Source organism: Lactuca sativa, chromosome 7, assembly GCF_002870075.4.
Source record: "Lactuca sativa cultivar Salinas chromosome 7, Lsat_Salinas_v11, whole genome shotgun sequence".
Classification (NCBI taxonomy): Eukaryota; Viridiplantae; Streptophyta; class Magnoliopsida; order Asterales; family Asteraceae; genus Lactuca; species Lactuca sativa.
Genome location: NC_056629.2, coordinates 7,352,501 through 7,416,765, shown reverse-complemented (window position 1 = coordinate 7,416,765; position 64,265 = coordinate 7,352,501). Strand labels below are relative to the sequence as shown.

Sequence of the window (64,265 nt, the reverse complement as noted above, 5' to 3'; positions counted from 1 at the left end):
TATAATCACATGTGATTTTCATATAAAAACATTTGTTTTTTGGTTCTTGATTCAATAGTTGTTAACGTTTATATAATCACATATGATTATATGTATCTAATAACATATGATTTATATAGACAATATTTGTTTTTGTCCATATAAATCATATGTTATTAGATTTATATAATCAAACGTGATTAAATAACACAAACTTAAACTGTTAAAGCCCGTATAAAATACATGTCTCTCTCATTAGGCGTGCATTTTCGATTGTCTTTAGATCGTTGGAATCCTATTATCAAGATATTCAATTCTCGTTTAGATGTTTCGGTTAAAATCTACCGATCTAAAATTTGATTTATGTGCTTTTATTGTTGCGCCGAAACTTCAAAAAATCATAACTTCCTCTCATGAAGTCATATTTGGACGTTCTCTATATGCAAACTCTCGGTTTAACGACTATTACGACTTTCATTTAGATCACTAATGCTAAAAAGTAATTTATCAAAATTTCACTTTTTACGATACGCAAAGTCGTGTCGGTTTAATCGCGAAACTTCAAAGAAGCATAACTTCTTCATACAAAGTCAAATTCCAATGTTCCTTATATCTCAGGAATCCTTATATGTGACATCCCCAAATTCACGATCATTTTAAAAATTTTATTTATGCTTATTTAAAAATCAGAGTATCCATTTTAAAGAATAATATTGCGGAATTTGTTCCCAGAAAAACAAGATAAATATATTATCAAAGCATTTCTGAAGAAATGTATTTTGTTTATATTAAAACTTTGGGGTGTCATTGTCAATACAGAAACATAAGCATAAACAGACATTACATTCATGTACACTAATGATTTACATCTCCTTTTATTTCTCAATGTAATGTGTCTTCATATCAATACTTGTGATACAAATAAACTGAGTGGGTCAAGTTGGGAAACCTGGTGTGTACATAGGGTTTTCAACCAATAATAATATAATCATTATGTTTAATTATCAAACGATTAACCCAACTTCTCATCCCCGTTATCTTATTTATTCTCAAGGATCTACCCTAAGAATCATCTATTCTTCATTCATTCCTAAGGATCGTCCTAAGGAATAGGTACGAAGTCCATCGCTGCCAGGGTTTATCTAACAGGCACTATGTCTATAGATACCGATGTTATCTGATAGGCACTAAGTCCATAGCTGCCAATGTCCATCTATAGGGAACTGAATCCATAGTTGCCAATGTCCATCTATAGGGCACTAAATCCATAGCTGCCAACATACATTTGTGATGCACTAAGTCCATAGATGCCAGGGTTTTTAGAGTACATCTGGTGAACACATCGATCACAACACCTATAGGTTGCGAGCCTGCTAGCGTTCCACTGGACTGTCAAGAATAGTATGTGGTCGTCATCTATACTCTGCTAGATGACTGGGCCATCGCTTGGGTCTAGGCTTCTCATCATCTTTCACCTCTCGTCATCTATATCATATTTCATCTCTCATCTTTCATCTACCTATCTTTACCCAATATATTTATAGGTATAAAAATACATATACAGTTTAAATCAAGTCAAACGTGTATAATTTATTCATCCAACATAGATATCAAGAACACAGATAATATATACACATAACACGTAATTTATATTAAATACTTCATATCAATATGTAAGATGAAAGTAACTATGCACTCACTTGTTAAAATGATGACTCCAAAATCGGGCAGCGCTTCGCTTCTAACAATTTTATTTTCCTTTGACGAAACCTAGTATCATTATCATTAGATTTTAGTCTAATATTTATTGTGACTAATTATTAGTCTAGATTTATCATTAACTCAAGGTCTACGAGCAATATTGTTTTTCTTGTATTATATAAGTGTTAAACAATATTTTTCAATTACTATATACCGATATGGGCTAGACATGAAACACCGGAGGGCAAGACCATTTTGGCATTTAAGCTGTTCTGAAATCCAACAACCCTATGCAGCCCTTCAAACCAGATTCCTCGTACTGTTAGCAGTTAAAAGGTATTATAATAACATTTTCTATAATTTATAATACTTAGCACGTGTATTGTTTATAGGTTCATAATAACGATAATGAACTTAAACATAAGTTATACTTAAATTAGGGTAAGTATAACTCACTTATAAGGGGGTTTTAGCTAGGAGACGGGCTCTGCGGGGTAGAACTTTGGCGTTGAATCTTTCTAAAAAGATTCTTATAGCGCTTCAGCGCTCACCTTACTATACTAAAACTACAGAAAGAGAAGTTGAATCACGAGGGGCCGAAATGTTTGGGGGATAAGAAGAGAAAGACTCTTGAATAAGAGAATGATGCAAGAAATAAGAGATCCTAGACCCTCTTGTTTATAGTAATTGAATTTTCAAAAACCACCCTCTATAGTTACTTAAATGACCTTATGGTTATTTAAACGACTAAACACCCCTTTATAATACTATTTTAAATAGATTTAATGATATTTGTACTAAACTAATGTCGAAAGTAGTCAACACTACTCTTATAACGATCGCATTGTCGATACATTTTTAATGATATATACATATGTATATGTATATATATATATATATATATATATATGTGTGTGTGTGTGTGTGTATATATATATATATAATTTAAACCTTATTTTAATACGTAAATATGGTATTATAAATTATAACTAGTTCATACGAATTCTTTTTTTGACGTTCTTTTTTTTTTGGAAAGGGAACTTCCCTAACGAAGGTTTCCGGGCCAGCTTACGCGCACCGACTAATCCCCCGCTGCAAACATGAGACTTTGCCTCATGCCCTGGAGTCACTGCAGGCGAACTTCCATGACCACAAGGGTTGAGTAGTGTCAGGATTTGAACATGGGTCAATAGGTTATCCACCATATCTTCCACATGTCTTACCAAGTTACCACAACCCAAGTGGTTTTTTTTTACGTTCTTAATATCCACACGTAGGTATCGATGAGATCTACAACTTTCGTTTAGACTCCGTCAGCTAATTTTGATTTTATTTTTCGTCCTTATTTTTATAAAATTAAATGTTTTTTGCTAAAATCATAACTTTCTCGTACGGACTCCGTTTTTGCATTCTTTTTCTCAAAATTCTTATTTTAAAGAGTACTGCGATTTTCTTTTTTGTGGCTTTAGCTAAAAGTCAACCATTATTTTCGTAGCTTTTTACGTCATACATTCGTTGTGCGCGACTGACATTTATATCTTATAAAAATCATATATAATTCATATAGAGTCAGATTTCTCACAAATTTATATTTTCGGAATCGGGAAGACGTGTAATTTCTAAATATTATATATATATATATATATATATATATATATATATATATATATATATATATATATGTGTGTGTGTGTGTGTGTGTGTGTATGTATGTGTGTGTGTGTGTTTTGGCGCATTTATTTTTACAATTTACAGACAATTCGACTGATTTTTCCTATTTTATTATATTATAATAATCATGAAACACATAATATTTATATAATTCTTTTATATTACATCAAATATGTTATAATTGTTGACCATAACTATTACTTTGGTTAAGATTATTTATCGTAGATAATCTTCTATAAAAAATCAATTTTAACGCTTATTATATCTTAATTGACTAGCTCGAATCTGCGGGGTGTTATATTATCTCGACTATTTTGTCTTTAATAAAGGATATTCGTCGTATTTATTATTCTTTTTTATGCATATTTCAATCCCTATTTTTATTATATTACTATAAGTCTATATACTACATTTAGCTATACATATAACATATAATACTCAAATAATCTTTTTTCTTATTTACTTCAAAAAGATTACAATTGTTAACGCTAACTATTACATCATATTATTAATGCCCAGCGAGAAATACGAGTTTTAGACAATCGTGATTGCCTTGCTGTCTAATGGTCGGGACACGGTCAAGTGATGGTTGTGGCACGTTGGTCATTAAATGTTGACTTTTTGAATAGTTTGACTTTTGGAAAACTTGGAGGTTTTGAGCTATAGACTAAGGTTTGGCTACTATTATATCTAGGTGGTTTGTGTAGCTGACTTAAGAGTATCTGCGAGTGTTACTGTCAGCTTTTCGGGTTCAGGTCAGTTACCTCACTATATTATGCTTTATAGTATGTCATTGTATGATATGATATAAGGATTTGTAATGTAGACTAATACAATATTTTGTATGATTGGTTGCATGTTTATATGATTCATTCATATGTCCGTATGAGGAGTTGACAATAAACGGTGAGAGACTATGAGCCTATAGACTCATGTTGACGACGGAACGATGATAAGTTGTGAGTCCAGATACACCTGTTATTGGTGAAACGACAAGAGGTCGTGAGCCATTGTTATACGCTATCGGTGAAATAACAAGAGGTCGTGAACCATTACTTGTATGCATTTCATTGTAAGTATATTATGATATATAGTATTTTGGGGAAGTTACTAAGCTTCTTGCTTATACTTGTGGATTAAATGTTTTAATGTTGTGCTTCGGGGAGTGGGAAAGCACTAGCTGGACTGTGACACATAGGTATCTCCTATTTATTATGATATTTAGCTTCTACATTTTCTGATACACTTTCTAGATTATCATGATGTTTTGAAACTATGGTACCTTGGTTTTTATGGAACATGATTTTGGGTTGTTAAACTGATATTTTAAAATGAAAAATTATGCTTAAATTTTGGGACATTACAGTATGTGTCGATATAAATTTGAGGTGGTTAACGTTTCGATTCGTTCGTTATCCACCGATAGTTTCCACCCCTCAACTTTGTAAAATGTCACTTTAACCCCATTGGTTTTGAACTTTGTAAATTTCACTTTGACCCCCTTGATTCTCTACAATGTCATGTTTACCCCCTGTAATATATATAGTATGATTTTCCTTAATAACTTTCAATCTTTAATTAAAAAACAATTTTTACGTGCTTATTTTTATGTATGCATCGGTATAAATTCGAGGTGTTCGACGTTTCAAGTTTCGACGTAAATTTAGAACTTTTGTTCGTCAATTTAAAAGAAATATTTATACGTGGCGATATAAATTCGAGTTTGTCTATGTTTAGACATAATCATTTTTACATTTTCGGATCACATATAACATGTTTTTGATTATTTGAATTTTTATCCATTAACATATAAAAAATTAATCTTAATTGCTTATTTTTATGTATGTATCGTTATAAATTCAATTTGTTTATATTTGATGTAGATTTTGTGTACGTTTTCGTACTTATTTTTATGTATATTTCCTAAGTATGAGTTTGGTCATATATAATATATTTTCATTCGCTGATATAAATTAGAGTTAGCTAGTGGTATCGACTTTGTGTATTTATATACCAACTAATACAATAATATCTAACTTTTATCAATATATGTGACAACCCGAAATTTCCGTTTGTTTTAACGCCGTAATTAAATACGTCAAAAATCGGCCAAATTTATCCCAAAATATTTTTGACCGGATTTAAACCCGTTGGAATATTTTAAATAATATTCGTCAAGCGAACCAAAAATAAGGAGGTATGATTTAAAATTTTCCGTGTTTAATGGAAGTCGCAAAAAACCCCGTTTGCGGTTGGTGTTGGGTGGACACCCACCCAGGCTGTAAACTCAACCCTATATAAGAGTTGAGTGGGTTTCATCCCAACCTTTTTCTCACCTTAGACACCTTCTCTCTCTACTTTCTCTCTCTACAAGTCGGGTTTTAGTCAAAAATCGTCCCTTCAAGCTCCAAATCGGTAAGCAATTCCTCCTAACTGATAGTTTAGCTTGTTTATCCTTCAAATCTGTGTCTAAATCATCCAAAAGGACCAAGAACATGTGTTTACGGTCCAGGAACTATCCCAAAACCGCAAACACCTTTAAATGGGGATTTAGAGCCTCAAAACCTTCCAAACCACTTATGGAGCTTAGTTATGACTTAGGGGCTTACATGAAAGGACTTAGAACACCAAAACATTGTCTTTTGAGGAGAAAACATAAGTTTACAGCCCAAGAACACTCTTGGACCGTAAACCCCTCTTCAAGAGCCGTGAACACCTCTTAAGGTGACAAATTTGCCCTTAAACACCTTCTATGGCTTGGAATGATGTCTAGAACCAACCATCATTGCATTAGGGACCTTAAACTTGAAGGAAACCATGACTCTAGGAGTTTACGGCCGTAAACCCCCCCAAGGATTGGTCCATGGGCCATAAACTCCCTTAAAGTGGTCAAATGGTAGGGGTGTTCAAAACTGGATATCCGAATTTCGGATATCCGAAAATTCGGATAGTTGATTTTATTAAACCGGATATTCGAATTTCATTAATTTTAAATAAATATCCACATTTGAACATCAGATCCGTAAAATCACCTCAACTCTTAAAATTAATAATAGCAACTATGTTAAATCTTGCGACATAGATGGATATTGATAGCAACAAATAAATATATGTAGCATTTACTTAATAGTTTTCTATTATAAGCCAACGAACCAGGATTATAACAAACAAATATATAACGATTGTAAATGGAAAGGTTTGCAATAAAAGTTTGGAAAGAATGGTCACGAAAAAGTTGAAAATGGTGGGGAACATTAGTCCATTAAGCATGTCAATGTTTCTAATTTCTCATTTTAAAATATTAAAAAATAAAGAAAATTATTTTTTTTGGATATCGAATATCCGAAATATCCGAAACTTTATAAATTCACTATCCGTATCTGTATCTGAATCCGAAAAACCGAATATCCGAAATTCGGATATCCGAAAATCCTGATATCCAAAATTTCGGATAATTTCGGATCAGATTTTCGGATGCGGATATTTTTGAACACCCCTATCAAATGGTGCCCTAACTTCCTTCCATGGCTTGTACTTTGGACTAGAACCACTTGTGCTTAACCTAGGACCACCAAAACACAAAAGAAAAAGGTTAAGTAAGAGTTTACGGCCGTAAACTCTATGTTTACTGTCGTAAACTCCCCATAATGGTCCATTTGATGATTAAACCACTTCCTATGCCCTGGAATTGAACCTAACCTAATTCCACAAGTATTGTAAGACCTTTAACCATCCAAGAACACACTACCCATGAGTTTACGGCCGTAAACTCATGGGGGACATGGTTCCAAAACCGTAAACACCCCTAGACACTACTATGTGAGGAGTAAACTCCAATGTGAGTCCATACACACCTTATATGTAACCCTTGGTACTCCTAGCACTTGTAGCAAAGTGTTTTTCATGTAGGAGGACATCCTTAATTGCTTAATTAGTTATTAAATGACTACTTAGATACTTAAATGTATCATTACATGTTAAATAGGATTCGCGTGTGTGGTCAAGTCCTCACTTGACACTTAGCATCCTATACCGTCCATTCATCCGAATCGCCAACGACAGGTGAGTTCATACCCCTGAATTAACCTTTTAAATGATTTTAACTGCTTTTATAGGGGGAAATACAAGTTGAACTGTACAGTTATTAGATAAATCACATGTGATTAATAATTGTATAGCAAAATAGATTTTTACATGTAATACTGTTTATCCAGATTAAAAGTTTCCAAACCATGTTTTCGAATCTTGTTAAAGTATGAATATCCCTTTTTGATTATTAAAGGTTATCCAAGGTTTTTCAAAGCTTGCTTTACAAAATGACATCGAGTCGTAAATTTCTTATGTATGAAAGTTTTCCAAAGGCTTCATCAAAGTTTCCTTCTATGCTTTTACTTGTTAAATGCATGCATGTATTTGTATAGTTACATAAATAATGTTTAAAGGACTTAAGATGGCTAGTTCGCCCTGTTTCCTTTTCCTCGTTGGGATGTGGTCTGGTGGGTATCGGTTATCCGTCCGAAGGTCGTTTAAACATGAGTTATATATCATGTATATTTGTATAGACATAAAGGTTTACATCAACCAGTTCATTTCCCTTGAGTAGCAAGGGCATCCTTCCATCCATCATTCATAGACCAGAAACATTAGTAACTATTATAGGAATAGTTAGGAGATTCTATTCACTCTTTCTAGTACAGAGAATTCCAAAGGCGTCAGTTCATTCGTGAGTCTATATCATTATTCCAAGTACTTATAATAGAATTCAAAATACGAGATGCATCTTTAGGACACGGATCTCCCCGTTGTCAAGTTGGTAACCAGACTCTCCTGGAGGGAGAGCGGGCATTGTGTGTATAGATCTATACGGGACTGACACTCCCACACCCTGACTGCTAGCTACAGTCCTCGGCCGACCAAGCCAAGGGGTGACAAATGTCACAATTATTCCGACGCTTGCAGGGCGTCAAGTACTCTATTGTCAACCAGTATGGTTACGAGTATCTCTAAGTTACCTTATAATTCATGGCTTTAAGGTAACAACAATCTTCACTGTATCTTTGAAACCATCTTAACCTATTTTCTCTAGTATATACCAAGCCATGTTATAAACCTCTAAACAACCCACTTAGGATTACCATATATTTTAGACCTTGCTAGTTGTATCGTTCATTTGATACTGTCTGGGGTCTGTGTTTCTTTGTATTAGACCTTGCTAGCCATATCGAGCATTTGATACCGTCTGGGTCTGTGTTTCCTCGTTTCAGACTGAGCCAGGCGTATTGTTCATTCGATACCTTCCCGGAGTCTATGTTTTACTTATTTTAGACTTTCCAAGGCGTCCCGCCTGAAGTCTATGATTTATTTACCTTTAATCTTTGCGAGGCGTTCCGCCCGGAGTCTAGATTTTATATACTTTTAGACAGCAGTGTTTTCTGCTGAGGAAAAATACGATTTCCCTTTTTATTTTACTTGAGGTTGTCTCATAACTCCTTTAAAGTAAAAACTATATTTTGATAATGATAAGTTCTTTTGGGAAACTACTCTCTGAACATAAAACAATTGGGCCATGGTAGAAGTCTGATTTTATTTAGAAAATATAGGATTTTCTGGAAAGGATTCTAACACTCCGTAGATTCTAAACCACCACCTTTCATAAGGTTATTTTGAATAAAACATGTATTTATACAACTGTCATTAAATACTTATGGACTCACCAACATTAAAAATGCTGATACTCGCTTTCAAAATAACTTGTATTCTTAGGTCAGCAATAGACAGGTACATCCCGGGAGCTTTTGTGGAGACAACCTAGTACCGGGCTACATCGATGTTATGTTCTGTAATTACTTTGATATTACTATAACATGTAACCGATGTAAACCTATTACTATTAATGCAATGGTTGTTGTACTTTGATTACTATATTGCATATGTTGTGATACTTGACATGACGTCATCCACCCCAGAACGTTTCCGCCGTTCCGGTTTTGGGGTGTGACAATATAATTGTAAAAAATCAACTTAAATCTGTTACTGCCGCCACAACATGCTACAGATAAAATTGGAGTTACTGATAATTAAAATTTATTTTTAAAATTACTTTGTTTTTGTTTTAGATGCCTAAGAAACTAATGGATTATCAAGATGCTTCTAGTTTAGTAGTATTCGGTGTTGTTCTTCTTATTTGAAGTTGAGGGTTCAAGTCTCGTTGTGGACATAGATGAATTTAAGAACTAATTTATGAGTAAGTTGTTGGAACTTTGCTTTACAAAATTACAATGTGGGACTTATCCCACATTGGTGAAAGAGAGAACCTTTTCCCACCTTATATGTTTTATCCCACCCATTTAATCAAATTGATCAAGTAATGGGTTAAGCATATTGGGTTTGGGATGTGGTGTTGGAGTAGCCTAAATGGACTCAAAATAGGCTAATATCAAGAAAATATTTAGTGGTCAAAAGATGGGCCTTGGGGTCTTCCTGATTTTTTAATTACGAAATTAATTTTTTTTATTTTTTATTTTAATTAAATTCGTAATTACTGAATGACAGGTATTATGACAGTTATTTTTGGTTTTGAAAGTTTCCAACTGTCATAACTAATACATATAAATACATGTTTTCATTCATCTGAGAGGTGTTACATAAATAATTTTTACACCACAAATTCTCTTGCAAATTCGTTCTTCCTGAAGATGAAGGGAACATAAAAATTTCGACAGATTCAAGATCACTTCTTGGATTGATTGTTGTATCCTCTTGACAAATCCCTACCAGAGAAATTTCTGTCTTAGGACACTGTAAAGCAGACCTCAATCTTTACAATTTCGTGATTATATTTTCTGTGTAATCATCATACAAATATGTTTTCTATAAATTGATACTTGTATATTATATATATTTGAATTTCGTTTGTTTATTTCAATTAGTTTTGTTGATTGTATACTTCTGTCATAACAATCTAAGACAGAAAGCAAAGAGTGAAGAATGGATCAAAATTCCATCATCAAAACACATGTGGAAAAGCCTGAGAAATTCAAAGGATCAGATTTTCGGAGATGGAAACAGAAAATGTTGTTCTATCTAATAACTCTTCATGTTTCCAATGTTCTCACTGATGATTCTCCCTCTCCTCCTACTGGTGTAACCACTGCAGAAGGAACAACACCACCCACTGAAGCCCAATTGGCAGAACATCAAAGGGTTGTGGAAACTTGGAACACAAATGAATATAATTGCATAAATTATATTCTGAATGCTTTGGATGGTTCTCTCTATTATATCTAATCTACCATGACTATTGCAAGAGAGATATGAGAATCATTGGAAAAGAAATACAAAACAGAAGTGGCATGTTCCAAGAAATTCGTGATTGGAAAGTTCATGAATTTCAAGATGGTGGATACCAAATTTGTCCTCAAACAAGTGGAGGAAATTCAAGTCATTGCACATGATCTTGAAGTTGAAGGTATGGGTATAAACTCTAACTTTCTTTTTGGTTCAATCATTGAAAAACTTCCTCCTTCTTGGAAGAATTTCAAACTATATCTTAAGCACTTAAATGATGACATGAGTTCTGAGCAACTTGTGTTGAGAATTCGTGTGGAAGAAGATAACAGGTTTAATGAGAAGGCAAATGCAAATTCCTTAGGAACAAGTGCAAACTTTGTTGGAGAAGCAAATACTTCAAGGACAAAGCACAACAACAAGAAAGGGAAGTAAGGCTCCAAAAACTCTTCCAAAGATGGAAAAAATCATGGCCATAACAAGAAGAATTTTGGTCCATGTTATGTTTGTGGCAAAACTGGACACAAGGCCAAAGATTGCAGATTCAGGAGGGATCAAGGAGGAAAAAATGGAGGAAACAATGGAGAAACCACTGGAGGAAACAATAGAAACAATGGTGGTAATTCTGGTGGAGGAAATTATGGTCAAGCCAACATGGTTGAATCACCAAATCAGTTTTTTGTTGTGATTCAAACCAACATGGTTAACAATCGTGTGGATTGGTGGATTGATATTGGAGTCACAAGGCACATTTTCAACTCCCAAACCATGTTTTCTACATACCAAAAAGTCTCAGATTATGAACCAATGTTTATGGGGAATGGCTCTACTGCAAAAGTTGAAGGAAAGGGAAAAGTAAAGCTACAACTGACTTCTGAAAAGGAACTTGTTTTAAGTGATGTCTTGCATGTTCCTAAAATTACTAATAATCTGATTTTTGGTCCTCTTCTTAGTAACAAGGGATTCAAACTTGTATTTGAGTCTGATAAGTTTGTTCTCACCAAGGGTGGGATGTATGTTGGAAATGGATATCTTAGTGAGGGTCTCTTCAAAGTTAGTGTCTTACCTTTGTACTATGGTTTTGAAACACCAAACAATGATGTAACCAATGTTAATGCTAATGAAATAATGGGCACCACTAGCCCCTCTTCAATGTATATGCATGATCCTTCATTTTTGTGGCATTCTCGTTTCGGACATGTCAATTTTCGCTCTATTCAAAGAATGGAAAAACTTGGCATGTTACCAAAATGTTCTTAGACAAAAACATAAAATGTGAGGTTTGTGTAGAATCAAAATTTTCACAACATCCTCATAAATCAGTTGAAAAATCTAATGAAATACTTGGCTTAATCCACTCTTATTTATGTGATTTTAGAGCAACACATACAAGAGGAGGAAAAATTTATTATATTTCTTTTATTGATGATTGCAGCAAGTATTGTTATATTTATTTGTTAAATACCAAGGATGAAGCCTTGAATTCTTTTAAGAATTACAAGGTTGAAGCTGAAAGACCAAAATCCTAAGGTTTGGTCAAGGAGGAGAATATGAATCCAAAGACTTTGCTGAATTTTGTTCTTTAAATGGTATTATACATCAAACAACTACTCCATATACTCCTCAACAAAATGGAGTAGCAGAAAGAAATAATAGAACATTGAAAAACATGATTAATTCATTGTTAATTAATTCTGGAGCACCACATAATCTGTAGGGAGAAACATGTCTTGCAGCAAATTCAATACTTAATAGAATTCCTCATAAAAAGAGTGATAAATCACCCTATAATCTGTGGAAAGGAAGGTTACCCTCTTACAAAAGGATGAAAGTGTGGGGTTGCCTTGCTAAGGTACAAGTACCTCTTCCTAAGAGGACTAAACTTGGACTAAAACCACAAATTGCATCTATCTTTGACATGTCATGAATAGTGCAGCCTATAGGTTTCTTGTGTATAAATTACATGTTGATGATGTCCATAACCAAACCATCATGGAATCAGCAGAGGTTGAATTCTTTGAAAATATTTTTCCTTATAAGGATAAAGGGAAAGAGATTATCTGCTCTAGGAAAAAACCTCTAGATGATGGACTGAATGATACCATTCAAGACAAAAGTTTACAATCAAATGAAGAGAGTTCTTCTAAGGTTCAAGAAGAGAACTTAGAACCCAGAACAAGCAAACGTGGCAAAATTGCCAAAGATTTTGGACCTGATTACATGACCTTTGTAGTGAATAATGAACCCCAAACATATAAGGAAGTTATGGACTTGTAACATACACATTTTGAAATCGTGTTTTGTATTGAAAAATATTATGTGATTTTGAGTATTGAGTTCTAGCAGATAATTTTTACTAGAAATAAAGTAAAACTATGTTTTGAATCACTTGGAAAATATTAGAAGTCTTATGAGATCCCAATCTAATATTGAAATTTAACAAAAATATAAAATTTTAAATAAGTAAAATTTTATTATTGAAAGTAGTAAAGAATCCCGTTAGAAATATTTAGGCAAAAACCTCATCGAAATCCGAGTTATAACGAAGAAGTTATGACCAATCGAAGTTTTGCGACAGAACCGGCACGACGCTGTATAGCGTAAAAAATGAGTTTTCGATAAACTACGTTTATCCTTAGTAATCTAAATGAAAGTCTTAGTATTCATTAAACCGAGAACTTTCATAAAAAGAACGTCCAAATTTGACTTCGTATGAGGAAATTATGATTTTTCTAAAGGTTCAGTATAGTTGTAAAAACTCGAAATAAAGATCGTGCGTTATTTAGCCGACACAACCTAAATGAGAATCGAAGGTCTCGTCAATAGTAGTACAATGGTAAAAGGACAGACGAAAACGGACGTCAGATGAAGAAGTTATAAAATTTTAACAGACTTTTCCTGTCTCGGCCCGTTAAAAATATAATATTAAAAATAAAGTTAAAATTAGCCGACAGAGTTTAAATGAAAAATGTATAGCATAATATCACCTACGCATGGATATAAAGAACGTAAAAAACGGAGCTCGTATGCGAAAGATATAGATTTTTGAAGTTCGGAGCACAAACTTCGAAAATTTGACTGCATTCACGACGTGAACACAGTGTTCACAACGTGAACTCAGTGAACAACGTATTTTGAGCCTAGAAGACACACGACAAGCCTAGGGGATGACCAGGATCAAAGCCACGACGTGAACATACATGGTTCACGACGTGAGAGTCGATTTTTTGGCCTATAAATAGAAATCGAGCCCTCCGGGTTTATGTTACAAATTCTCGCTCTCATTCACTCTCTAGCCTCTGTCAAGCCCCTTTAACACCCTCCGAAGTCCCAGTATCATCCCCGACACACGAAGAAAGTCCCGACGCTTTGAAGTTCCCAAGAAAATTATATTTTCAAGTCAAAACTCTCCCCGTGTAAGGCCAGTTTTCAACTAAAATCCCCGGTTTCATCGCAGAAAGTCATATTTAGAGCCAAAGTGTTGCCCAAAATATCATTTATTCCTTCAGTTATGTCACAGTGAGTTCAATATATAGGAACACTTGTATGTTATGTGTTATATGTGCTATGTGTTTTTCCGTGTTATCATCCCGTGTTATTATTTCCGCTATTATGGTAGCAAAGTTGTACCTTTGACCATGTGATCAGTGAAATGACTTAGATTCACGGTGGTACTGGTATGTAGCATCTGGCCATGTAGAGCATGTATCGTAAGAGAATGACTTCTATTCTATGGCATTGGCATATGGTTATACATGGCTACAAGCCTAAAATCTACCAAAATGTTTAATCAGAAAGTGTATGTCTTCTGTGACATTTGGACCGAAGCTTTATTGATGTATATCAAGTATGGAAATTATTATGTGTCATTGATTGTATATCTTTGAATCAAATCAATGATTGATATGGAAAGCTTGTCGCATGATTCACATATGCTTTTGTTGTTCCTTGTTCCTTGTTCCTTTTGCTTCTGCCATATTGAAGTGTATATATATATATATATATATATATATATATATATATATATATATATGGCATGACATTATATTGTATTTATTATTGAACTCACTAAGCGTCACCGCTTACCTCTCTCAATGTTTAACAATTGCAGGCAATAAGCAACATGTATAGTTATATACTGTTGGATGGTTTAGAATAGTTATAATATTACTTTTGTATTTAGGGATCATGTATGTATAAAAGTATAGTATCATGGGTAGTTGTTTAATATATAACACTTTATAATAGTCGGTCTGTATCCAGTAATTTGTAATCACATTATCAATGTAAAATATTGTTTTTTTATGAATATGCATGTAGCATGTTTTAGAGTAACAATTATCAAGTATGAAAGTTTGGATCTTTCAGGACTCTTTTGAAGCTCCTTATTGGAAAGAGGCAATCAAAAGTGAGATTGACTCCATTGTGCAAAATAACACTTGGAAATTGGTATATTTGTCACATGGGCAAAAACCAAATTGGGCACAAATGGATATTCAAGAAGAAGTTTAGACCTGATGGCTCCATTGAGAAGTACAAAGCTCGTTTAGTAGCTAAATGGTATCATCAAAAAAGGGCCAGACTTCTTTGACACCTATTCACATGTTACAAGAATTAAATCAATTCACACATTGGTAGCAATTGCAGCCATTCACAATTTGGAAATACACCAAATGGATGTGAAAACTGGCTTCTTGTATGGTGAACTATATGAAGAGATATATATGAATCAACATGAAGGGTTTATGGTTAATGGTCAAGAAAACAAAGTCTATAAGTTAGTTAGATCACTTTATAGACTAAAATAGGCTCCAAAGCAATGGCATGAGAAGTTTGACAACACATTACTCTCTAATGGATTTAGAATTAATGAATGTGATAAACATGTTTATGACAAACAATACAAGAATGCTTGTGTCATCATATGCTTGTATGTGGATGATATGCTTATAATGGGTACTAATTTGGATATGATCAATCAAACCAAGAAAATGCTACACTCCTCTTTTTCCATGAAGGACTTGGGAGTAGTAGATTTGATCCTTGGTGTAAGAGTTCAAAGAAGACCAGATGGTTATACTCTTACTCAATCCCATTATATTGAAAGTGTACTCAAGAAGTTTGGACACTATGATGACAAGCCAGTTGTCATCCCATTTGATGCTTCTAGTCATCTAAAGAAGAATAAAGGTGATAGTGTAGCTTAGTTAGAATATACTCAAGTTCTTGGTAGCTTAATGTATATTATGAATTGTACAAGACCGGACTTAGCATATAGTGTAGGTAGATTGATCCACTAATCCCACAATCCTGGGAAAGATCATTGGTATGCATTAGTGAGAGTGCTTAGATATTTAAAGCATACGATGAATTATGGATTGCATTACATGAGATATGCTCCTGTTCTTGAATGGTATTGTGATGTAAATTGGATTTCCAATACTTCAAAGGAAAAATCCACAAGTAGATATGTGTTCACTCTTGGTGGAGCTGCTATCTTTTGGAAATCATCTAAGCAAACTGTGAATACTCGCTCTACAATGGAAGCAAAGTTTGTTGCTTTAGACCAAGCTGTTGAAGAAGCTGAATGGCTTAAAGGCTTCCTAGAAGGTATTCCTCTGTGGCCTCAACCTGTTACTGCCATTGGCATACATTATGATAGTATGCCTGCTCTTACTAGAGCACAAAGTCATATATACAATGGCAAGTCGAGACACATTAGGCGCATACATATTACAATAAGAGACTTGTTGAAGAATGGAATCATTTCCATTAGTTACATAAAGTCAAAGAAAATATAGTTGATCCCTTGACAAAAGGCCTTAGTAGAGAGCAAGTTCTCTTCACATCGAGAGAAGTAGGCTTAAAGCCAACACAACGAGTCACCACCTGGCGGAAACATAACCTAGCAACATTAGAGATCCCATGGTCTAGGTTCAATAGGACAACTAGTTAGGGAAGACTACAAGAAGCACTAACACAAAGGTATGCTCACTCCTATGATATTTATTTTGTGTTTTTCCGTTGATGATATAGGGATGAATTATTTATTCTTAATAATTCTGATAACGTTTATAGTGGAATAGTACAAATTGTTCCAGATTAGCATTACCTATGTGAGATGGATATGAGGTCGCATCCTTGGGAGCTGATATGGCTAAGCTCTCTAAAACTCTCATGAAGAAAGGATTGTTCACGACCGAATGAACACAACGGTAAGAAATGATCTATGCTTAGATATGATATGTGTGATACTTCTTGTTTTTTATTTTACTATAAAAAAGTGGTTAGTTCAAGACTCTGGTTCACTACCCACAAAGTAGATCTAAGTAGTACTCACTATGAAAGGTTCAAGTTTTACAACACCTATTCAGATGCATGTCATATCTTACTTCCCTTATATGAATATCAAAGTTCACTTATTTTCTATTCAAATGCGGGGTATTCTTGTAGTTTGAATAGAAAATGTGGGGTATTGTTGGAACTTTGCTTTACAAAATTACAATGTGGAACTTATCCCACATTGGTGGAAGAGAAAACCTTTTCCCACCTTATATGTTTTATCCCACTCATTTAATCAAATGGATCAAGTTATGGGTTAAGCATGATGGGTTTGGGTTATGGTGTTGGACTAGCCTAATTGGACTCAAAATAGGCTAATATCAAGAAAATATTTAATGGTCAAAAGATGGACCTTGGGGTCTTCCTGATTTTTTGATTACGAAATTAATTTTTCATTTTTTATTTTTATTAAATTTGTAATTACTGAATGACAGGTATTATGACAATTTCGGTTTTGATAGTTTCCAACTGTCATAACTAATACCTATAAATACCTGTTTTCATCCATCTGTCAGGGGTTACAAAAATCATTTTTACACCACAAATTCTCTTGCAAATTCGTTCTTCTTGAAGATGAAGGGAACATAGAAATTTCGACATATTCAAGATCACTTTTTGGATTGATTGTTGTATCCTCTTGACAAATCCCTAACAGGGAAATTTCTGTTTTATGACATGGCAAAACAGGCCTCAATCTGTACAATTTCGTGATTATATTTTTTGTGTAATCATCATACAAATATATTTTCTGTAAATTGATTCTTCTATATTATATATATATATATATATATATATATATATATATTTGATTTTTTTTTGTTTATTTTAATTAGTTTTGTTGATTGTATACTTGTGTCATATCATAACTTAAATTTGTTGTTAAAAGAATAACTAATGAATTAATGATATTTTTCGAACGTTATGTATGTCCAAATCATATTTGTGGAATTTTGTTCCCACAACAATTATTTAGAGAAAAAAATAAAAATACAAGTGGTTTGAGAAATTGAGAGGTGCATTTGTTGTATTCATTTTATTTTGGTATCTGTGGAATGTTATTGTTCTATCATACAAATTTAATTAAGAAGGGAAGAAAATAAAAGACTAACATGTCGACATGTTATTCATCCCATTAAAGTTTTAATATTTAAATTAACGTGCCATTCAGACAATTATTTAAATTGGCGTATTTAAAATATAGATACAAAACAAATCTAAAAGCAATATTTTATATTTTATAAAATTAATCTTATAGAGATATCTATTTGTTTATAAAACAACCACGGACAATAAAAAATTCTTTAATTTAACTTAAACAAACAAACATAAACAACATTTATTAGTGTTCATAAACAAACGAACATAAACATAAACCAACATTTATTAATGTTCATTCAGTTTTGCTTATAATTCTACTTAGGCCAAATATTGTTGTATGAATAATATAATACCACATATGATTTTATATTATGTTATTAACAAATTTGGTCTTTATGTTTTATGGTTTTATGTTTGCAATCCGTGGTTGAAGATTGACATGATCACTTATTTGATGATTCAAATGAAGATTTAAATTTATTCATTGGGGGTTCAGATAAGGATGTTGTAACAGCCCGGATCTCCAGGTATTTTATTGTTTTAATATTTTGAGTTTTGAGAAGGGACTCGGCGAGTTGGAGCTCAGACTCGCCGAGTAGGGTCGCGATTCGGGACGCGGGATTCGTTCGGACTCGGCGAGTCCAGGATATGGACTCGGCGAGTCCACGCTGTTTAATGAAACCCTAATTTCTCGGGTTTGGGACCTATTTAAATGGCCTTATGTCCGTCATTTGCATCCATCAGTCCATAGAGAGAAACCCTAAAAGTGCTTTAGCGATTTGAGGGTGAAAGGAGGCATTTCTTGACATTTGTGTGTTGTTTAGCAAAGAAGAAGGAGGCTCTAGCCAAGAGGAGGCAAAGGGGACTGCTATTTGGTGGATTGGAAGCTTGACCCTTCAATCTAAAGGTATAATTTCGACTCATCTCCTGTTTTGTGAAGTATAACCTATTTTAGGGTTTCTTGTGGCCTTGTTGAGTTGATTTGATGGCCAAATAGTCCCATGCTAGTGATGAGACTTCGGATCTGGTCCATAGAGGTCCAGAGAGTCTCATTCTTCAAGCTTTATAGAGAACAATAGAGGTCATGACCTTGTGTAGTGAGATTTGTTGAAGATTCTTCATAATTAGTTATATAGAGGTTGTTAATGTATCAAGACTAGGACTTTACGTGATGAATCAGTCTAGGAGGGCCAGATCTATGAATTGTTGGAGTAGATCTGACCTTAGAAGCAAGTTTGAGTGATTGCATGGAATGGACTCGCCGAGTCCGATGAGCAGACTCGGCGAGTAGCTTGAAGATTGCCTTGGACCGGCCAGAGAGTGGTCCAGACGAGTCAGGAGTTGACCCAGTGAGTCGGGGCGAGTTAGAGAGGATTGTCATGTGGTCTGAGTCGAGCTGGGACTCGCCGAGTCGTTCTTGAGACTCGGCGAGTTGAGTCGGGGTGGTCCCGCGATTCTTCCAGGTGGAACTCGTCGAGTCAGGGGGAGTACTCGACGTGTAGAAAGGGAATCCTAGAGAGTTGGTGAGAACGTCTAGACTCGCCGAGTTGCCGCGGGCACTCGCCGAGTCCGGTCAAAGTTGACCGTTGACCGTTGACCGTTGACCTGTGTTGACTTCTTAGGGATAGTCAACCTTAGAGATAAAAGTGTTAATTAGAAGTCTTGTGATGTTATAGGAGGATTAGAGCTCGGAGGATCGAGTACGAGGGATTTCTAGGGATCGTGAGATACCGAGACACGCGAGGTGAGTCTTCTCACTATACTTTACCTTGAGTAGGTAATCAGAGTCATGTGATAGAGTATGTGTATGTTATGTGTATGCTATGTGTTGTACTGCATGATGTCTATGTGATTTATGTTGTGCATGCTTATAGAGTTGGAACCGGAAGGTTCCCAGAGTTAGAACCTGAGGGTTCACAGAGTTGGGTGCACGGACCCATAGAGTTATGGCCTCGAGTGGCTAATATGTGTTTTATGTGTGGTATTTTGGGGAACTCACTAAGCTTTGTGCTTACAGTGTTAGTGTTGTTGTTTCAGGTACTAGCGATGACCGTGGGAAGGCGCCGGCTTGATCTGTACACACGTAGAGGAATTCAATATATTATGTGATCTTGGGATTTGTATGATACATATTGGAATTTGAAATTTGATGTTTTATGAAATTAAGAGAGAAATGCTTTTATAAATTGTGAAAAATAAATTTTAAAATTTTCAGTGTTACAAGTTGGTATCAGAGCCTTGGTTTGAGGGATTCGAGTACACCTTCGGGCGTATTTGAACTCAAACTGAGGATTTGAGGTGTATTTTCAAAAAGAGTAAAAGATTTTCGAAAAACGCAGAGCAAGAGATGTGTGTACGATCAGTCAGCGCCCGAACGGTGATTTCCCAAAATACCTTTATATATTATGTGATATTGATATTGATATGATGTATCCGCATGCTAGAGTAGGCTAGGTATTGCTATTAGAACTAGAGTGGCCTGATGTATGATGCCTTAGCCTAGAGAGAGGTGAGCTGCTATGAGATGCTTGAGGGTGAGTGGGTAGCAGCAAGGGACTTATGAGAAATCTATTAGAGAGTAGTCTATGCATGATAAAGTACTTGAGACCTGGAATCCAAAGAGAAGGACTTGGAGTGTATTCTGGTGCGGTGCGGACAGTAGTATTGGGCCCGTACTACTGGAAGCACCGGAGCAGTGTGCAGCCTAAGTCAGAATCTTTGGAATGCCAAGAATCAAGGAGAAAAGAGTTGTCGAGTGTGAGCATACTCGTGTGGATTCTAATTTATCGTATGTTGTATTTCAGAGGTGGATCATGGTGAGGACACGTTTGATGCCCGAGAGCAGTGGTACCAGTGAGGAGGAGATCCGCCGGATCATTCAGGAGGAGGTGGCTGCGGCCATCAGGGCAGAGATACCGGAGATGTTTGGGTCTATAAAGACCACCTTGATTGAGACGTTTGATGAGCGTTATGCCGCTCTTTCTGAGGCTGCTGCTGCAGCGGCTACCGCAGCGATTGCTGCTGCGAGGCCGCAGGGTGGGGATGCGTCGCTGTTCCGTGAGTTCAGCAACACAAAACCACCAGAGTTTGATGGTACTCAGGATCCGGTGGCAGCTATGAGGTGGATATCTGATATTGAGGGGTGTTTCTTCACTTGCTCGTCTCCTGAGCATTTGAAGGTACGGTTCGCGCTGAACCAGCTTCGCTTGGGAGCGAAGGACTGGTGGAAGTTTGTGACATCGCATTATTCGCCTGCTGAGCTTTCTGCGGTGACCTGGGAGAGGTTCACCACTATGTTTCGGGATGAGTACGTTCCCCAGGTGGAGAGGGAGCGTTTAGCACAGGAGTTTCTGACCCTCAAGCAGGGTACTGAGTCTGTTACAGCAATCACGAGGATGTTCCACGAGAGGGCGATGTTCTGCCCGGAGCACGTGTCCACTGAGCAGGCACGTATGAGCCGCTACTTGAGCATCTTGAGGAGGGATATTCGGGAGTTCGCTGCGAACTCCTCGTACCGGACATTTGCCGAGCTTCAGGCAAATGCCCGGAAGAGGGAGATTGAGCTTGAGACCCAGGCCAGGGAGGAGGCAGAGTCTCAGGGGAGGGATCGGCGACCGGCGTTGTCGCAGCCGGCCGCCAAGCGGGCCAAGCCTGCTGATCCCAGACTAGGGAGCCAGAAGGGCCGCACTTGCGGAAAGTGCGGCAAGGGTCATGACGGAGTCTGCCGAGCAGGGTCTTGCTACAAATGTGGTAAGGAGGGGCACATGGCCAAGGACTGCCCCAAGGGGTTTGCAGTGTGCTTTCACTGCAACCAGACCGGACACCGGAAGGCCGAGTGTCCGCAGTTGCGCGGAGCATCTCAGGGGTCTGCTCCTGCCGCCACCAGAGTTACAGAGAGTCGGCCTGTGAAGGCGGAGATGCCGAGAGCTCGAGGGAGAGCCTTCCAGCTGACTGCGGAGGAGGTCCGCGCTGCGCCCGATGTTGTGGCTGGTATGTTTCCTTTCGTGTATTTATTTTGACATATGATGTTATGCTTATATTATGTTATGTGTAGGTACTTTTCTTGTGAATTCCGTACCAGCTTTAGTGTTATTCGACTCGGGTGCGAGTCGGTCTTTTGTATCTTTGGCCTTTAGCCAGCACATCAGTGCTAGTCGTGAGGCACTGAGTCGGCCTCTGAGAGTCTCCATAGCTGATGATAGAGTGATTTGTGCCGCAGAGGTTTTCCGGGGATGTGTGTTAGAGATCTTCGGGATTGAGTTTCCGATTGATCTGATTCCTATTGCGATGGGTGATGTTTGTGTCATTGTGGGCATGGACTGGTTGAGCCGATTCGGCGCGATTATCGACTGTGAGCGTCAGCTGGTGACTATACGAGACCCTAGTGGGGGAGTTCTTTCGGTGTATGGTGAGGGTACACGTTCGGGATCAGCCTTTTGTTCGGCCGCCAGGGCGAGGCAGTGTCTACAGCAGGGCTGTAAGGGTTTTTTGGCATATGTGATGGATACGCGAGCGACTTCCGAGAGACCGAGTTCAGTTGGGGAGGTACCGGTGGTATGTGAGTTTCCAGATGTCTTTCCCGAGGAGCTGCCGGGAGTACCTCCTGTGAGGCAAGTAGAGTTTGGTATTGATTTGGTTCCGGGGGCTGCGCCTATAGCTAAGGTGCCTTATCGTCTTGCACCTCCAGAGATGCAAGAGTTATCCTCGCAGCTTCAGGAGTTGCTGGGGAAGGGATTTATTCGGCCGAGCAGCTCGCCGTGGGGAGCACCTATTCTGTTTGTCAAGAAGAAGGATGGTTCACACCGGATGTGTATTGATTACCGGGAGTTGAACAAGCTGACGGTCAAGAACCGTTACCCGTTGCCGAGGATCGACGATTTATTTGATCAGTTGCAGGGAGCATCTTGGTTTTCCAAGATCGATTTGAGGTCGGGATATCATCAGGTGAGGGTGCGAGATGGGGACGTCCAGAAGACAGCTTTCAGGACGCGTTATGGGCATTATGAGTTTGTGGTGATGCCTTTTGGGCTCACCAATGCCCCGGCGGTGTTCATGGATCTCATGAACAGGGTGTGTAGGCCGATGTTGGATCGGTCGGTGATTGTATTTATCGATGATATTCTGGTGTATTCGAGATCTAGGGAGCAGCATGAGGAACATTTGAGGGAGGTCCTTGGGGTACTGAGATCGGAGAAGCTTTATGCAAAGTTCTCCAAGTGTGATTTCTGGTTACGGGAGGTCCAGTTCCTAGGACATCTCGTTAACCAGGAAGGGATTCTGGTCGATCCGGCCAAGGTTGAGGCGGTGATGGGTTGGGAGGTGCCAAAGTCACCCTCTGAGATCAGGAGCTTCCTTGGATTAGCAGGGTATTATCGGAGATTTATCAAGGATTTCTCCAAGATCGCAGTGCCGCTCACCAGGTTGACCCGGAAGGGTGTTGCATTCTCATGGGATCCCGAGCAGCAGACCTCCTTTGAGACACTTCGCCAGAGGTTGTGCGAAGCCCCGGTATTAGCTCTCCCGGAAGGGATGGAGGATTTTGTAGTATATTGTGATGCATCGATTTTGGGGTTGGGTGCGGTGTTGATGCAGAGGGGTCATGTGATAGCATATGCATCGAGGCAGCTGAAGCCTCATGAGACAAGATATCCCACGCATGATCTAGAGTTGGGGGCAGTAGTGTTCGCCCTCAAGATTTGGCGCCACTACTTATATGGGGTTCGATGTACGATATACACGGACCATAAGAGCTTGAAGTACTTGATGGATCAGCCCAATCTAAACATGCGTCAGAGGAGGTGGTTAGATGTGGTCAAGGATTATGATTGTGAGATCCTGTACCACCCGGGCAAGGCCAACGTGGTGGCCGATGCGTTAAGCCGCAGGGCGGAGAGCACTCCATTGCGAGATGTATGTTTGAGATTGACCATGATAGCTCCGGTATTGGATGCCATTCGTGGGGCACAGGCCGAGGCTGTGCAACCGGAGATGCAGAAGAGGGAACGGGTCGTTGGTTTGGTTTCAGAATTCGTTACGGATGGGCGAGGGCTTATGACTTTTCAGGGTCGGATTTGGGTACCGTTCGTGGGTGGTACGCGCACTTCCTTGATGGAGGAGGCTCATCGGTCGAAATTTTCGATCCATCCGGGGGCTACGAAGATGTATTTGGATTTGAGGAGAGAGTATTGGTGGCCCTGTATGAAGAGGGACGTCGCGTGGTTCGTTGAGAGGTGCTTGACCTGCCGTAGGGTTAAGGCCGAGCACCAGAGACCGCATGGCAAGTTGCAGCCATTGGAGGTTCCCGAATGGAAATGGGAACAGATCACTATGGATTTCATCACCAAATTGCCGAGAACTGCCAGGGGAGTTGATGCAATTTGGGTGATTGTGGATAGGTTGACGAAGAGCGCTCACTTCCTTGCCATCAGTGAGAGTTCTTCAGCAGAGAAGTTGGCAGAGTTATATGTGAGAGAAGTGGTATCTCGGCATGGGGTGCCGATCTCGATTGTTTCAGACCGTGATGTGCGCTTTACTTCCAGATTCTGGAAGAAATTTCATGAGGAGTTGGGTACTAGATTGCATTTTAGTACCGCATATCATCCCCAGACAGACGGTCAGAGTGAGCGGACGATTCAGACGCTTGAGGACATGCTTCGAGCATGTGTGCTAGATTTTGGGGGTAGCTGGGATGCGTATCTACCCTTGGCAGAGTTTTCCTACAACAACAGCCATCATTCGAGCATTGGTATGCCACCCTTTGAGCTGTTGTATGGTAGGAGGTATCGGACCCCCATTTGCTGGGGAGAGGTCGGGCAGAGAGTGATGGGCAGTACCGAGATCGTGCTTCAGACGACAGAGCAGATTCAGCAGGTCAGACAGAGGTTGTTGACCGCCCAGAGTCGACAGAAGAGTTATGCAGACAGACGCCGGTCCAAGCTTGAGTTTCAGGTCGGTGACTTCGTTCTCCTGAAGGTCTCTCCTTGGAAAGGGGTGATTCGATTCAGGAAGAGGGGCAACTTGGGGCCCCGGTATATTGGGCCATTTCGCGTGATTGCGAGGGTAGGCCGGGTAGCCTATCGTTTGGAATTGCCAGCAGAGTTGGGGCAAATCCACGACACTTTTCATGTGTCGCAATTGAGGAAATGTATTGCCGATGAGTCGGCAGTAGTTCCATTAGAGGATATTCAGGTAGATGCGAGCCTGAATTACGCCGAGAGACCAGTAGCCATCAGAGATCGGAAGATCAAGGTTCTGAGGAACAAGGAGGTACCTTTGGTGTTGGTTCAGTGGCAACACCGGAAGGGATCAGAGATGACCTGGGAGCCGGAGCGCGAGATGCGGGCTCAGCATCCGGAGCTATTTTGGAGCGAGACTTCGAGGGCGAAGTCTAATCCTAGTGAGGGAGAATTGTAACAGCCCGGATCTCCAGGTATTTTATTGTTTTAATATTTTGAGTTTTGAGAAGGGACTCGGCGAGTTGGAGCTCAGACTCGCCGAGTAGGGTCGCGATTCGGGACGCGGGATTCGTTCGGACTCGGCGAGTCCAAGATATGGACTCGGCGAGTCCACGCTGTTTAATGAAACCCTAATTTCTCGGGTTTGGGACCTATTTAAATGGCCTTATGTCCGTCATTTGCATCCATCAGTCCATAGAGAGAAACCCTAAAAGTGCTTTAGCGATTTGAGGGTGAAAGGAGGCATTTCTTGACATTTGTGTGTTGTTTAGCAAAGAAGAAGGAGGCTCTAGCCAAGAGGAGGCAAAGGGGACTGCTATTTGGTGGATTGGAAGCTTGACCCTTCAATCTAAAGGTATAATTTCGACTCATCTCCTGTTTTGTGAAGTATAACCTATTTTAGGGTTTCTTGTGGCCTTGTTGAGTTGATTTGATGGCCAAATAGTCCCATGCTAGTGATGAGACTTCGGATCTGGTCCATAGAGGTTTAGAGAGTCTCATTCTTCAAGCTTTATAGAGAACAATAGAGGTCATGACCTTGTGTAGTGAGATTTGTTGAAGATTCTTCATAATTAGTTATATAGAGGTTGTTAATGTATCAAGACTAGGACTTTACGTGATGAATCAGTCTAGGAGGGCCAGATCTATGAATTGTTGGAGTAGATCTGACCTTAGAAGCAAGTTTGAGTGATTGCATGGAATGGACTCGCCGAGTCCGATGAGCAGACTCGGCGAGTAGCTTGAAGATTGCCTTGGACCGGCCAGAGAGTGGTCCAGACGAGTCAGGAGTTGACCCAGTGAGTCGGGGCGAGTTAGAGAGGATTGTCATGTGGTCTGAGTCGAGCTGGGACTCGCCGAGTCGTTCTTGAGACTCGGCGAGTTGAGTCGGGGTGGTCCCGCGATTCTTCCAGGTGGAACTCGTCGAGTCAGGGGGAGTACTCGACGTGTAGAAAGGGAATCCTAGAGAGTTGGTGAGAACGTCTAGACTCGCCGAGTTGCCGTGGGCACTCGCCGAGTCCGGTCAAAGTTGACCGTTGACCGTTGACCGTTGACCTGTGTTGACTTCTTAGGGATAGTCAACCTTAGAGATAAAAGTGTTAATTAGAAGTCTTGTGATGTTATAGGAGGATTAGAGCTCGGAGGATCGAGTACGAGGGATTTCCAGGGATCGTGAAATACCGAGACACGCGAGGTGAGTCTTCTCACTATACTTTACCTTGAGTAGGTAATCAGAGTCATGTGATAGAGTATGTGTATGTTATGTGTATGCTATGTGTTGTACTGCATGATGTCTATGTGATTTATGTTGTGCATGCTTATAGAGTTGGAACCGGAAGGTTCCCAGAGTTAGAACCTGAGGGTTCACAGAGTTGGGTGCACGGACCCATAGAGTTATGGCCTCGAGTGGCTAATATGTGTTTTATGTGTGGTATTTTGGGGAACTCACTAAGCTTTGTGCTTACAGTGTTAGTGTTGTTGTTTCAGGTACTAGCGATGACCGTGGGAAGGCGCCGGCTTGATCTGTACACACGTAGAGGAATTCGATATATTATGTGATCTTGGGATTTGTATGATACATATTGGAATTTGAAATTTGATGTTTTATGAAATTAAGAGAGAAATGCTTTTATAAATTGTGAAAAATAAATTTTAAAATTTTCAGTGTTACAGATGTACAATGATTTATAAGAAAATTTGGCATGATAGTTTAATTATTGTTATATTTTAATTATGTTTTTTATTTATATTATGTATCTTTTTTCAAGTAATGAAATATTTATATTTTATTAATTTTGAGTTTATTAACCATTTTTAGTTAATTTTATTTATTTACTAAATCATAGTAATTTAATTTAACAACAAAAAATGAGGTGAAATGAAATGCGTTTATTTTCTAGAATTTTAAAAATAAAAAGAGAGTAATCTTCTCTAATAAATGAATGTTTTTTGTCATTTGTCACACTCTCATTCATTTTGCCACATGTCATTTTGTGGTTATTTTGAATTAATTTTTATTCCATATGTAATTTTGTGGTTTTCCTATTTTATTAAATTCCATATTGTATTTAAATTTAATAATAAACGCATATCAATTTCATTAATGGACTTTCCTTATAATTTCAAAATTTTAAAATAAAATCTCATTAATTTGCTTTGACTATTTTATCTAAATGATTTGTTTAGATTTAAAAGAGAAAAAAAACACTTTAATTTTAGTAATTCAATATTTTTTTCATGTTTCTTATAAATTCAAATTTCTCAAATAACTATACATATTTAATTGTTTTACATACACACATGTAATACATGAGGTTTACACCTAGTAAAAAAATAAAATGAACGATGATATAAAGATAATGAAGATGAAATGTAACCATACATTTCAGTCTAAATAGTCTGAATTTACCCTTTGTTGGAAAATATAATTTCATGAATTTAGAATATTTTACAATATCAGGTAAACAAATTATCGAACGTTTTATCGAATAATTGTTTAGCAAATCGAGGCCATTTTATAAAAATAATTCTCATGAAATAAGTGTTTATTTTATAATAAATATCTAAAAATAATTATGCTGTGACAAAACTTATATTTTCCCAATGTCGATTAGCCCAAAAAAATTCACAAATATCTTTAAAAATATACTATTAGAGTTAAGATTAAAAACCCTGTACGTTGTGATCTGTTATTCGAGTCATCCATTTTTTACGCATAACATGAAATTATGTGTTTTTTTATGCTGTTCGAACTTTGCATGGAGGTCGGCGGATAAAAACAAAGTTGAAGTACTCCCCGCCCATGTAATTACTTCCAGCTCACTTCTTACTTCCGACACACCGTGCTCTCTCCTTTCGCCACGTGCAGCAATCATCCCTTGCTTCAAACTCGGTAAACCTCGGGAATATACGACCGTTTCCTACTTGTAACATGTGCTCTTTAACTTGTACCTTTATTTCCTTTTTCCAACATCCAATTTACTAATTATAGTCCGTCTCTTGTGTAGGAGAAGACTCTTTTGGATTAATAATATACTAATATTATTATGCTTATAAAATAAAATTTTATTTTGTAGTTGTACACTTGTAATGACTTATTTAATAATAAAATCACTAACAATTTCCTAAATTTTGATATTTTCCAAAAGTATCAATTAATTTAAAGGCATACCATTTTCGTGTATACATTGTTACGTTTTCTTTATTTTTTATTACCAGTTTTGCCGGCTCAAAAAAATAGCTTGCAAATCGCACAAAAAATCTATCTTTGTAAACAGTGTTTGACCATTAAACGTTTAATGGTAGTTTTATCAGAAATAAATTATATTAATTTGAAGCAGTAAACTTGATATTCTTTTATACTTTTGTATTTTATTTAAAATTTGATTGTTAAAATAAAACATAATTTAAATTGGCTTATACATAAGTAAATATATCGAAATTACTATCTCTAAATAACGTGTATTATATTATGCTAATTTATCCATGAAAAAAACGTATTAAGACATTAAATATCCTCCTACTATTTGTTCCTAATTTTCCTCATACCATATCAAATGTTGACAAGTGGATTAAATGATTATTAATTTCATTAAATGTCTAATTAAAAATGAGACATGTCAACATTTGATATGGTAGGAAGAAAAATAAGAACAAATGGTAGAAAGATATCTAATTTCTCGTTTTGAAATCAAAACATACTAATTAATAATAATTTTAAAATAAGATTAACCCTTTTACTAAAATTCTCAAAACTCATTTCGAACAAATATAGAATCCAATTAGTTTTTATTTGATTTTTATAATTGTTACGCTATAAATCCTGTATATAGACAAAAACCCGCCGGATTATCATTTGCAGCGACTAGAGAACTGATGCATGAAAAAAAAACATAATTAATTGGATATCTAATGATATGATTTGATCATAATGGGTGAAACTTTTCCTTCCAAAAAAAAGTTATTTCAATTTAAAATACTTTAAAGCGAAGTTATATTTCATAATTTTAGATTGTAAATATATAACCAAAAATATTGTATACAAAATAACTGTCTGTTTTAAGTCAATCTTTGTTTTATATAATGTATTAGTTGTATTACGTATATATTATATAGGTTAAATAAAAAAATTAAATATCAAAATATAAACATTAACTATTTTTTAAAATTAAATTTTAAAATAAGAAAGAAAAAACATATTTATTGCAAATTTATAATCGTATATATTATATTTAATACTTTATTTATATAACTATATGTATTATGTGACTTTTAATTTTAAAAATAAAAAACACCTAGAAATTGACATGTGTATATTATTTACTAGGTATGAGACCCGTGTATTACACGAGTTTATTAAAAATAAAAATTTAATATCAATATATAAACATGAAATATTTTATAACTAATACTTTACATAACTAAATGTAATATTTTAAAACATTTGCAAAAGAAATTAAATCATTTGGAGTATTTATGAGAATTTATTATCAAATTAATAGGATGATTTTATTTTCTTATATAACCCATTACAATTTTATGGAATTTTATTTTAAGAAAAATAGAAATTCCTAAAAAATGACAAGTGGAAAAAAAATTATAAAACTCCTACAAAATGACAAGTGTCAAAATGAAGGAAAATATGACATGTACCAAAAAAACTTTTATTTATTAGAGATGATGATGATGATTTCAAAAATACCATAAAATGACAAGTGTCAAGACTTATAAGAAATTGATATATGGCAAAATAGATCTTTATTTATTTTATTTATTAGAGTAGATTTTTTTACAAGCAATGCATTCCATTAATCATCGCAATATTTCTTAATATATCCTACCTAATAAATAAATGTTTTTTTATCATATGTCATCACCTAATTCAATATGCTAAATCACATTTTTTAAATTTTTTTAAATTTCATTTAAATCCACTTGGCAAAATGTGGGTTTTCTTGGCTTTGTCATTAAATTATAAAAAAAATCTAATCTAAAAATATAATAAAGAAAATAAAGAAACCTAAATGTCTCCATGAATTCTGACCTAATTTGTTAATTAATGTATTAAGTTCAATTTAAATTAAAATCAACATTTTAATTAAAAAAATATAATTTTTGACTAGACCCTTTCGAATTTACGATAATTTACGGAAACCTTATAAAAATTGATTCATTCACGTCTAATATTGATATTCTTTCGAAATTCAGTTTTGTAAATTATTAAACATATAAACGCTTAACTATATATATATATATATATATATATATATATATATATATATATATATATATATATTAAATGGGTTTCACACATAATTTTTATAATATTAAAAAATAAAATATGTCGATATTTTATACGAAATACAAAGATATACTATTTAATTAAAAGACGATTGTGTCAATGTCACTGTACCAAAAAGTATTTAGTTTATTTATTTTTTATTTATTTATTTTCCCGTTTGTAAAGTTTACAAAAACCTCTAATGAAAGTCTTCTATAGACACCTCTCTCCTTCTTCTTGAGTTGGCCAGACCCTGTAAACACACTCTTTCTCTCTCTTCAAGCTTTCTCTCTCCAAAAAACTAAAAAATATAAAACCCTTTATGTTTCATGTGTTCCCAATACATGTTTAACGTGATTGAACCGATACGCTCCCTTTAATCAATCCTTTCTCTCTCTAAAGTCAACATGCACAAACCTCTGTTGATCCATTTATTTATATGAAAATTCCTTCATTCTTCATCATAAAAGCTATTGACTTTTTAAGGGATCGTTCAGAGTAACATGAAGAACAACGAAGAACAATCTCGATCTCTGTTTGGTATTTCTCTCTCCGATCGACCAAAATGGCAACAATTTCTCATCTGTTCTTCGGGGTTTTTCTTTGGGTATCTCGTTAATGGTGTTTGTGAGGTAATTTTTATCGAAGCCCTCTGTATTTTCCTTGAAGATTTAGGGGTTTTTCATGTCTTTTGTGTTTTTTCTTAACTAGCTGCTTTTCTGATAAAATAATTTCATAAACCCCTGTTATATTTCGGTATATTTTCATTAATTTGTTGTTCTCTAAACGCGCATCTTTAATTTGCTGATATTATTCAAAAACTTAGGTGTTGTATAAAAATCCATATTTGTTCTGACGAATCTTTCAAGAATTGGGTGTTCTCCAAAACCCCAATTTAAACCAGACACGATATGCTGAGAATTTTCAAGAATTGGGTTTGTGTGGGTTTTTGGAATTTTTCTTGAGGACGTTTATGGTTGCATGCAAGACCTCAAGAAGTTTTCCTTCATAATTTTGTAGTATATTTTAAGGTTTTAACTTTGTCTTGATTTTTTTATTTTCCCCTGTACTTTTTGATCTAATTTTTTACAAACAAGTTAAATTCTTGATAACTGGCTTGAAGTTTTTGTTGAATCCTAAATGGGTCCTACACAGCTTATCAAAATACTTCCTATCTCAATCTGGTATCAAGAATTATTCGATGATAATATCATCGTCTTTGTTTGAGGCTTTGAGATTTAATTTTTAATAATTAAAATTAATTTGCAAAAAATAGTATTTTGGAGACTTGGACTATCTTTTGGACGCCGGCTAATGCACATCAGTGCAATCGAATTATTCTTTGGTTGTACATTTTGGTGTAAATTGCACAAATCGGACGAAAGGTACAACTAGTACTGCGTGGAGTACAGTTTGTCATGGCATTATTTCGTCTGGGGGAAAAGAATATTTTTTGGGAGTGATTGTACATTGTTTAAAGAACATTCATTTTCGTGAAAGAAACAATACATCAAGCGGAATATAGTGCGTTCTTTTTGGATATTTGTTAAACTTTTGGGGAAATTTTCTATTAGTTAATTTTAAATTGTCAACTTGTTCGATCTTTTTACATTTAAAAAAATATTGACTTTTGTGGGTAAACGCTTATAATGATCAATTTGGAACTCTTCAATTGTGTCGATGTTTGTATTGTGTGATGGTGCCCACTTAATTTGACTCCAAAAAACAAGAACCTAATTTTTTAGTTTAAAGGTTTAAAGTCTCAAACTTGGTGCTTTCTAAGTTCAAATTCAACATAATTCCTAGTAATTTAATCTGTAAAATGTATATATATATATATATATATATATATATATATATATATATATATATATATATATATATATATATATATATATATATATATATATATATATATATATATATATATATATATATATATATATATATATATATATATATATATATATATATATAGAAATTTAATTCTTAGTACTCTAAGTTCAAATTCCACAAGAGCCTAATTTTTTAGTTTAAAGTCTCAAACTTGGTGCTTTCTAACTTTAAGTTCAAATTCCACATAATTCTTAGTATTTTAATCTCTAAAATGTATATATACAGAAACTTAATACATAGCTTAATGTAGTAGTTTATTTTCTGCAACTGGAGTGATAATTTTTGTCAATTATATACTTCAAAAACAAATAATTTGACCTCGAAAAGTCAAAACTCGAAATTGGACTTTTATTTTCGGAGTAATCAATATTATTTTTTGTGTGTTTCTCATTGCTCATTGATTCTTTTCAGGAATATGTATACAATCGACTTAAATTCAGGTCGGTTTTTTCATCAAATTGTTTATGTAGCTAGTTATTAAGCCATGGTTTTGCTAAAAAAATTCAGAGTTTTTAAATTTCTTTTTGTTTTGTTTTGTGTAGTTATGGCTGGTATTTTACATTCATTCAAGGATGGGTTTACCTTGCTTTAATTTACTTGCAAGGTTTCACCACCAAGCAAATGGTGAATCCATGGAAGACATATGTGAAGCTTTCAGCAGTACTCATGGGTTCTCATGGTCTCACCAAAGGGTCTTTAGCTTTCCTAAATTACCCTGCTCAACTCATGTTTAAATCCACCAAGGTAAAATCTTACATCATAAAGTTGGGACCTTTTTTGTATCCCAGATTTAAGAAATCCAAAATTTTGATGTCATGGAGAAAACAGTCAGATTTTTTTTTTCTGTGCATTGTTTGGTTGTACGATGAATTATTATTTGATATATTGGAACTGTGATGAAAATGTTTCAGGTTCTTCCGGTGATGGTCATGGGGGCGTTTATCCCTGGATTGAGACGAAAATACCCTCCACACGAATATGTATCCGCTTTACTTCTGGTGGTGGGTCTAATACTATTCACACTTGCGGATGCAAATACTTCGCCTAATTTTAGCATTCTTGGTGTTGTTATGGTTTCTGGTGCTTTGATCATGGATTCATTTCTTGGGAATTTTCAAGAAGCTATCTTTGCAATGAATCCCAATACAACTCAGGTGATTTAGGGTTATTTTTTATGATGTGGATGGGGAGGGTATTTAAGTCTTTTGCACAATCAGTAATCCCTATCCCAACTTGCCCATCTTTTTGGGTGCGAGTCCAATTGGTAGTTCCTAGGGTGTGAATAAAGCAACCAAGTCAGAAAAAAGTTTTTTTTTTTTGGTATTGAAATTTTGGTTTTCTTGTGCAGATGGAGATGCTATTTTGCTCAACTGTTGTGGGTTTGCCTTTTTTGATTCCTCCAATGCTTTTGACAGGGGAATTATTCAAAGCTTGGAGTTCTTGTTGGCAGGTTGATTACACTTATCTCTTGATTAAACTTTTCAAGTCATCGTAGTAGTTTCTGAATTCAAAATAGATACGGACTTTTTTCATCAAAATGATATCGTTTTTTTCTTATTGTGATACGTGTTATACTATTATTTAACATACCTGTAAGAAGTGCCTTTTAAACTGTCGAGATTTTCCTGTTGAATTTGAATTTTAAAACTTCTTGGTTTGACCTAAAAGGCCAATCCTGTCAGTTTTCAAGTTCACTATAGTTTGAGTTCTATACAGGCACAAGACATTTGCTTTGTGATTGATGTCACAGGTGTATAATGATTACTGCAGTTATCACAAAAGTCTTGCAAAATATTTAATTTGAAGTTTAGGTCAAACATCTGCTTTTTGAAGTCGATAATTGATACAAATCATCACAGATTTTACCCCTATGGTTACATATTGTGCCAACTTGTAGCAATGTGTAGAGTATCTTTGAAGAAATTATGAAAAATTTTCAAGATTCTATTGTCCAATTTGGACTTCTGAACATTATTATTTTGACCGAAAAGTCAAAACATGACCTTTGACCAATTTTGTTTTGTGGGTACAACTACAGCATCCTTATGTCTACGGCGTGTTGATATTCGAAGCAATGGCGACATTTATCGGGCAAGTTTCCGTCCTTTCGCTCATTGCCTTATTTGGAGCCGCCACCACTGCCATGGTACATTCTCTTTAACTTTGACTTCTTAACATTTTCATTCACCAAGGATGCTTTTGGTTTGTGGATTCTGGCGGAATTGGAATCCAAGATTCCATTCCATGGCATGTTTGAATCCGACGGAATTGGAATCCGAGTTCCATTCCGTCGCATGTTTGGCTGCCAAATCGACTAAATCAAATTTCATCATATTGCTTCAAATTCCATGTGTGATGGATTTCTTATGGTGGGTGGGAGGAAATTCATTACGATTTTTTTTTTTTCATTATTAAAACCCTCTTTATATGTGTACATAATATTGAAATAAACAAAAATAAAAAGTGAAATTTTATAAATTACTAAACTTTTATTTATTTGATTTCGTTCCATATTCTAGCAAACCAAACACATGATAAATTCCAATTCCTTTGAAAGATCTCATTTGTTACGAAAACAGTTTGTAACCAAATAAATTGGTGGTATATCACATCACATGATCTCATGATCATCCATCACGTGTTGTACTTTGTTTTACTAAACTTGCACCAAATTGCATTTGATAGATAACAACAGCTAGAAAGGCGGTGACATTGTTGCTATCTTACTTGATCTTCACAAAGCCATTAACAGAGCAACATGGGACTGGTTTGATTCTAATTGCAATGGGAATCGTGTTAAAAATGATCCCAGAGAACAAACCAACTCCAAGAATGGTTCAGAAGAGGAAAGAAGTGCCTTTGGGTAATAATGATGAAAACAGAAGAAACGAAGAGGAAGAGGAAAGGAGACCTTTGGTTTAATTCTTATATATATATATATATATATATATATATATATATATATATATATATATATATATATATATATATATATATATATATATATATATATATATATATATATATATATATATATATATATATATATATATATATATATATATATATTATTTTTGTGTTTAGGTAAATTTTATTTGGTTTTGTGGGCATGAACAATAATGGAAAAAGGGTCTATTGGGTACATTAGGTTTTAAGTCCATTATAATGATTTTATTTATACATATTGATATAAGCATCTTCAAAACGCATATGCATAACAAATGTAGACACAGCATATGCATAGAACATGGGTTGTTTAAAAGTTTCTATTTTGAGAAAGAAATACCACAAGGGGATTTTCAATAATGCAATTTAAGAAGAGAAAGGCACAAGTTACAAAAAAGTTGTTGCAGTAAGATATTTCAAGATCCAAATTCCATGTCAATGAATCGTAAATAACTCCCCCAGTCAACAATACATAGGTTGTTTAAAGTATCTATTTTTAGAAAGAATTTCTACAAGAGGATGTTCAATAATGCAAGTTACAGAAGTCAATACACAAGTTACAAGCCAAACAAAATTGTTAAATTTATAGTTTCCATTTTACTTATTTATATATTTGTAAAGAGTGCATATGCATATATTTACTTTATTATATCAGTGAAATACATGGAAACCCATTAGATATTTTCAACAAGAAATTTCGTAAAAGGAGTTGTAAAAACCATTCAATCATATCGAGTATCGACATTGGATAGATTTCTTGGTCAAATTATGTAAAACAATCAATTTCGAAAAGCAAAGTAGTTTCTAGTAACGACTTTTAAAGTTCAGTTGTTGTATTATGAAATCATGTTGTACAATTACATGTCCTCTGAATGACATGAGTACATGATTGTTGTTTGATATTTATCTGTGATTTAATGCGGTTCCTACCTAATTATGAATTGGTTATTTGATTTAATACGGCTCCCACCTAATTATGAATTGCTCTATCACCATTGTTTTTGACAACTACGATGAAAATAATAATTAACCTATTTAACTGAAAGGAGCTTCTCGATTTGTTGTTTCCTTCCTCACCTTGAAACAAATTATCACGTCTTTATTACTACTTTGCATGTGAAAGGATTTGCAAAGTGTTGTTTTTGAGATAACTTTATAGGTAATTCGGTATCATGATTCATAACTTTACAAGAAAGATACGTATATTGTACAAATGGATATCCATTATACTAATTACTTGACGCTTGGTTTCAAAGTTTGTTTAGTGTCGCTTTTGAAACTTTGATTTTTTAAGTGGGAGACAAAAAGCTTACGTCCAAATGTTTTCTTTTTTTTTTTCAACATGAGTTTTGGGACCATGTTTAATTCATGATTTATTTATTTATTGTAAATTAATGTTTTTGATGTATGGCGCTCTTTATTTAAACAACTAAAGTATAATCTTTTAAAAAGAAATGAACGTTTTATGCTATGTATATTAATAAAGGGAAAAAAAAAAAGGAAACTCCATTGCTATTTCTTGCACAAGTGTCTAATTTGAAAGAGAAATTCCACAAAAGGATGTTCAGTAATGCAAAATACATGAGTCAACGAACAAGCTGCAAGCCAAAAAGAATGACAAAACAAGATGGGTCATGTACATATAACCTCACCAGCCAAATGTAACATGTACTACACTTAATGCACCTAGTACAAGTCAAGGAAGCATTGCCACAAGGAAAAATCAGCATAATGCATTGGAATCAACCCCCAGCCAAAAAATCATAATCAAAGTAGCAGGTGATGATAAATCTTTTGTTAGAAGATAGAGTTGCCACTAATCCAGTCAAAGGCAGGTTTTATTTTAATTGCCTTGGCTTAAAGCTAATTGTAACGCGTGTTCTGCTTCTTTTAAAAACTGTTGAGTGAGTTGCTTTTGACCTCGCCTGTATACTATGCTTGACCATTTGTTTTGACTGATTTCTTGCTTCTTTGGTGCCCCATTGCTTCAATAAGAAATTACCAGAAAACAAGAAAATACAAAAACCATTCAGCCATTAAAAAGTCAAAACTACAAGTTAATTATTCAGCACTTGAAATCTCGTACCTTTTTCCTTCTTTGTGTGTATTATTGTAGCAGTAGACCTTCTCAAGTATTTGAGTATCAGAATCTTCTGTTCTAGAGCCCTCTTCTAGATCCATCATCCTTTAAATTTCACAAAATCGAGAAGAAAATCTTTTTCAATTCTTTCAAACTAAAGGGTTGTTTCTTTTTTTTTTTATTCCCATTAGCTTCTATACACTACAGATAAAGTAGCTGAATAGGTAATGATGTCTGTCTGGATAAAAAGGTTTTTCTTCTAGACTGAATAAACAGTCTTAATGTAATCGAAACTAAATGACCATTTTACCCTCACATTCTAAAAAAAATCACAATATTCATCAATTTAAATGTGGGTGGAGTTGGAAGGAATAAAGAAGGGAAAAAGGTTAGTGTCTAAATACATCAAACCAGAGTTTTTTTGGCTTAACCTGTTATACCATTCTGTCCAGATTAAGTCAAAAAGAAACAGCCATGCATAGCTGTCCAGACTCCAGATTAAGTGCTTAACACATTAAACTCATTAAAATAAAATTAAACATCATTTATTCAGAAAGAAAAAAAAAAAAAAAAAAAAAACCTTGTATTTAAAAGATCAAAAAGCAATTGTAGGGCGCCCGAATCCCCACAAGCTTCCCATGTTGCTGCACGAACTTCTACATCTGATGGTTGCCTCTCCCCATCTGAACCAACAAGCTTTAAACAAAATATATAGATTACTCACACGATAATCAAAATACAAATTGTTGTGTTGATATGTTAAATATGGTTATAAAAACTAGTGCTAAATGTTAGAAATAGCAACGTGCTTTCATTTATTTGTGTATTTCTTTTCTTTCTACTACATCATAGCACTTCCATTTTTTTTATTATACTTTTAAATTTTTACCATGTGAAATTGATTTGTATATAGATGATATTTGCTATAATTTGTTAGATTTTTTGAAGCACAGTGTTGTAATAAAGCAGAAATATGAGTGCACCTCTTGAAGCAACGATGTAACCTTATATATCTCATCTTCCCCCATGGCTATAGTCCTTAAGCAAGTTAAGAACTCTTCGGGAAAAACAAGCTTGTTCAAGTAAGATGGAGTCTTTCTTTGACCACTCCAACTAAAATTGGGAACTTCATTTTCTTTACATTTACCATTTGTTTCTTTTTTGTTCGAGAAGAACCCATGATCAAGTAAAGTTTTTGATAAAAGACACCTCATTTCAGCTTTCTGTTGATTATAAAAATGTAGCATAGCATCATAAGTAAAACCATCACAGTATTTATATTTTATAGTGATCAAAATTGGCAATATAATTTGTACTAACTTGTGCTTCTAGAAGTTGTATTTTGGTTTCAGAAAACGGTACATCCTTGATAGCTTCAGCTGGATAGTGAAGCTGTGAAAGAGTAAATATGGTTACGTAAGTTGACCATATTGCCCTTGAGAAATTAACCATGAAAAGATCAATAAATGGGATTCAGTTTAATGACATTAGATACAGGAGAAGATTACCATGATATAGTCATCTGGATTATTATCCATGACAAATCCATATAAGTATAGAAGTTCCTGCAATTAAAATACCAGAATAGTATCATAAAAGGAAGAAAAAAAAAATGTATAATGGTGGTGATGATTGTACCTCATTTCCTTTGTTACCATAGCTAATTGATATCTCTTTCCCACTTTGAAGACGAGCTTCTTCGACTATATTAATGCAAAGGGCAAAATGGTCTTTTAACATCAAAAAGTCGTTTGATTGTTCTAAAAAAAAATTATAATTACCGGAAAGAAGATACATGGACAATGGAACACCGGTTGCTGATCCTGTTCCATCAACTTCCCATGTTGCAGCAGCCTTTAAATCTGTTAAGTTGTGGAGTATTTTACATAAAAGTAACTTTGGGGAGCTTATTTACAAAAGCTTTATAGGCAAGGGCTTATTAGCAAATAGGTAAAAGTTTAGGGACTTCAGTGGAAAGTACCATGGTTGCAAAAGTCAATGCCAGGGACAAGACCCTCGACCCAAACAGTTTCTTCTTGTATAGAAGAAGAATCCACCCCATTTTCGACTTCATGTTCTGAAATTTAATGAGTAAATATAAGTATTTCACTTTTCTCATTATTAAAATCATATTTAGAAAGAAAACTCACTTTTGCCATTATCACCATTAGCCAACTCTGAATTGGAATCATGATTCTGTTGCTCTTCTTGAATTTGGGGAAATACATAAGAACGAGGAAGTGGTATACTTAAAGCACGTGTCCAAAATATTGAATTCGCCCTATAATTATAACAACAAGGAGATAATCATGGGAAACTTAAAAAAAAAAAAAAAAAAAGGGTTGAATGTAAGAATTAGCAATGTACTTTCAATGATTTGTTTGTTATAGCATCCTACTTTCATTGATTCCTCTTACAATATTGTGCTTTTAAAAATATACCCAATTATAGCAATGTCATCAAAATAAAAAGCAATTTTCAATGCTACAATAAGAAAACATATAAAAGTACAATGCTATAAATAGGTAGATTTTCCAAAGTACAATGCTTTGATAAGAAAAAGATTGAAGGTACAATGATGTAATACAAAGAAATGAAAGCAGGATGCTATAATACACAAATATATTAAAGTACATTGCTATTTCTTGCATTTAAATTAAATCCATAACTTTTAGAGAAAGATTTGTACCAAAGGAAGTCACGGAAAGAAACTTCACTACAAAACAGAAAAAAAAAAAAAAAAAGGTAATTAAAATTAGTAAACGGATGAGATTATAGTTAACTGTTTATAAGATAGGTAAAGAGAGGAATGTTTATATAAAGTAAACAGTAATGAAGCGTAATACCTCAATAATGGAGAAGTTTAGATACACATATTTCTAAATGAAAATTTATGTTATTGGTATAAAAAATATAATGTGCACCTTTCTAAGTCACCATCAAGAATCAAAAGCTTCTTCATCAACTTTTTCACTTTATCATCATACAAGGACTGCAAACTCTTCTTCTGTAACATAAACCCTATGTTAAATTCACAAATCTTAAGTAGCCAACAATATTAAAGATACATGTTGTAAGATACTACAACATTGTACTTTCAACTTTTTTCCTTATTAAGATATTATACTTTGAAAGATCTACTCAATTATGTTTAGATGACATTGCTACAATTGTGTATATTTTGTAAAGTACAATGCTATAACAGGAAGGAACAAAAGTATGATGCTATAATAAACAAATAAATTAAAGTATGTTATCTTTTCTTGCATTTAACCCTAAACGAATATTTTCATAAAGTTGTTGGGTAGGATAATTTAATTAATATTAAAAATAACTATGTGCACTTTTGTGTTAAAGAAACAACCAAGAGTTTAAATTCTATTTTAAATCACACCTGCAATTCGGTTGCTTTAAACAAAGTAGTTCCTTTTAGCTCCAAAAGCTCATCTTCAGAGAACCAAAGTGGGTTCCCGAAACTAGTTGGAAGTATATCAAGGTACCTAATATTTCCATTTTTTGCTCAATATATGAAAATCTAAAAAGAAATATATATTTATATATATAAAAAAGTGTAACTTGTGTTTATATACATACGGTTTCCATGAAGAATTCTTCCTTATAGATTCAAAAGTAAGAAACAAAAGTATCAAGAATCTGTCATCCACTTCTCCTTCCTCATACAATGCTGAACATACAGGTCCAAGTATTGGATCTTGTAATACCCTCATTGGAGTTATAGCCAAATTAAGAGGAACCACCAGTAAAACTCCTGAAATAATTTCAAAATAAGAAGATTTGACAGAGTGCAAAATTGATTATTAAGGTTTTGCAGTATATCCGAACACTCGTTTGACTTCAGTTATCATTCAATAAAGAACAAAAGAATTTGATTTCAATAGTTCAATTATCACATAATCTCAATACGATAATAAATCAGAAGGTGATGAAATAAGTTTCAAATTACCATCAGTAGCGCCATCAGATGAAAATACGCCAAACCCTTTGTTCGAATCGCTGTATTTGATGTTACAACCGCGCAATTCCACTCCATTCAACTGTGTATTTTACAAATATTCGAATAATGTATCAAATAATCAGAAATTATCACACGAAAACTAAATAGAGAGGATCAATAATAAGCTAAGAAAAAGTACATAGAATCTTCATGAGTCTACCTTTAACCATTCAAGAAGCAGTTGAAGCTTTGCTTCTTCAGAGCTCCCCATGGCTGCGAATTTCACTATTTTTCTTGAGGGGTTTTAGTTTTTCAGAAAACAAATTCCACTTTGTTGACGAAGCCCTTCTACTTTTCTTTAATGACCTAACAGTCCTTGTTTATTAGTGTGATATCTACCAAGCACCCATAGTAGGATTGTGAAACGTGATGTTTCGGGTTCGTGTCATGTTGAAACAAATGGATTGAAATGACTTGAACCTAACCTAATCTATTTAATTATCGTGTCGTGTAAGCCTATTTATTTTCGTATCGGGTTTGGATTATGGTTAGACCTTGAAATATGTTGTGTCATATGAGGTCGAAACACTAAATATGTTGAAAGAGTAGAAGTTAGGTAGATAGAAAAAAAAACTGAAAAGAAAATAGCAGTTCGGAGACGAAATGGCTAGACTAATAGTAAGTTTAGAATGCAAAATGAAGAGAATAAAAGTTGGAGACGCAGATTGACGAGATCATGAGGAGTAGGGAGTGACTGAAGGAACTTTACACTTTGAGATAGAATAGATAAAACTGAAAATGAAGTCTTTATATTACAAAATGATTCAATCCAAAGTTTTTCTTTTATGTATGGTTTTGATTCTATTTTTTTATAGTTTATCTAAAAAAAACTTTCAAATAAATAAACAAGTTATGTTTGAATTGACATTTTCCATATTAACTTTACTTGTTTAATTTTCATGTCAGTTTATGTTAACAGTATCCTTGTATAACTTACAATTATGATGGTAATCGAGTAGTAACTTTATTAAAGTTTTTGTAGTGTGATTGTACATTTTCTATAAACATTGTCTATCGGTAAGTGTTTATTTCTTTTTTCATACCTCCTCTATTGAGTTCGAACCTCTCTATCATCAAAAGTCAAAACTCCCAATCATTTTAAAGGCTCCACCGACCTTCTGTTTCAACCTTTTTCTTTATTTTTATTTTCTTCTTGTAGTTATCAAGTTAATTTTTATAAAATTGCAAAAAAAATGATCCCTACAATTAGTAAAATTATATGGTTTTGGTTAAAAAAATGGTGGTGCACTACTGGTCTAAAATTAGATCTTTTTTTATTGGTTTTGGTCCATATCAACTTAAAAAGATGATTATACCCCTTATATTTATTTTTTTATTTTTATATTAACTTTATTGATTTTAAAATTAAAAATTATAAAATGGCCTTCCTCTCTCTCTCTCTCTCTCTCTCTCACACACACACACACACAGAGAAAAACACACACCTAATATCACCTCGAATGCAACCACCATTTGTCAACGATCTACAGATTCTTATGTTGGAAATCACCAGATATAGCCTGAAAACCTTCATGCGCCATCGATTTGTTCGTACATCAATGTGATAACCCAAAAAATACATGTGACATCCCCATTTTCACGGCCAGAAAAGACCGATTTGTTTATGCTTTATTTGAAACTTAGATTATACTTTTAAAGAAATATGTTGCAGAATTTGTTCCAAAAAATATGATAAGTAAATTATCAAAGCATTCCCGAAGGAATGGATCTTCATTATATTAAAATGTTGGGTTGTCATTGTCAATACAGTACATAAGCATAAACAAAAATAATACAGACCTTACAACATCTATTATTCTAATGGCCTATAGTCCAGAGATATCTCATCAGTTCAACACTCCTGTGCTCTCTTGCCAGTACCTATAATACAAGAAACTGAGTGAGTCAGGGTTGGGAACCTGGTGAGCACATAGGGTTTTCAACCCACAATAATTAAGTTTATTAATTTCATCAAATCATTCAACTCGATTAGTCGTTCCTGTTATCCTCACTTTCTGTCCCTAAAGCATCTAATTCAAGGGACCTAACCTAAGGATCATCATCGGGAAGACAATACTTCTTAGGGGATTCCTCAGCGATATATGTCAGTAAGGCAACCATGAGGGAAATGGAGTACATCTGGTGAACATGTAGTTCAAAAACACCTATAGATTGCGAGCTTGTCAGCGTTCCATTAGATTGTCTAGAATAGTTTGTGGTCGTCATCTATACTCCGCTAGATGATTGGATCAGCTTAAACATCGAGGCCTCTCATCATTTATTTCATCATCTATATCATCTACCCATCTTTACCCATACATAATTATAGGTATAAAATACATATATACAGTATAAAATACATATTGGTGTGTGCGATGCAGTCAACTCGAGCTCTTCCCCTTAGAACTGGAAGTATCTGAAACATAAACTAGAAACCGTAAGCACAAAGCTTAGTGAGTTCCCCCAGATTACCACATACTAAACATAAAATAAACATATAATGGGCCCCGCCCTATCACCGGGCCTCGCCCGACATCGATCCCCGCTCGGTAATTGATCGGGGCCCCGTTAGCATACATATAGCATATATCAAATAAACACATACACATGCAATAATCACATAGATACATGGCATACAAATAGTCATCAGGCTCCTCCCGGCATCTGGCCTTAACCCGGAAAGCATATAAACACATACACATGTCACGAAGACATCTATCATACTATCATAACATAAACATGGGCCGACATTGGTGTTGTAGCACTTGGTTCCTGGTAAGGTCCCAGTTGTAGCACATGCAAGAGTCACGAAGACTTCGATCCGATGCAGGAGGCAAGGCCCCAGTTAGTCCGGACTCCGGTCCGGTGCAGTTAGCCGGACTTCGGTCTGATGTAGGGGGCAAGGCCCCAGTTATTCCGGACTCCGGTCTGATGCAGTTAGCCGGACTTCGGTCGGATGTAGGGGCAAGGCCCCAGTTAGTCCGAGCTTCGGCCCGATGCAGTTTCCGGATTTCGGTCCGATGCAGGGGCAAGGCCCTAGTAGTCCGGAATTTGGTCTGATGTAGTGGGCAAGGCCCAGTATGCGCTTTATATGTTATTATATAGTATGTGGTAGATTGGGGGAGCTCACTAAGCTTCGTGCTTACAGTTTTCAGTTTTGGTTTCAGGTACTTCCGGTAGAGGAGGGAAGAGCTCGGGATGATCGCATGGCACACACCATATTTTGTCAGCCTGGGATGTTTCACTCTAATAATAAGATTATGTTTTGAATTAATACTCTGATTTTATGTTAAGAATTATGTTATGGTTTGACAATCATGGTCTAAGTAATGTTATCCAAACGAAATTTTTAATCCTGATTTTTGGGTCGTTTCATGAGTTGTTCTTACAACTCGGCGAGTCGGATGAAGGTTCATTCGAGGATGTTTTAGAAGGAGAACTCGTCGAGTTGTTGCTAAACTCGACGAGTAGGGGCGTGAAGAAGGGCAGATGAAAGGATAGGGACTTGATGAGTTGGCGGCCTAACTCGACGAGTCAGATCAATTGGAAGTTAACTTTGACTTTGACTTGGTCATGGGTAAAAAAGTCATTTTACCCTAAGAGTAGTTATCAGTATCTGATTATGTAACAACCCAATTTTCACGTCCAAAAATGTCATTTTTAAATCAATGCTTTGGAAAACATTTGTGAATAAACATCATTTGATCATATCATTTCATAAACATATTTTGTGTCTGAAAACCAAAACATAAAAACAACTATAATGTCAGAGTACAAAATCCCAGAATAACTCATGGTGCGGAAGACAATGTGCGTGCATGATGTGCCGCTACCGCGCCAGCTCCTTCCCCTTCGATGAAGAGGTACCTGAAAACAAAACTGTAAAATGTAAGCACGAAGCTTACTGAGTTCCCCCATCGTACCACATACCATACAATCACATAACATACAATTACTATCAGGCATATCTGGGTGCCCGACCTACCCCTTCGGTCCTTTCGAACGGATACTGCCTAGCATATCTGGGTGTTGGCCTCCCTTTCGGTCCTTTCGACCGGATACTGGGGACTAATTCACCCCTCTACTACTACCACATAACATGTATCACATAATCACATTCGATCTAACATGACTGGGCATGGCTACCCCTTCAGCCCTGTCGACCGGTGATCTCGGGGACTATCTCCCATATAGCTACTAGCATATAACATATCATACTAGCACGTAACATATCAGATAATAGTAAACCTAGATGACATCACAAAGACCATCATCTAACATACGTCTCCTACTGGTGGGCCGACATTGTGGTGTAACACTCTAAAAATTTCAAACAATTTAAACTTTTCAAAAACAACCTGGTTTCATAAAGTTATTACAAAAAGGTTTTCAATACAATTACTATTAGAGTCTTCCCATAACCACATCATAAAACATAATCATGAGGAGCGGTACGATCACGCCTTTGCCTTGCCACGGTCTCCTGAAGAACCTGAAAAACATTAAACCACAACTGTAAGCCCGAAAGCTTAGTGAGATACCCCCAAAATACCAACCACATATACCATACACGCACAACATGCCATATCATAACAGAACACAGAACAACCATGCACTTCGGGTCTACTGTGTGACTGGTCCGCCGCACCGGCCTTCTGTCCACCTGGTCCACCCTCCGAGTCTAGCCATATACATCGAGTCTACATTGTGATTGGTCCGCCCGCATCGGGCCTTCAATCCACCTGGTCCACTCTCTGAGTCTACAGTATGACTGGTCCGCCCGCACTGGGCCTTCAGTTGGCCTGGTCCACTCTTCGAGCCTCGGCACGTCTGGTCCGCCCACTTGGGGCCTACAGCCTATCCGGACCGCTCGCTGCGCCTTCGGGATAACCGGTTCACCTTAGGTATGTTGGCCTACAGCACAAAGCAGGACCCGCCTCAACCCAACCCCAGTCCAACAACCATGTGCACATAAACATTCAATCATATAACAATTCACATCCAATCAAACCGATCTAGCAGATCACATAGCATAACATCATCGTAACCAGGATACCGACCTTAACCGGGTCTCTAACATATACCATCCTAACTACCAGGATGCAAACATAGCAAAACAATAACATAACAACGTATCCGGATTACAATCCGATAAAGGGCCGACCTTGGTGCCGTAGACCCTGTCGATATAGTGATGATAACTCACCTCGCAACTGCCGAATGAAAAGATAAGATCGAGATGCTCCGACCACCGACACGATCTCCGCCACTAGCCAACACCAACACTGAACTCAAAACAAAATCCAACAATTACCAAAATGCCCCTGGAAGTCAACTGGTCACCCTTGATCACAGTCAAAGTCAAAGTCAACCTCCTGACTGACTCTACTCGCCGATTCAACCCGGTGACTCGTCGAGTCCCCATGCTCAGAATTTCCCCAATCCGCGACTTAACTCGCCGAGTCACCCCGAGACTCGTCGAGTCCAACAATTTTGAGTCCCCTCGCACTCAACTCACCGAGTCCTCCCTTGACTCACCGATTCACGGCTTAGTCCAGAACATTGGGTCACTCCCCGAGACCTCCCTGAAACCTTTCCACACTCAACTGGGTCCTTGACCCAGAACAGAAAAGGGAGTCAAGCCTCAGACTCGCTGAGTCCCAAGAACGACTCGTCGAGTCGAGTATGTCCAAGTCTCATTTTCTCGATTTCTGGTGTACAACACTTGTCCAAAAGGTAGATCTAGGCTCCTAGGACCGTTCTAGCACGTAAAGTTATGAAATGTACGTACATTCATGGGAGTTTTGAGCCTAAAAGGCCTTAAAATGGCTCCTACAATGCATGGGGCCTTCCTTGAGTGAAAAAGCCACTCATTTCTGCCTTGTAACCCCTCTAAGGATCTAGATCTGAAACTTCAACCTCCAACCATGCTTGCAATCATGGTTGGTGACCGAAATGGATTAGAAAAGCCCTAAAACTTCACAAAATGGGATCTATCAAATGGAAGAGCAAGGTACAGACTTTTTACCTTCAATGAGCTGAAAATGGTGCACAAACTCGGATCCCTTTAGCCTCCTCTTGTTCCTTCAAGCTTTTCCTTCCCTCTTTGGATCACAAAAGCACCAAAGTCACTCCAAATGCCTTAGATTGCTTTAATAACAAATAGGGTTTGCTATGGGGGTCTCTTGGGAGCAAATGGGATGAAGGAGGCCGAGTTAAAGTGTTTAAATAGGGTGCAAACCCTTGGATTAGGGGTTTTGTCCAAACAGGGTCTACTCGCTAAGTCTGGGACCCGACTCGCCGAGTCCACTGCTTAAGTCCCGCGTCCCTTCTCGCTTCTACTCGGCGAGTTGGTCCTTTAACTCGCCGAGTACAAGGCCAAGATGCGAAAAATACTTAGAAAGAAATACGTACCAAGAACCAGGTGCTACAGATGAAGTGTTTTATGGATTTATAGCAGGAGGATCACCGGAGCAGCAGTCAGACATCTACCGATCAGCTTTTCAGCAGTCAGCCTTACGATGTAAGTTACCTTACAGTAGAAGTGGGTCTAAGGCACCAATGTCGGCCCACCAGTAGGAATCGTATGTTAGATGATTGTCTTTGTGATATTCATCTAGGTTTGCTACTACCTGATATGTTATGTGCTAGTATGATATAATGTTATATGCTAGTAGCAGTAAGGGGAGATAGTCCCTAAGATTTATGGTCAATAGGGCAGAAGGGGGGTAGTCATACCCAGTCATGCTAGATAGAATATGATTATGTGTTACATGTTATGTGGTAGTAGTATAGGGGTGAAATAGTCCCTAATATCCGGTCGAGAGGACCGAAGGAGAGGTCAGCACCCAGGTATGCTAGGCAGTATCCGGTCGAGAGGACCGAAGGGGTAGGTCGGGCACCCAGATATGCCTGACAGTATATGTATGTTATGTGATTGTATGGTATGCGGTACGATGGGGGAACTCACTAAGCTTCGTGCTTACAGTTTTCAGTTTTGTTTCAGGTACCTCTTCAGCGAAGGGGAAGGAGCTGGCGCGGTAGTTGCACATCATACACACACACGTTGGATTTCCGCATTACGAGATTCTTGGGATTGTACTATGACATTGTTATATTTATGGTTTGGTTTTTAGACATGATATATTAGTTTTATGAAATGATGTGTCTTCACTATGTTTTCTTATGGAAGTTTTATAAATCAATTAATTAAAAATGAAAATTTTGGACTCGAAATTTGGGATGTTACAGTGCCTTCGACCCGCTAAACTCAGTGAGGAAACTCACCTCGAAAAGCTGAATCTTACAGAAGAAAGTCTATAGCTGCTACCCATCGGTTTGCGGATGAACGCCGTACTGAAATGGAGACGAGTACCCATATCATGGATCAATCGAATATGAATATGATACAACACAGATGGCTTGACGTAATTAAGCATTATGACTGCGAGATTCTTTATCACCCGATAAAAGTAAATGTGGTCGTTGATGCTTTGTGACACAAGTTAGCTATTTCTTATGTTGAGAGCTTATGTATGAGGATAATCATTGATTGTTGAACCGGTGCAGTCGGGTTTGGGTGCCAGATTTTGGCTGGGTCAGGTAGACTGTACTGGAGGAGGCATATAAGTCCAGATTTTCGATGCACCCTGGATCCACCAAGATGTATCGTGATTTGAGACTTAGTTATTGGTGGCCGTGTATAAAGAGGGACATAGCATGGTATGTTGAGAGGTGCTTAACCTGTTGGATGGTCAAGGTCGAGCACCAGAGACCGCATGACAAGCTTCAGCCTTTGGAGATTTCCATGTCGAAATGGGAAACAGATCACCATGAACTTTATCACCAAGTTACCTTAGACGACTAAGGGATTTGATGTGACATGGATTATAGTGTACCATCTGAGCAAGAGTTCCCACTTTCTAGCTCTTCAGGAGAACTCTTCGGCCGAGAAATTTGCTGATGTGTATGTGCGCGAGGTTGTTGCTTGGCATGGTGTTCCAGTTTCCATTGTATCTGATCGAGATGTTCGTTTTACTTCTCGATTCTGGTAGAGGTTCCAAGAGGAATTGGGTATGAGGTTGCACTTTAGTACTGCTTATCATCCACAGACGGACAAACAGAGCGAGAGGACCATCTAGACTATGTTAAGAGCCTATGTTATAGATTTCGGTGGGAGTTGGGATTCCTACCTTCCTCTTGTTGAGTTTTCTTACAACAACAACTATCACTCTAGTATTGGTGTTCCAATATTTGAGCTTCTATATAAGAGAAAGTGTCGTACCCCAATATGTTGGGGAGAGGTCGGTCATAGGGTCATGGGAAAAATTGACATAGTTCTTCAGACGACATAGCTTATTCAGCAGATCAGTCAAAGGTTGCAGACTACATAGAGTCAATATAAGAGCTATGTTGATAGACGTCGATCCGAGTTGGAGTTCCAGGTTGGCGATATGGTTTTACTGAAGGCGTCACCCTGGAAGAGTTTAGTACGCTTCAGGAAGAGGGACAAGTTGGGGCTCTGATATATTAGGCCGTTTTGAGTGACATCCACTGTAGGCATGGTGACTTATCGATTGGATATACATGAGGAGCTTCTCTAGATTCACAACACCTTTCATGTTTCTCAGCTATGGAAGTGTATACTTGATAAATCAATAGTGATCCCTTTGAATGATATTCAAGTTGATGATCTCTTGAACTACATTGAGAGGCCAATAGCAATTATGGGTAGGAAGACGAAGGCCTTGTGCAACAAGGTGGTATCATTGGTCAAAGTCCAGTGACAACATCATATGGGTTCCAAATGGACTTAGGAACCAAAGGTAGATATGTGAGAGCACTGTCCTGAATTATTCATAGCATCGGACTTCAAGGATAAAGTCTGATTCAAGTGGGGGGGGGGGGATTGTAACACCTCGATTAAGGTAAATTTCCATTTTCAACCCTAAATGAAATTTTGTTGCATTTTGGGTCCTTAAGCCATGCGTACTTGGGGCGTACGCATGGTGTAACTCTTTACAGTTGGAGGCAAATTTAAGTGAGTATGCCAGACGTACTCATTGGTCCGCAGGGCGTACATGACTGAGGGTCAAACCCTAATTTTTAGGGTTTGAGCCATATTTAAACATCATTATAGCCTCAAGACCTTTTCCTTCATCAGCCTCCATCTCCCAATTTGTCCCTAGTAAACCCTAATCCATTATGTAAGCATTTTGAGCTTTAAAGAGTGTATTTTGTGCTCTTGAAGGAAGGAGGAGACAGTAGATTCATATTGGAAAATCAAGGCCACTTAGATCCAGAAGTATCTCACCCTCAAGCATCATTTGAAAGTTTAAAGCTTGGATCTTGATGTGTTATTTGCTTAGATCTTGTTAGTCTAGAGTTTGTGTACACTTTTGGTCCTATAATTTTGGTCTAATGGAGTATGAGCTACTACAGGTCCTTGAAATGTAGTCATCTGTAGTACTAGAATCATAAATTCATAAAAAATGAGAGCTTTGGCATTCTCATTAAGCCATGCAAGAGTTTTAGGACTTTAGATGACTTTTGGACCAAGGGTTTGAGTTTTTAACCTCTTGTATGCATGCAAATGGATAAAGTCAGAGACTTTATCAATTAAGACGTACCTTTTTACTTGGATCCGAAGTTGGGTGCTTTGGCTTAATGAAATAAGAACTTAATAGAAAAGTGGGGATTCAGCTCTGGTACGCTGGGCGTACTAAAATTCAAACCCGTAACTTGTGAAGGCACCCTTTACATTGGGTGTAGAGGGGAGTACGCAGGGCGTACTCAGCCTATATGGAATTATTGACTTTTTGACATTTACTTTGACTTGGGATTTGACCAAGTTTGACCTAAGGGCATTTTAGGTATTTTGAGTAGTAGTTTGAGGTTACGTCACTGTTTGTTTTATAGGTGACCTATAGATTTAGCAGTTGGAACTGTGATCTATTCAACTACATTTCAGACTATGAGGTGAGTTTCCTCACTGTACTTGGGGGGTCAAAGGCACCAATGCGGCCCAGTAGATTATGTATCATGGTTTAGGATGTTGCTATGGTGTAGTGATTTGTTAAGATCTACATGTTTATCTGTTACTATTACATGTTTATTTGTTGCATATGTTGTTCTAGTGTGGTTGGGTTGAGTCAATACTGTTATGTGCGGAAGCCAACAAACCCGTGAGCATGTCAAACACAATCTATAGGCCAGAAAGGCAAGCCAAACTTATTATGTGAGCTCAGGAGTACTCCATACATGAGTTGTGGGCCAGAAAGGCAAGTCATAGTCATGCTATGGGCTTAGGGATAATCTAGTCTCGATGGTTGTGGACCTAGTATGCATGTTGTTATATGTTTGTGTGGTGGTATTTTGGGGAAACTCATTAAGCTTTAACTTACAGTTTAAGTGTTATGTTTCAGGCACTTCTAATGATCGGGGAAAACAAAATCGTGATCATACACTTCCTTTGGTGACATGTTTGGAGATGTTATGGCATATGGATTATGGAATATTTATACTTAGGCATTTGTTTCTTATGAATTATGTTATGGTTGGAAACAATGATATTATTTTAATTAAAAATAAAAAATTATATTATAATTTTCAGATGTTAGATGACCATTCAAAGAAAAAATTGCAAAAATAGTCCATGTGGTATGCATTTTTTTGGGGTTTTAGTCCAAACCATGACTTTTTTGGATTGATGGTCCTTTTGAGCTAGTTTCGTTGCGTTTTTGGTCCCTCTGAATAGTGAGATGACTGTAATGCCCTTCTGATATATATATTTTTTGTTTTTCTATTTAATTTAATGTTTTATTAATTAAAAATATGGGGCCCGCCCCCTCTCTCTTTCTTCATAGTGTCAAAAGCCACCCCGGTCCATCTTCCTCACCAGAAGACTAATTGAAATCTTTCAGATCCAATGTGACCACTTTAAGATCGAAACCATCTGCTATAGTTTTACAGATATAGGTCGTTTGTGGGTGGCAATTGCTTGCGATGATGAATGTTTTCTTCTTATTCTTCTGAATGTTATTGTAGATCGCCATGGATTCTGTAGCTGCAGTTCCTTTATCGAGTAATGAAGCATTTGAAATGGGTAAACCAATAAGATCCGTTACCATGGTTTGGAAATTGAGCAGGGATTCGAGCCTTCCATGTGCAATTTCAGCCTAGTAGGGAGTGTATTGGGTGCACCAACTAGGGTTTTCCATAATGTTCCTCAAAATCACAGGAGGAATAGAGGTGTTGTAATACCCCATACAATTAAACGACTTATAAACCATGTTTTTGGAAGCTAATTCTTGCATATGTGCAATCATTTGGGATTTGGTTAAGCCTTCATCTAATTTGGGGAACTTCATGGAATTAAAGCGGATCGATTTAGGTATAGTGGCGTCAATGAGTGAATCGAGACTCGAGAAGCCAACAAATTCATCCATTTTGGTTTATTCTGCTGGGGTGACAGAGTTATGGCAGCGTGCGAAAGTGTCACTGGGTTTCAGAGCTTCGATGGAAGGAGGGAAGAAGTGGCATCGATGATGGTTGGAGTGACTCGACAGAAGGGGGCAGAGGGAGGTGGTGGCCGATGTGAAGTTTGTCGGTCTTTTCCTTCGGCCAGTGAGATACGAGCGAGAGGGATCAAGATTTGCTATAGCAGTGGGTGAATATTTGGGTTCGTTGAGAGAGAGAGAGAGAGAAAGAGAGAGAGAGATGTCGGCCCAAACTAGTTATTTATTTTCTTTTTTCCTTTAAATTAAATAAAAAATATAAAAAATATATATTAGAAAGGGCATTTTAATCTTTTCAATTTTCTGAGGGACCAAAATCACAAGTAAACATGGTCAAAAGGACCACCAATCTAAAAAAGTCGAGGTTTTGACTAAAAACCCCCAAAAAATGCATACCACAGATAGAGGTGACAATTTATGACATGACACGACAAAAATACATTACACGAAACGAAATTTGGACGAAACTGAAATTTGAATTCGTGTTTGTGTCGTGTTCATTTTAACTGTAAAAAACACGATGTCGTGTCGTGTCGTGTTCAAAATTTGAAACGAATTTGACATGATTTAGCAGTTCTTTATCGTGATTTTCGTGTTTTTTGTGTTTGTCGTGTTATATTTGATAAAGTATTCATTAAATAAACTAGTTTTTAGTATATGTTATATTTTTCGTGTCGTGTCGTGTTTGTCATTTTCTAATTCGTTCGTTTTCGTGTTAGTTAAAAAAAACACGACATCGTGTCGTATCGTGTTCGTGTTACATAAAACCTTATCGTGTCGTGTCGTGTCAGACGAAAACACGAAACGATAATACGATTTGTCACCCCTAACAACAGAGACCATTTTTACAATTTTGTGCCATTCAAACTTACACCAATGACACGGATCACCTCATCTAATTATTATCTCTAAATATTATTAAAAGAGAACTCTTAATTCACCAATTGAGCAATCATGACCCTTGATTGTATCTCAATCATATGATTTTTCACCCTTAGATCAAATTGATGACATCATCTTCTCCAAATGGAATTCAAACATTTAATTATTAAATCTTTAAATTTAGCAATTATATTTCAAACACAATTACATTTAATGATAGAATCTTTAATTATAGAATTTATTCATACTTTCTAAAATATATTTCACAATTCGAGCATAATTACATTTAATTATAGAATCTTTAAAATAAGCAATTATGTTATCAATTCAAGCATGTCATTCTATTTATATATGAGGTATCAGTTTCTCCAAAAATCTGCCAAAAACATGAATAGCTGCCCATCTTTCTCCTCAAATTTTTTCTCTTAAACCGTAATTCCCTAATCCTCTTCGTCCTCATGTCAATGGTTGTGCTTCAATTGACGTTTTGTGTGTTCATAACAAAATGTAACACCATAAGGTGGTTCCTTTTTGCTCATGTATTCTTAGAATTTGCGTATTGCCTCTTCCTTGCATCTTCAATTATCACACCTCTGTTTTAGCTTCTCACAAATCTCTACAAAATAAAGCAAGCATCTCCGTCAAAACATCTTTTGAAAATCTATGTCATCATTAACCCTAATTAATATTGTTCAAAATTTAACTCCCTTATTAATAGTTTTTTGGCTTCAAAATTCAAACTTGTTTAGTTTTTTCTTTTTAAAAAACACATTAAATAAGCATATCAATAATTATGTTATCTTTAATATATATTAAAACAAAAATCTTACGACATCATCTTAAACAATTTGGGTCATTCATTGTATTTCAATCCTATGTTTCCACCCTTAGATCAAATTGCTGACATCATCTTCTCAAATGGAATGTAGTTGATTCTACTAAAAGCTTTCCAATTGTCATACAAATTTAACTTAAATCCATTAAAATGGAATATATTTAATTATAATAAAAACTTCCCATATTTTAAATCTTGAATTTTCGGTTATAAAGATTTTAAAATGATCAACTTTAAAAACATATTACGAAAAACCATTTCAATTAAGGCATTAAATGTCAACCATTAATATAAATGCATTTATATTAGCAAGCCATTCATATATATAATCCATTTTTATTAGGAAAACATTAATACCAAAAGATCAGATTCAAATTATAACATACATATACGATTCATCATTGAATTTGCGGCTCACACTAATCCTTGCTTTTCTTCAAACATTCTCCTACAACATAATTATTATTGCTTATAACTTTGATCATCATTGAGAAGCTTCAAATCTTCTTTGTTGTGCACTAGAAGGCCAATACCTTCTTTCGCTTTTTTTATTTATTTATTTATTTTTTTTTTATATTTTTTTGTTCCTGTATCAAATATATGTATTCATATATTTCGATTTTCTTTGTCACAACTTATATGAAACCGATTAACAACTTTTCTAAAACTTTTCAAATAAATAGGAATAGATATTGCGTACCTTTAATCCATAAAAAAAGAATGTACTTTGATGGAAACCAGTTAAAACACAATATAGCAAAGTACTTTGATAGATAGATAAATGCACCCTACCCATTTTCCTATTCATGGTAATCAATTTTTTTTGTATTCGTTTAGCATGATACTTCCATTTTTTATCCCAAGGGTAAATCATTAATTTAGTATAGACTATGTTCATCAGAAGTGTAAATCGATAATTTAATTTAAAAAAGGATCAAATCGGTTGTTGTTACTATTTATGTTTGTTTGATTATCTCAACTTGGTTACTGTTTCTGATCTTATTGTCGAATATAATAACTTCATATTATACCATTTTTAGGAATGTAAGTGTAAATTACATTGCTATAACATTTTTAACAGAAACCTGTTGTGATTTTTTCATGTTGTAACTGTCTTTTAATTTATTTTTATTCACTATTTAGGGGATAGATTTTATAAACAATTTAATCCAGAAAGGATTAAACTATAATTATTCTAATTTATATATGTTTCTATATAGTAAATACAACCTTTCAAAGATTGTTTTCTATGACTAACAAAATTATGTTTATATTTTTGAAATCTCATAAAACATCACATAAGGTTTTTTTTGGCTTAACATATTACATCATTCAGTCTAGATTAAGTCAAACAAAACAGAAATGTATAACTTTTCATATTAAATGTTTAACCTATTAACTTTGACTCGATCCTCGACAACCTCTATAAACTTCAATAACTATGTGATTTTTTTTACAAATTATAGCAACATACTTACTGTGAAAAAAGAACTTTTAATTTAAACTACAACTTAGTTTTTTATCTGTAACAACAATATACAACACTTAATATCAACATCCTTACCTACATATTAATACATGAACCGTAACAAAAGTAGGTTAAGAAGTTAGAATCTAAATTATGAATGATCTTATTTCATTAAATATCAGATTTATGGGTATTATAGACAAATTTTTTATTTGATTATTAAATTTTCTATGTGGTCGTTTTTATATGGTAGAATCAAATTGCATAATGTAGGTATGAAACAACAATAAGTATATTTTTGAAGGAATATTGTTCAAAATAATATGCGTAATCTAAATACATGTTAATTTAGTTCATTTCCTATACTTTCCTGCAACATTGGATTTTTTTTGTCATGTTACATTCAAAAGATGGGTTATTAGAACATGCACCTTAGGTGTTTGACGAAATGTGTCAAAAAAATTTGATACAAGTTCTCTATGCTCACCTCACAACCATGTATAAATTTTGGTTTTTTTTTTCTAGATTTTTAGCATCATATGTTTTTAATGTTTGCAACTTTGTAATGTTATGTGTTTTTTTTTGTCTCATCCTCGGGTGTGTTTTTTTTGTCTCATCCTCAGGTTTTTCTATCTCTGATAGGGCTTCACTTTCACTTTTTATATTTATTGTAAACTATCGATTAAATCTATTTCACTTTATTATGACTTGTATCAGCGTGATAAGATTCTAATAAATTGTCCATTTCTTGAACTTTTAGAAAAAGATGTTCTAACTGGATTACCATCTCCTACTGTGGTATTCTATTTTGTTGATTAAGCGATATATGAGTTGGCTATGATGGTTTTTACGGATTATGGACTAATAATTGTACATGTTATTAGAAAATACATCCAACAAAAAGTGAAAGATAGTTTTTTAAATTAATAGCCTCATCTAACTTTGAATGATCTTTTTTTTTTTTTTTTTTTTTTTTTTTTTTTTTTTTTTAACTTTGATGACATGTAACAGAGTTTTGGATAAAATTTTCAATTTTGTCAGCATATAACAGGTTATGACTTAAATAATGATATTAGAAATCTGGGCAAGTTTTTTTTTCGGTTCGCAAATTATTTTGTAGAAAGTGGTCCAAATTGGTATTATTGATCTCACAAAAGGCAAGTCTCATGTCTCTTTTAGCGTATCCATTGTGTTTATAGTAACTCAATAGTTTCTTGTCTATATTGGTTTTAAAAAAAATGTTAAATCTTGATTTAATGGATGCAAGTCAACAGGTAGTAAAGGTGCACGAAGTGCAAAGTATTAAATATGGGATGATCATGGCTATGTCAAGCCAAAATAAAATTACAAAGTAACAAATGTTAAGTTCAATAGATAATCACTTGTAATGCAGAATACATATTATACTTCCTAAATAAATAACCAAAAACTAACCTCACCCCCAAATAATTTACATTTTAACTAACATCAATAAATTATGATTATAGTGTCTTGATGTTTAATCATACATTATATAGAGTTGGTTAATATATAGTCAACATTTTTATATTCGTGTCGGTTTTGAACTACAAAAACTATATTCAAATAATAAAAATGAGATGGAACATATACGACGGTAATAATGCAAAAATAACCTTTCAATTTTGTCTGATACAAAAAAATAGTCTAAAACTTATTTCTAAAAGCAACAAGAAATAACAACGAACTTTCAAAAAGAAATGAGAAATTGCAACGAACTTTTCAAAACTATCAAGAATGTATAATATATGATGATAATAATGCTAAAAAAACACCGAGTTTGGTTTGATGCGAAAAAAATAATTTTATATGAAAGTCGGATTGCATTAATGTCATTGTTTCCCATGTCACAAGTAAAAAAAGTTTGAAGGTACTTTTTGACGGACAAAGTCGTTCAACTAATAAAACAAAAAATATTGTCTACGAAGATGTCCTTCAAAGACTATATATTTACCAACTTCAGTATATTTTCTACACATTTCAGTAACACCAATAACCTTGATTTATTTCTAATTATTCAGCAATATCTATATACATTTATATTTTATTTATGCGTTCCCCGCGTTTAACGCGAGTCATAATCTAGTTTTAAAAATATATTATAATTTTTTCAATTTCAAACCGGTGTTTTATTTTTGAAAATATTTAAAATATATACAGAGAAAAAAATGCGAGAAAATACCTTGGCGTCCAAGGAACGCTCGACCATTGCCTATATAAAGAAAAAGCAAAGCAACAAATCCTCAATTCGATTCCTCACCCTCAATATCCGAATCCTGATCATAAACCTTGCGTTTTAATTAATCTGATCAATCGAAAGCTTTCACAAATTGACTCAGCAATTTCGGGACACGATCAATCAACAGGTTTGATAGTTTATTGTGACTACGATCGATATTCTTCTAGATCTTTGTTACCGTAGGAGTTTATGCCGTTGTAGTATATATGTATCTCGATCAAATCATCGGTGAAAGTTTGTTAACGGGATTGCAACAGATGATTGGATCTGATTTTTACGATTCTAGCCGGTGGTTGGATAGATATAGGATTAGGGTTTTTATGCTTTTTTAGGGAATTTGTTTATTTGCGTGTTATTTGTTGTTTCTTGGTTATGGATTGGGTTGGTAGGCGTTAGGATCGTCATTAGATGATATAACTAGTTCTACAAGTAGAACACATTCATGGAAGTTTTTGATCACCGATGGGCCTGAACGGTTTTCTGGAACGTATATGGATTCTGCCATTGTTGTCCGAGGACCTGAAGGATGCACTGATCAACAGTTTTCCTACTCGTTCTGCATGACTTTTGGGGTTTATGATCGTGGAAAGGAATCAGGGATCTTTCGTTATGGTTTTCTTTGAGAAGGAATCTGTTGGAAAGCAACTAATCATGGATGTGTATGTATTTTATTTAGTATGGCAACGGAAGCAGCTAAAAGATTTTCAGTGAAGACGGACACATCGGTTTTCAAGAGGCTTGGAAGAGGAAATCAAGAAAATATCACTAGAAGTCATCAAGTGAAAAATCTGGTCTGCAAGTATTGGTTGGAAGGAAGATGCACAAGAAATCCTTGCAAATTTAAGCATCCGGATCAAGCAATCAGTATATCAAAATATGCTTGGAAGAATCCAAATACATTGAAGTCAGAGAATTCACCTCCCATTGAGAAGCCCCGAACAAAATTTTCGAAGAACAAAGAGAACTCCAACCTAAATCAGAATGTTCACAAGTCCCAACAGAAATTGTTGACAAATGAAGTAAACCCTGGTCAAACTAAAAGCATCCCCAAGAAAAACAGCGAGAACTTGCATCCGGGGTTCTATGGTAAGGGACTCTCAATGGTGACCCGTTTAGAAGGGCATACAAAGGTAAATGCACTCCAAGTGTTTGTTTTTATTCTTTCTTCCATTCTAGAGCACTATGAACCTTATTTAACAATCAAAACTTTGTATCAGGCTATAACCGGGATTGCTTTGCCATCTGGATCCAACAAGCTCTTTTGTAGTAGCAAGGACAAATCTTTACGAGTTTGGGATTGTAATAGTGGACAGGTTTGTTTGATGTTCTTGAATCTTTTTTTCCTTTTATGAGAGCACACTTACCATGTTATTTATGCTATCTTTTTCGTGTTGATCAGTGTGGAGCAGTTTTTGCCTTTGATGACGAATGTGGGACTTTAGTCAACGAAGGTCAATGGATTTTTGTTGGTCTACGAGATATGATTAAAGCTTGGAACCTCAACACACAACATGAAGTAATTATTCGAGGAAGCGGTGGACAAGTTAATGCAATTACGATGTTTGAAGACGTTCTTTTCGCTGGAATGGAGGTAGGTACATAGAACGGAATGGAATCAGGAAAGGAATGGAATCGTTCATTCCGTTTTATTAATTTTCATTTTTATGTTTATGTGCAGGATGGTACCATTTTGTCATGGAAATCAACTTCAGAAACGAGTTTCTCTGCAGTGGCAACATCTTTGAAAGGCCACACAGGACCTGTACTTTCCCTTGTTGTTGGAGCTAAAAGGCTCTATTCTGGTTCTGCTGACAATACCATACGAGTATGTTGTTTTAAACATTATAGTAGTTTGATAAGTAAAAACTCTTTTGTATTTGATGTTTCTGATTGTGGCTCATTCTTTTTTTTCTTGTTGAAGGTATGGGATGCTGAAACCCTAGAGTGTATTCAGGTTTTAAGTGGACATTCGGGTGATGTGACAACAGTTCTTTGTTGGGATCAGTATTTATTGTCGGGTTCCTTGGACAAAAAGATCAAGGTTTGGGGTGAAACCGAAAATGGAAAAATTGAGGAGGTTTATCAACACAATGTAGATGATGTAAGTTGTTAATATAGCATTCTTTCTTTGTGTACTTCCCTTTCATTTTTATTATTTTTTGGTTCTTACATAACAAGACGTTGTCATCCTCATCATCAAAAAATAGCATAAGAAATCAGATGATTGTTTTGCAGGATGTTGTTGCTTTTTGTGGGATGCATGATGCAGAAGGAAAGCCAATCTTGCTATGTTCGTGCAGAGACAATGGTGTTTGTTTATATGATCTGCCATCGTAAGTCTCTTTGTAGCTTTTTTATTTTATCATGTAATCATGTAATTAATTGGAAGTTTGTTATGACAGTTAGTATGGTTTGTTTTTTTTTTTTTTTATTATAGGTTTGTGGAAAGAGGCAGAGTTGTTTCAGGAAGAGACATTCAAGCAATCCACGTGGGTCCCGATGGTTTGTTTTTTACTGGTGATGAAGCAGGGTTGATCTCAGTTTGGAAGCTAACTCTAACTGGAGGAGGAGAATCATATTATCCAAATCTTGTTAATGACAAACGTCAATAAGTTGGTTTTTGTATTGTTTGGATGACCATGGTGACCCTCCCCTTGAAGGAGTAAATTGTAAATTAACATTTAACATTTATTTGAATGAATACAAGTTTATTTTATTTTACTCTTGGTGTGAATACTGAATAACATCCATGCCCTAATTTTATATATGCAATCTTTGAGGTTGATTCAAGATTTGTGCTTGACTGGTTTGTTAATTGTTATTGAGCTCGAGTTAGATGTTGGATTGGGTAATTTTTGTTTTTATTGAATTAGATTTTTTGTAACTTTTTATTTATATAGAATTTTGAAAATATCAATAATAGGTGGCGTACAAAGTGATCCAACTCACCAACACAATCTCAACCCAACCTTAATTTAACACGTTTAGTTGAGATTTTAGCAGTATTAGGTGTTATTTGAGGTATGAGGGTTGACATAAATGAAATTAAGGAGTAGATTAAGAATAGATTAGATTTGCCGTTAAAAAAAATTAAATTAAATGGTTCAAGGGGGTCCCGGCCTCTCGGGCCACTGTTCCGATTCTGGCAATTAGTGTAAATTTTTTTTTCTTTCTATTACGTGCAACGTCTTAAAATACAAGTACCACTACTAATTTAGATTTGTTCGAAATTTTTTTTAGGTGCCACCACTACTAAAACTTTCTGCGTCCACCACTCGTTGGGTTGAAAATCACTATGTTTAAACATTACAGTTTAATGATTTGTTATTTAAAAATTCATTTGTCTTCGATGTTTCTGATTGTGATTCCGGTGTGGGATTGTGAATCTCTAGAATGTATGCATGTATTACATGGACATACGGGCAATGTGTTTTATGTTGGGATCAATTTTTATTGTCGGGTTCCTTGGACAAAAAAATCAAGGTTTGGTGCAACTAAAAATGGCAACATTATGGAAGTTTATGAACACAATGTAGATGATGTAAGTTGTTAATATTGCAAATCATGTTAATGATAAAGGACCATATGTTTCTTTGATAAGTTACTTTGGGACAGTTTTGTATCCTTTCCCTTGAAGGAGTAATTAGTAAATTGTAAATTAATAACAATTTGGATCTTTTGTATATGCAATCTTTGAGGCTGTTTTTTACCTCATCGGTTTATTTGCAGATTCTTATTTATGTATATGTATGATACTTGAAAATTCTAATTATCATATTTCTTTAGGCGTAAAGGCATGTTTGATAAAATTGAACATTTTGGTGCTGACTGATTCCAACCTCTTAATGGTTCAAAGAATGTAGTGGCTGTAGGTTGTATCAAACCCATTGAATGCTAATTGATTCAATGGTTTAGTCATAGGTTATCAAACAACTCTAAGTGTTGTAAGTTATATCAAATGCACGTAACCGATTCAAGGGTTATTGTTAGAAAAATCCCATTATTTTATTCTAATTTATAGAAAAATCTTAACTTTTATTTTTTGAACGATTATCTAAGTTTACACAAAAAGCTAAATGATTGGCATTGATATTGCAAAAAGCTTTAAGTGTTGTAAACATTAAGAAGATCCATTGATTGTCATTTAAGAGATTATCAAATAAAGATTTTTGCAATATAATGTCAGTCTCTTGTTTCTCCTCTTCAAAATCTTTCGATTTACCTCTTTTCTCAATTTCTTGAGTGCACACTTCCCTCTTACACTTTCCACTCCAAAGATGCATTATCTTCCTTCTCACACAAGATTTGACATCCTTAAAACTCGGCACTCATCACTTTTCAGACCCAAATCCGTGCTCAATTCATCTCTAAAGAAATCTAGTCACAAATAATCTAGAAAGCAACAAATTTGTGACTGGCATTGGCATCGAAAAAACATTAGACAACACCATACTTCAAAACTCAACACAACCACACCACTTATATGTTGGTCAAGAGAAAATCATACCAAGAAAAAATTGTCTATTCTGCTCAAGAAAATGCCATAACTTACAGAAGAACAGATACTACTAACAAACATGAAAGCTTCAAAACTACAATAGATGCTTTGCAGTAACAACTGATGATAATTCACGTCAATTGATTAGTATTTTTGACATAAGAAACAATCCACAGCCCAATGGAACCAAGTCTACTTTACAAAACGGATGAGAAAATTAAAGAGATGAAAATAAATCACGATAGCTTAAATGGCTAAACATGAAGTCAAAGCAACTCCTCTATCATATATGCAAGAGCAGCTCCCTATATATCCGTTACCAGTGTCAGCTTCACATTTGATGGAAGAAGGAAACCTTTCCCTTGCAAACAAGAAAGAACCTACCAACCAAATAACACAAGTGAGAAGACAGCAAGAGTGATAAGTTTTTATCCAAAATGGAAAAAAGCAAAAGAAATTATACCTTAGAACAAAAAAACCCAAGTTGAAGCTCCTTGACATGGCGGAGATTCATTATATATCCTTTAAGCATCTCTTGTTCTGCTTCGTTTGGTGTTTTCTTGCGATCCTCGAACTTTGTACAAGTACAATCTAAGTGAGCTTTGACTAAAGAAGACACATCTAGAAACAAAAGCTTCAACAAAAGAACTTCATGATCGATTGTTAGTGATAAAATATTCGGAGCATTGATTTCAATGATCTCGGCTTCAGATTCACCATAAGGAACTGTGTATCTAAGTAACACCAAGTTTTTAAGACTCTTTGAAGTAATATCAAGCCGCCTAAACCCATAGCAATCATGCAACTCCAAAGTTTCCAGTACAGGACTCCCAGATAATATGTTTTCAATCAAATCTTCATCTAAACTCATATACACAAACTCCTTAGACTTTTCCAACTAATCTCCCCAACTGGATCAAGCATGCACCCTTCTACTCTCAGCTTAGTAAAACATGAACCGGAGAAAACAATTTCATCTAACATAAACTCATCTTCAAATCCGTTATTCCAAATATCCAAGTTAAGCTCTTTAACATTACATCTTATAGCATAGAGAATCCA

At 35.5% G+C, this 64,265-nt stretch overlaps 3 protein-coding genes and 1 pseudogene across 4 annotated transcripts; 2 read left to right on the top strand and 2 right to left on the bottom strand.

Moving 5' to 3' along the window:
- The first annotated feature begins 31,018 nt into the window (after positions 1-31,018).
- LOC111912860 (UDP-galactose/UDP-glucose transporter 2) lies at positions 31,019-36,333 on the top strand. Its single transcript, XM_023908590.3, has 7 exons — positions 31,019-31,442; positions 33,118-33,146; positions 33,249-33,450; positions 33,618-33,860; positions 34,055-34,156; positions 34,745-34,852; positions 35,392-36,333. The coding sequence occupies exons 1-7, from the start codon at positions 31,314-31,316 to the stop codon at positions 35,626-35,628; spliced, it is 1,050 nt and encodes a 349-aa protein (XP_023764358.1). The 5' UTR covers positions 31,019-31,313; the 3' UTR covers positions 35,629-36,333.
- An 851-nt stretch (positions 36,334-37,184) lies between these two features.
- On the bottom strand, positions 37,185-42,047 carry LOC111912861 (uncharacterized). Its single transcript, XM_023908591.2, has 16 exons — positions 41,908-42,047; positions 41,697-41,787; positions 41,327-41,501; positions 41,127-41,232; positions 40,657-40,739; positions 40,422-40,448; positions 39,883-40,013; positions 39,714-39,809; positions 39,514-39,594; positions 39,371-39,435; positions 39,241-39,297; positions 39,053-39,124; positions 38,716-38,955; positions 38,313-38,428; positions 37,739-37,837; positions 37,185-37,637 (listed from the first exon to the last, which is right to left on the bottom strand). The coding sequence occupies exons 1-16, from the start codon at positions 41,956-41,958 to the stop codon at positions 37,496-37,498; spliced, it is 1,632 nt and encodes a 543-aa protein (XP_023764359.1). The 5' UTR covers positions 41,959-42,047; the 3' UTR covers positions 37,185-37,495.
- A 16,607-nt stretch (positions 42,048-58,654) lies between these two features.
- Positions 58,655-61,426, top strand: LOC111912862 (zinc finger CCCH domain-containing protein 48). 2 transcript variants are annotated; one of them, XM_052765407.1, is made up of 8 exons: positions 58,655-58,832; positions 59,382-59,835; positions 59,923-60,018; positions 60,105-60,296; positions 60,384-60,530; positions 60,627-60,806; positions 60,926-61,038; positions 61,143-61,426. In XM_052765407.1, the coding sequence occupies exons 2-8, from the start codon at positions 59,383-59,385 to the stop codon at positions 61,315-61,317; spliced, it is 1,356 nt and encodes a 451-aa protein (XP_052621367.1). In that variant the 5' UTR covers positions 58,655-58,832; position 59,382; the 3' UTR covers positions 61,318-61,426. The 2 variants fall into 2 exon arrangements, with proteins under 2 accessions (XP_052621367.1, XP_023764362.1); XM_023908594.2 differs by having other exon boundaries at positions 58,658-59,835; positions 60,941-61,038.
- Positions 61,427-63,283: 1,857 nt separating this feature from the next.
- Positions 63,284-64,265, bottom strand: part of LOC111912863 (putative F-box/LRR-repeat protein At3g28410) — a 1,183-nt pseudogene continuing 201 nt past the window's right edge.

Bases quoted from the DNA above. Each gene is read 5' to 3' on its own strand.
- LOC111912860 (XM_023908590.3), top strand. From the start codon at position 31,314: ATGAAGAACAACGAAGAACAATCTCGATCTCTGTTTGGTATTTCTCTC. The intron at 33,451-33,617 runs GTAAAATCTTAC...AAAATGTTTCAG, and splicing joins TCATGTTTAAATCCACCAAG to GTTCTTCCGGTGATGGTCAT. The intron at 34,157-34,744 runs GTTGATTACACT...GTACAACTACAG, and splicing joins CTTGGAGTTCTTGTTGGCAG to CATCCTTATGTCTACGGCGT.
- LOC111912862 (XM_052765407.1), top strand. From the start codon at position 59,383: ATGGCAACGGAAGCAGCTAAAAGATTTTCAGTGAAGACGGACACATCG. The intron at 60,297-60,383 runs GTAGGTACATAG...GTTTATGTGCAG, and splicing joins TTCTTTTCGCTGGAATGGAG to GATGGTACCATTTTGTCATG. The intron at 60,807-60,925 runs GTAAGTTGTTAA...ATAAGAAATCAG, and splicing joins ATCAACACAATGTAGATGAT to ATGATTGTTTTGCAGGATGT.
- LOC111912861 (XM_023908591.2), bottom strand. From the start codon at position 41,958: ATGGGGAGCTCTGAAGAAGCAAAGCTTCAACTGCTTCTTGAATGGTTA. The intron at 39,595-39,713 runs GTACTTTCCACT...ACAACTTAACAG, and splicing joins CATTGACTTTTGCAACCATG to ATTTAAAGGCTGCTGCAACA. The intron at 37,638-37,738 runs GTACGAGATTTC...TTCTTATTGAAG, and splicing joins ACACACAAAGAAGGAAAAAG to CAATGGGGCACCAAAGAAGC.